The sequence below is a fragment of the Microtus pennsylvanicus genome, chromosome 2 (assembly GCF_037038515.1).
Source record: "Microtus pennsylvanicus isolate mMicPen1 chromosome 2, mMicPen1.hap1, whole genome shotgun sequence".
NCBI classification, from domain to species: domain Eukaryota; kingdom Metazoa; phylum Chordata; class Mammalia; order Rodentia; family Cricetidae; genus Microtus; species Microtus pennsylvanicus.
In genome coordinates, this window is record NC_134580.1 from 110,143,996 (window position 1) to 110,215,453 (window position 71,458).

The 71,458-nt window shown below is 47.3% G+C and overlaps 2 protein-coding genes across 2 annotated transcripts; both read left to right on the top strand.

Annotated features, from left to right (window-relative positions):
- Positions 1-16,975: 16,975 nt before the first annotated feature.
- On the top strand, positions 16,976-32,658 carry Prnp (prion protein (Kanno blood group)). The gene is made up of 3 exons (XM_075962239.1): positions 16,976-17,156; positions 19,372-19,465; positions 30,466-32,658. Exon 3 carries the CDS (start codon positions 30,476-30,478, stop codon positions 31,238-31,240), a length of 765 nt encoding a protein of 254 aa, XP_075818354.1. The 5' UTR covers positions 16,976-17,156; positions 19,372-19,465; positions 30,466-30,475; the 3' UTR covers positions 31,241-32,658.
- Positions 32,659-49,940: 17,282 nt separating this feature from the next.
- Prnd (prion like protein doppel) lies at positions 49,941-53,915 on the top strand. The gene is made up of 2 exons (XM_075963836.1): positions 49,941-50,001; positions 52,109-53,915. The coding sequence occupies exon 2, from the start codon at positions 52,120-52,122 to the stop codon at positions 52,654-52,656; it is 537 nt and encodes a 178-aa protein (XP_075819951.1). The 5' UTR covers positions 49,941-50,001; positions 52,109-52,119; the 3' UTR covers positions 52,657-53,915.
- The last annotated feature ends 17,543 nt before the right edge of the window (positions 53,916-71,458 follow it).

Consider the following 71,458-nt stretch of genomic DNA (forward strand, 5'->3'; position numbering starts at 1 on the left):
ACGGACAGTGTACTGACATTTGACAAGGGCGGAAGGGCAGTCAAGAGAATGGCTAACCTTTGCCACAAAAGAAAATAATGTGGCCAGGTGTTCACAGTACACAGAAGTTAACTCAACATGAATTATAGACCTAAATATAAAACCAAAGTTTTAAGAGGAGGGCTTTTAGGGAGGGCTAGAAAAATGACTCTGTGGTTAGAGCATTTGCTGCTCTTCAGAGGACCTGAGTTCCACTCCCAGCACCCATATCTAACAGCCCACAACTGCCTGTAACTCCAGCCCTGGGGTATGTGACACCCTCTTCTGGCCTCCAATGGAACCCACATGTAAAGAGATATACGTTCATGCAAATAGTTAGAATTTAAAATTCCCCCTCCCCGCAAGCCGGGCAGTGGTGGTGCATGCCTTTAATCCCAGCACTCGGGAGGCAGAGGCAGGCAGATCTCTGTGAGTTCAAGGCCAGCCTGGTCTACAAGAGCTAGTTTCAGGACAAGCTCCAAAGCTACAGAGAAACCTGTCCCGAAAAACAACAACAACAACAAAAATTCCCCACCCCCCAATTTTTTTAATCTATTTGAGGAAAACAGAAACAAACAAACAAATGAAATCTATGTAACTTTGGGTCTGATGATGATTTTTAGATATAATGTCAAAGGCACAACCCAGACATTCTTGGTGGAAATATGGGTTGCCAGAGACTTTGGGGGAGAAATAAAGCAAATTAATCATATCCTTCAGTAGAATAGCCCCATGGCCACGCGGCTGTGTGTGCAAACATTCCCATGGCCACCCCTCAGTGTGTGCAGACATCCCCACAGCCACCCCGCAGTGTGTACAGACATCCCCACAGCCACACCACACATGACTGCTCACCTAGGATGCCTGGCAGGACAGAAATAGACTGAGCAGAAAGGCACGTGTTAGCGTGTGTCAGCGTGAGCCTCACAGCAACTCCGGTCCCAAAGGGCTGCACACACCCTGCGGAGGTCACACAGTTACAGCTCCTACACTAGTGTGGTGTTTTGAAAGAAAATGGTCCCCATAGGGAGGGGCACCACTGGGAGGTGTGGCCTTGTAGGAAGTGTGTCACTGCAGGGGCACCAGCTTTGTGGCTGTTTTTAATTCAAGATTCTCTCAGTGTGACTGTCATCTTGCCTGCAAGATGTAGCACTTTCAGCTCCAGGACCACCAAGCCACCATTCTCCCCTTCACGATGCTGATGGACGGAACCTCCTAAACTGTGAGCCACCCCCAATCGAATGTTTTCTTTACAAGAGTTGCTGTAGTCATAGTGTCTCTTGACAGCAACAGTAGCCCTAAGTAAAACAGCTAGCTTCATGCGCTTCAAGAAAGCTGGCCGAGCAAATCCAACAAGTGGCGTCTTGGCTCTCATGGGACCCCATTCTGAAGAGGATAAGGCAAAAGGACAGTGAGATTTCCAACAGCCAGGAGAACGGAGCAGCAAGAACAGAGAGGCAGGTGATGTGGCCCCAGAGAAGTGGGGGAGGGGCAGAAAAGCTAGAGGTTGGGTTGAAATACTCCTACCTGTCCTCACTGGTCCAGCAAACCTGACCTCGGAGGCTTTCCTCCCATGGACAAGGAGGTATGCGGACTCCTCCAGGAAGCCCTGGGGCCTTGCATCAGGAAGAACACTTGTTCAGACCTGTCCCCTGTGTCACCCTGACAGGTCAGACTTGCGATTCCAGCTCAGGCTGTTGTCCCAGACACCCATCAGGGTCTGGAATGTCATTAAGGCCCTCGCTTATTTCACACCCTAACACTGGGTCAAATTCACACCTTTGTTCTCAAAGGCAGAAAAAAACAATCGCAATGGAAAGATGAGAGAGGAGCTGCAAGAGATAAAAATCACAGAGACCTGAAAGCAAAGCCAGAGAGCCAGGCTCTCTCCTGAGGAAGAACAGACTGGAAGCTGTGATCAAAGGCATAACAGAGCAGTCTGTGCCAAAATGGGACTCTAATTGCACATTTCAATGTTGTGTTTTTAAAAAGCTACAGCAGGGTATGGTGGGGCATACCTGTAATCCTGGCACACAGGAGACCAAGGCCTTCCGGGGCAACACAGAAAAACGGTGCCCTAAAAAGAACAATAAAATGTCTGGATGTCCCACTCTAGAAAAAAGGCGGGGTGGGGGGCCCATGCCACAGACATCCTGCAGGAATGCTGCTTTGCTTTACTCAAAAGGAAATGGAGAGCTGGAGAGATTCACAGCAGGGAGGGGTGCTGGCTGCACAAACCCTATAACCTGATGGTTGGGACCCACAGACAACTGGGCACGGGGACACCCATCTGTGATCCCAGCAACATCTATGGCAAGATGGGAGGCAGAGACAGGAGACTGGCCCAGAAGCTGGAGGCCAGCTAACCTAGAGTACACAGCACAGCAGCACTCACAGTAAGAGAGACCCTCCCTCGACAAGGTGGAAGCGGAGAAACAACTTCCTTCTGAAAGTCATTCTTTGACCCCTCACATAACATACATACTGTGTGCCTGCACATGCATACACACACACACACACACACACACACACACACACACATACACATACACACACACACACATACATACACACACACACACACATACACATACACACACATACACACACACACACCAGCTGAGCCTGGGCATACATTCTGGAGGGTGAGGCAGAGGATCTCAAGTTCAAGTTTTATGTGGGCTTCAGAGTAAGATCAAGGACAGCCTGTTTCAAAATACAAAGTAAAATGAGGGCTGAGCTATAATCAGTGGTGGAGGGCTTGCCTGCCATGCTCAAGGCCATGGGCTCAATCCCCACTACTGCAGAAGTTATTTACACATTATGCAAAGAGTAAATAATAAGCAGACTTTGGGGACCCCTGAAATCCTGAGAGAATGTGTATTGTTGACATGAGCAAGAATAGAGTGTGGGGACCCCTGAAATCCTGAGAGAATGTGTATTGTTGACACTAACATGACCAACCACATCAAGGGTACCAGTGCCTCAGACCCAAGGGAATGGCAAGGCTTTCCCCCTAGCCCGGAAAGACAGGACGGAAGACTGGACAGTTTAGGAAAGGAGAAAGTTTGCCCATTAAATGTTAGAGTCTTTAAAACTTTCTTAGTTTTCTCTGAAAACAATGCAACTCTCCGACTTCTTCCCATAGTAAGAGTTGCACATTATGTCGTTAAATTACCACGTGCTCCGAGTTCCCCCAGAAGCTGGCTGTGGAAGGCAGCCTGCGCTCTCCCTCCCGCTTCAGACCCAAGCATGTGTGTCTCAGAGTGCCCTCCAACTCCTCTTGTCTGGGGATGGGCTACCCTTCCAGCTCTGTGATGGGGAAGGAAGAGAAACACAAAACGGCTCAAGAGGGAGAAGAAAAAAAAAGCTGAAAGTGCCTGCAGCGGAAGAAAGGAGCTAGAAGTTCAGCCAGGGAAAGCTCATCCATGGAGAAAAAGCTTCGTGGGAAGAGGTTGTCAGCCTCAGTTTCCCCGGGTGCTGTGGGCCGGATGTTGTGAGAGCCCACTTTGATGACATCATCTCTGTTCTATTTGTTCTTTTACTTGTGAAGCTCAGCGGAGGGTACCTGGTTCTGCCTGAACTCTATCAGGGACTCCGAAGGGTGGCCTCATCTTCCCCGGTGGATTTCTGCTGGACGCTTTGAGCACCTATTAGTTTAGCTATCTACCTGCAACTTGTTATGTATTCTTTTACTTTGGTTTGCCATATGCTCACTCATCCAGAACTGTAAGAATGGCTGCTGTAGATAGACCAGTCTCCATTCTGTACAAAGCAACAGTTTACTGCCAAACTCTGATGGCTCATCAGCAAAAGCTGTGAGGTAGAAGAGGCAAGAAGGAAAGCTTAGGAAGGCGTGTAGCAATTGTGCACGTTCACGATACTCTTTCATCGCTAAGCCTGAGAAACCGAAAGAGCCTTAAGACATTATTTAAAAACAGGTAAGCCCCCATCAGCAGAGCCAAAACCAGACTTCTGTAAACCAGACTCACTAGAGGAGGGTGAGGACAGAGAGAAAAACAAAGGAAGCACAGACCCTGGAGAGGATGCAGAAACCGAAGAAAGGAGCCAGGCTGCTGCCTGTGGGGGCTGCTGTTGCACCACCCCACGCCCACTCCCAAGCAAGGCTCATTGTTTCCCTGGATCCCAGGAAAACAGGCATTCTCTGAGGAGCAGAGTCACAGACTCGAAACAAGATTTTCTGAGGAGATGGAGTTATTAACCTCATGGACTTCCTATTAGATCTCTCTTTTTACTCTCAAACCTTGTTGAATTGCCAACCCTCTTCAAATTTCCTGTGCAATTTAGCAAAAGTATGAAATAATACAAAACACTATGGATAAATCTCAGAAAAAATGGCTGGGAAAGTAAAAAGTTGTTACAAACTCTACACATCATTATTAAAAAGTCTTGATCTGGGTGGTGGTGGTGCATACCTTTAATCTCAGAACTCGGGAGGCAGAGGCAGGCGGATCTCTGTGAGTTCGAGGCCAGCCTGGTCTACAAGAACTAGTTCCAGGACAGGTTCCCAAAGCTACAGAGAAACCCTGTCTTGAAAAACAAACAAACAAACAAAAAGTCTAGGAAGCATGGTGATGAGAAGCAGACAGTGGTGGCCTGGAGCTGAGTACAGAGTGAGGCAAAGTCCGCAGGAACCCTCTTGGGCTGGGGCTAGTCTCTGTCTTAGTTGAGGCTATGATTCCATAAATAAAAGTTGCCAAAGCTCAAAGAGCTACACAAATGAACTATGTAAGTGTGGATTGTAGTGATGAGTTTAAATACCCCTATTTAAAAAAAAAAAAAGACTTCGTTCTCAGACTCTCTATGTAGTCCCGGCTCTAGTAGAATTCACCGTGTAGACTAGGCTAGCCTTCAAACCACAGAGATCCTCCTGACTGCCCGAGGATTAGAGCTGTGTATCACCACGCCGAGTTTAGCAATGATAATTTAAATGTTATACATCAAAGTCTAACACTCTGGAGATTTTTTTATTTGAATAGCTTTAAATGTATAGATAATCATGTGATCTTGTCATATAGAACACAGTATTTTGAAATACATTGTGGGATGGTAATGTTGCTAATTAACAAATACATTGTACTGTATAGGTTTTTTCTTTTGGCAAAGCAAACAACTTTCTCTTTACATTTTTCAAGACTACAATGTGATGTTAACTCCGGTCACTCTGAAGTACAGTCTACCCCTTTGAAGTCTGATGTCATTAACTCTGGTCGTCTTGCAGGACAGTTTTGTTCCTCCTACCTATGTATGTCTTCACCCAACATCTCATCCCTTAGAAACCTCCATTTCCTGCTTTGCTTCCACAACTCAAGTTTTACTGAGACCCTGTGAGTGAGAGCATGTATAATTTTTTATTTCTGTGTCTGATTTATCTTAGTTAATGTAGTATCTTCCAGGTTCTCCCATGTCACAATAAATGCCAGGGTTTCGTTCTTCGGCTGAACAGTATCCCATCGACAATGTATACCATGCTTGCTTTCTTCCCTGACAGACACTCACGTGTGCTGTGGCTTGGCCACTGTGGGTGCAGCAGCGTGGGAATTCCACAGCCTCTTGGACTGCTGTTTTCCTTGCCTTAGGATGGATAAGGTGCTGAGGTTGCTGGCCAGAGTTCTAGTCTAATCTTTATTTATCTCTTTGGGGCACCTTCACACTTTCCCGCAACAGCTATACTAACCTATGTTCCTATCAGCAAAGCTTTCGAGTTTCCTTTTCTTGATATCCTCATCAATCTTTATCTTTGGGGATTTCTTATAATATCCCTTCTGCCTCACTGTGGTTTTTAATTTCATTTCCTGGACGGATAGTGATGTTGGCGCTGTTTCATATGCCCTCCTGGATACTCTATGTCTTCTTTGGGGAAATGTTTATTAAGCTTTTTTAACAGTTAGTCTGTACTGCTAGCTTGACTGGGTTTTAAATCACCTAGGAGTTTGGTGAGGCACACTCTAGGTGTGTCTGTGAGGGTGTTTTCAGATAGGATTAACTGGGGGGGGCACATTCTGAGTGTGGGCAGCACCACACCATTGGCTTAGAGTCCTGTTGCAGGAAATTTGATTACACTGTATAAAGATAGGTCACTTTAATAAAAAGCTGAATGGCCAATAGCTCGGGAAGAATTCCAGACACAGAGAGCACTGAGAAGAAGGGCAGAGCCAGCAAGGATGCAGAGCAAGAAGCCTGAACATTACAAAGTAAAGGTAACCAAGCCATGTAAAAGAATATAGATTAAAAGAAATGGGTTAATTTAAATTATAAGCACTAATTAGAAACAAGTCTAAGCTATTGACCAAGCTTTTATAATTAATAATAAGTCTCTGCGTCATGATTTGGAAGCTAGCAGGCAGGACAGAGGAAGACAGGCTACAGGGTCCAGGCAGAATAAGAGAGAAAAACAAGGGCAGCTAACTGAGGACCAGCATCTCCCTGTCCCTTGTTCTGATTCCTGGGCCTGCATGAAACACACTGAGTAAGCAACGAGCTGCCTCTCGCATCTGAAGCCAGGAGCTCGCTAAGCCTTTCTTTCTTTTAGTGTTTGTATCAAGGATTTGGGCAGAGACAAAGACAAGTAACGGGTGAAGGTTTCTAGTCCACTTTAAATTCAGCTTGTTTGGGTTGTTTTTTCCCCTGAGTTGAATTACTAGAGTGTCCTAGATGCTAGCCCCTTGTCTGGTGTATGCTTTTTGAATACTTTCTCCCATCTTGTAGGCCACTTTCCACCCTACCGGTCCTTTTGCTGAGCTGGAGCTCTGCCCCTCGAGGAAGCCCTGGCCACTGTCAAAGGCTGGCTCTGTCCACTGCGGGAGTGAACCACTCACTGGCTCATACTAATGAGTCTCTTGGCAAAATCTCTGTCCTGAAGCTGCTAATAGGGCAGAGGGGAGAACATTCTGCAGCCCAGCCTTTCATTTCTAAGTTAACTATTAGAACAGGCCTAACCGCCAGTAAAATCATGTTATTAACTAATTGGTTCAATATTAGGAAATATACTGTAATTCACATGTTTGAAGGGGTAAATAAGAAAATGGTATTTGGCAAAATCCATACCTGGGTTTACTTACTGTTTAGTAAGACGGTAAACATAGATGTTTCCTCGCTATCACCCACAGTACCATGCTGAATAGTGCTACCTTTACGGGAAGGACCAAGCAAGGGCAGTCATTACGGCCACGGGACCTACCACAGTTCTAAATGCCTTCCCTAGTCCAAGCAAAGAAGAGGATAAAATGGCAGACTCAACACAAAGGAGGTCTTGTCATCATAATGTGTGGCTACTATGAGCAAGCTCCTGGAATTGGAAAGGATGGACAAATGTCTCTAGTAACAAGTTGAGACTTTAGTGAGGTGGCAGATTGGGAAATTAGCATAAAAGAGGTTTTCCTCTAATCAAATAGTAACTATGGTTTAAAAAAATAACAATGATGAAAGAAAATATTTTTCACTCATAATAGCAATAAAAGCCAATGTAACTGGGCAGGAATGCTCTTGATAAGAAGTATACATAATCCATTTAAAAAGCCTAGAGGACAATGACAAGCTCTCCCACAACAATGCAAACAAACCAAGAGAAAACTGTACGAGATACAAAGATTTGAATGGCCACTAGAGAGAGATGGCTTGGTGGTTTAGAGCAGGTGCTGGCCTTGCAGAGGGAGGACACGTTTGAGTCCCAGCACCCATATGGTACAGTCCTACTCAAAATAGAAAGAGAACTATAAAGCCGTAGCCCTCACTTCGCATGCATGAGGTCATAGGTTCGGTCTCCAGTACTGCTGAGGGAGAGCAAAAAGAAAAAACAAAACGAGAAAGTAAGTCTGAGTCTTGCTGGACAAACTTAGGTGGCTGCCTTACCCTGGGGAGCCAGGTCACACGCTGGGTAAAGTTCCTCCACTTTGCTTAAACAATGACAGTTCCTCGCACTAAAGTAATTTGGTTCCCACAACTAGTAACTTGTTTTTCTAGAATCTCCCTTTCCGGTAATGAGTTTTTATGAGTACCTGACATTCTTCTATAATTGACTACTCATTTTACTTCCCTGGTTGGACTAAAAGAGTTGCTTCCCAGTCCCCTTTCTCTTCTCTGTCCACTTGGAAATAGATGGCGGGCACTCCGCTGCCCCTGGGCAGGGCTCTTCCACAATAAAGTCTGTGCTGTCTCCAGGTTGCTGTCTCCCTTGTCCAGTCTGTCTTTGTTTTCTATTTTATTTAATTTTATTTTATGTACATGAGCATTTGGCCTGCATGCATGTGTCTGTGCAGCCTGTGTGTGCCCAGTGCCCCCAGAGACCAGAAGAATTGGATCCTCTGGAACTGGAGTTACAGATGGTTGTGACTGCTGTGTGGGTTCTGGGCCTCAAACCCAGGTCCTCCTAACTGCTGAGCCATCTCTCCAGCCCGCTGTGTCTTTCTTTTTCACCAACCTTACAACCATCACTACCAATCTCCTCAGATGCCTAGCAGAATTAGTAAAAGCTCTTGTAATAAAGACTGAATTAATTAACACATGGAACTTTCTGGCAGCACCTGGCACAGAGCACAGACGTGAGTGTTAGTGCTGCTATTTTTATTTCCTAAACGAATATCTGCAAAGAACCAAAGAAATTTCTAAAAGAAAAGAGAAAAACAGTGTAGGTAAGCCGAGACTAAGAAACATTAAAACAAATGGTGAAACTACAATAATAATTATTTCAAAGAAAACATGAAAATTGGAAGACAGACGAAAGACATTAAAACACATAATAAACTCAAGTGCATATGAAAATTCCGTACGTTATTTTAAAGGTGACATTTCAAAGCCGTGGAGGAAAATCTGTGTCAGATGAGGCCGTCTGTAGGGACGATCTGTCAGCCACTTGAGGAAAGCAAGCGGTGTGACTTCTTTCTCTAATCAAACTTTAGCCTTCTTGAAACGACGGTTTAACGTTTTACTGAAAATGAAAAGGCTGCTTTCACAGTGAATCTCTTCAATAAACGGGGCACGTGAGACCTGGGAGCTGCAGGAGGTCTGGTAAATCAGCACGATGGCTCACTTGGACTCAGCCGTGTCTCACAGCTCACGAGGGACAGCATCAAGCAGTCGACCTTTCTGAGGTGACCAGGTCACCAGGGCTCCATTCTGCTGCGTGTCTTCATACCATTGTCACAGGAGGAGGTTGTTCCAAAACAGGCTCCCGGGCAAGGGTGCGTCTTCCCCATCCTCCACTTACGGGCTTGTGCATGCTTGTCCTTTCTTATATTTTGGGATGACGTAGCAAGAAAGCTCTTTGTGGTGCACGCCTTTAATCCCAGCACTCAGGAGGCAGAGACAGGCATGTCTCTGTGAGTTTGAGGCCAGCCTGGTTTACAAAGTGAGTATGAAGACAGTCAAGGCTGTTACACAGAGAAACCCTGTCTTAAAAAAGAAAAAAGAAACCACTTTAAAAATTCAGTCTTTAAAAAAAAAATGCTCAAAGTCTTGAAAGCATCCAGAATCTCTCTTAAACTCCAAAGTTTCTCCAAACTCTGAAATCTCTTTAAAATTTCAGTCTCTCAATTGTTGGCACTAGTGGGTACGAATGTCAGGAATGTGAACAAGTTCTCTCTCGATTCATTCAAGGCAGATGGCTTCCCTCCCAGAATGCTTAGGATCAGGAAGAAATCCTGAAATGAGGAAAAGAGAGCCCAGGGAGACCCTCAGATGAAGAGACAAATCCCCTCACGTCCTCTAGACTCATGGCCGAGAGAGCAGAGGAGGGAATGGAAGGCTGCCAGAGTTCAGAAGGACACAAGGCTCAAGAGGGTTGCTGCTATTTCTGGACACTTTGTCACCTCTGGAAGTTGTCTCATAGGAATGGAAGCCAGGAGCCCTATGATTCCCCTCCACTCAGACTGCGGACAGTTCCCAGGGTGGGGCCTGGTGTGTGTCTCCCTGGCAGGTCAGTGTATCTTGACTACAGACTGAGTCACGGCTGCATGGAGGGTGGAGAACGAGGCTGTTTTCCAAAACTCTCTTTTGCCAGCACTCACGCGTCAGAGGAAAATACGTGTCGTTTAATCCACTTCCTCTGCCCTTTCTGGGTCCCTCTTCCTAGCATTTCACGAGTGCCCAGGCAGCAAAGCCTTGTGTGTTAAAAGAGAAAACACATCACCTATGAAGGGAAAAGTTGCTGCTACCCAAAGAAGTATTCTCACCCTCACAGACTCTTTGTCTTGGGCACCTCGGCCCCAGCTATGTGTCACACTCACACTCTGATCACATCAAGGTCTATTCACCAGGATGTGCTGACACACATCTGTCATTCTAATACATGGGAGGCTGAGTTCGAGGCCAGCCTGGGTTACATTGTCTATCTAATGGGGGACAGGGAGGTAGGGTGGTCCAAGAATGTGGCTCAGTGCTGGTGTGCTTGCCTAACACGCTATAGCCTTATGTTGTGCTGCCCCCCCACACACACACAAAAATGATACGCAAAATGTAATTTAAAAAATTATTCCAGAAGCCACCAGTAGATGTTGCAGGGAAAGTTAATTAAAACCACAGCCTTTTCCCAACCAAGATCTTTCAGCCTTCCTGTGCTCCAAAACAGGGGTCTATGCAGTGCGGTGGCTGACTTTCATCATAACCATTAAGAGATGCTCACACAAGGCCCTGTGTCCTCGATGTCCTGCAAATGAAGGAGGATGTTCTTCAAATTCCTTGCAGCAGTGCATCAACCTTGATTTCTAGACGGACCAGCAACTCTACAAACAGAAAAGCCGTGGCAGTTACATGACAAATCTGAAAAGTTCCCAGGCAAATCTGCAGCCATTGCTGCCACTATGAACCTTGCTGATGTCAGCATCATCTCCTCCGGGAACAGCCGTGTTGATACTTGCTGCTGACACTGGAGTCAGTCTGGTTGCTGGCTACATCGTATCTGGAACTTTCACTAACCAGATCCAAGTAACGTTCAGAAAGCCATGTCTTCTGGTGGTGACTGATCCCAGGGCTGACAACTAGGTCCTCAGAGGTGTCTTATATTCACCTCCCTACCATGTACTGTATAACACAGATTCTCCTCTGTGCTCTGTGGACCTTGCTGTCCCATGCCACAGAAAGGGAGCTCACTCGGTAAATCTGATGTGGTGGATGCTGGATAGGGAAGCTCTGGGCATGTGTGGTACCATCCTCCCTGAGTACCTGTGAGAGGTCATGCCTACTCTACTCCTTCAGAGACCAAGAAGAGATGAAGAAGGGAAAGCAAGCACAGATGAAAATGCTGTAATCACGGAAGAGTGTCGGGGCAAATGGACCACGCCAGCTTCTGAATCCACTGCTGCTCAGTCTGAAGTGTCAAGCCGGTCTGAGGGTATGTGAGTATCCTCTGTGCCTGTTCAGAAGTTTCCTACTGCAGACAGAAATGCCCAGCAAGCCATGGAGGACTGCTTCTCCGTTCCACCTTCTCAGGATACGGAATGGGTCAGAACGACCCCTGAGTTGTCCTAAGATATTCTTCAGCAGATACTTTAGCAAAATGGAAAGAAGATGGATGGAAATTAAGAAGTTTTAGAAAAAAAATTCTCGCCAGGTGGTGGCGCTCACCTTTAATCCCAGCACTCAGGAGGCAAAGGCAGGCAGATCTCTGTGAGTTCGAGGCCAGCCTGGTTTACAAGAGCTAGTTCCAGGACAGGAACCAAAAACTACGGAGAAACCCTGTCTCGAAAAATCCAAATAAATAAATAAATAAAACAAAGAAAAAAATTCTCTGCAAAGATAGTGGAAAAAGAAAGGAGCTTTATTATTGAATAAGCATTCAACCAGAATGTGATGAACACCACGGGCAATCTGCTAAGAAAGTGAACAGACAGGAGGAATATTGTCTTTTTTATAATCCTAAAGATGCTGGACATTGCATTTCTTTTCAGTAATTAGTCTTGCAACTTGACAGCACCATTTATCACGAAGTTTAACCTAAATTCATCTGGCAAATGGGGCCGTCACGTACTTCCTGATTAACTTTATCTAAAATGAAGACAGGCTTCACCTGTGCTCAGGACAGGAGGCAATCCTGCTACTTAGAGAGCAGCGTCCATCAAAGTCAGGCTTCTGTCTTCCCTAGACACTGGGGCTGTGACCCTAGCACTGTGGGTAGAGACAGGTGAGTCCTGAGACCCACTGGCCAGCAAACCTAGCTGCAATTGTGAGCTCATGTTCAGTGAGAGACCCTATCTCAAAAAACAAGGTGAGACGTGATTGAGGAAGACATCCCTTTGTCAGCCTCTGGTCTGCACACGTGCGTGCATGGGAAGACACACACACACACACACACACACACACACACACACACACACGCATGCATGCGCATGCGCACACACACATCAGAAAGAGGGGGAGAATTCCACATACCCCCCCCCAGCTTGTTTGCAGTAGATGTGGTATCACTCATGTAACACAGGGTATAAACTCAACCCCGATAATCACTTAGATGAGTATCCAAGTAAGATAGAAAAAAGAGATGGGAAACAGAGACCGAGCAACCAGGAGATCGGCACATAATCGCCACATCCTGCGTCTTGGAGTCAGAATGTCTCCTCAGCACTCTGCTTCTCAAAGCTCTTTGAACATGCCAGAATTTCACAGTTGATCTTATACCAACTGAAGGACCTTCAAGTGTTCAATGAACAAACAGCATCTCCAGGTATCCAACTGACAGCGATTAGGAAGCAGCTGTAAGGCGCGGCAGAGACTCCAAGGGCCTTTCTGTAGAAACGCATACTGATTCGACCATGTTGGCGTCTTGATCTCAACACCAAGAAAACTTTCCAGGCTTTCATGCCTTTGACTCCTGGCGAGGTGTCTAGCTGTAGGAATATGTGTTCCGGGCACCTACAAGAATGCACTGAAACCATTAAAACAGCATCTCAGAAGATACTGTTATCTGGGGGAGAGACTAGTTCAAAACTCAGAACTATACCTGGTTTAAGGACAGAAAAGATGAGAGGAAGAAAATCCAGAAATATTTTTTAAATATTTTTATTGATTTTATGTGTATGGGTGTTTGCCTATGTTGTGCCTAAGTCCTGAGACACGCCCCCCCAAGAAGACCACCATGGAGACACACACTCCCGAATGCAAAAGTCAGGTTTTATTTATTATGTACGGACTAGCACGGATCCTCTGCCTCCCAGTCTGGCACAGCAAATGGAGAAGGATCCCACTATTGTTGTAAGGAGTGTCTAAAGACAAAAAACGCAACTCAGTCACAAGATTACAGTCTCAAAATACAAAATTACTTATTCTGTATCATAATTGGCTGAAGATTGTTATAAAGCTTAGCTTTTATTCTCTGATAGGCTGTCATTGCCTGGGGGCGGGGTAGCAACAGTACCTGGTCCAGACATCTGCAGACCCTTTGCTAACCGCAGGGGCTGTTTGGAATTCTATCTGATTGATCCATCATTACTCAGCTGATAGGGGAAGTTGGGTGGTCAGCATCTTGTCAGCAGTTTTGTGTAGCTTGGTTTTTTTTCATTAGCTAATATTTCCCCTAAAGGGGGCCTAGCGATCCCCGGCTTTCCTCAGGGGTGGAGGTGAAGTTCGAATTCCCACAAGGTTTCAGCACGGATATGGAATCTTTTCCAGCCTCACACCTGAAAGTATGTCTGTGTACCATATGCATGCCTGGTTCCCACAGAGGCCGAAAGAAAGCATCCGATCCCCTAGAACTGGAGTTTCAGAGGTTTGTGGGCTACCGCATGGATGCTAGGAATCGAACCCAGGATGTCTGCAAGAGGAAGCAGTCAGTGCTCTTAGCCACTGATCCATCTCTCTAATTCCACCATGAACATTTGTCTTTATTCCTGTCTATATTTTCTAATGTCCTTATAGGACCTGCATAACTTTTGTTATACAGATGACTGAAGAAGGAGGTGAGCGGGGCAGCCGTTCAAACACTGCCTGGAAGGCTGGGCTGTGCTCTCCGTCACCTGTCACCCAGTGCTTCATAAGAAGCTGTGTGTCCTCTGCGCCAGGCTGAGGGGGTTTCCGTGCCTTGCCATCAATGTCCTCTAACCCTAAATTCACACCGTCTGGACATCCTAACCGAAGAATTAAACCACATATTGTGTCATTTCTTTACCTCCACCCTCCAAAACTTCCGGACTTTGTGGAGATAACACCAAATTCTCCCCATCAGGAGTCATGGGAACCATCTGACTTTGTCCACTTCTGACACTACAGCAGAGTACCACAGGCTTGATAATAAATACCAGACACTTATTTTCACAGTTATGGAGGGTAGAGGGTCCAAGGTCAAGATCCCAGCAGGGTTGGTGAGCAATAACACCAACTGTCTCCTTTCAAGTTGGTGCTTATTCCTGTATTCTCTCTGAGGAGGGTGGCGAGAGCACTGGGTCCCGCACCAAGGCAGCCCGTGGAACCAGTCAAGAGTGTTATCTATTTTCCTGATGTAGTTCTTGCCAGAAACACTTAAAGTAGGAAGCTCAGGTTGTAGGGAATTCCCAGGTCATCGTCACAGCATGGAAGGCGTGGCCATGCTCGTGACATCCAGCATGTATGACGGATCTGGAGGCAGATAACTCAGACCAGCACCAGAGGAAAAGTCTTCAGGATCTACCCACGCCACCTACATCCACCAGTTAGGGGTCTATCCCAAAGGCTATATAACCCCTAGAACAGCGCTGTGCCCTGGAAACAAGTGTCCACACTGAGAGCCTGGGCAGCATTTTACATCCAAACCGTAAAGCTATGTGCGCAACTTCTTTTACCAGGGGAAGGAGGGGATTTGTGAGGGGAAGGAGATACTTAAAGGCCCAGCCTCATAATAAGATCCCACCGGTGACATCTGAAGGAGACACATTCAAACTGTAACGCCATCTTATGTCATCTCTACATTAGGGTCAAATAGTGCTATCTTGTCAGTTCTAAGAAGGCGGAAGGTTTCCAATGCGTGGTTTGAGCCATAGGTGTAACAACCCATTTTCAGGCAAGTTGCTCCTTCCTTGAGATTCTATCCCAAAAGGCCTGGTGCCTGCAATGTGTTTAGCACTGGTGCAGGCCTCTGCCTTAGGGCAGGCTGGAGGTCTCCCTTCACCAGGTACCCACTTTCCCTTCCAAACAGCAGAAAGATGTCCAGCTTCTGCCAGCCTTGCAGTGAACTCAAGCCATATGCCGATTTTAAAACATGTCCTTGTTCACAAGCAGAGACTTCTCAAATGCTTCTTTGACAGGCTTATCCCACCATGCCCAATTCTACACAGCAATAACAACCAGGCAGGCTGCCTAGCAGCCAGTCCCCTTTCACTTCTAATCCCCCATCCGAAAAGCCTTTTAGGATGCTTCCTGATGGGTAGAGAGCAGTCAATCGGTAGATATTTGATTCATTTGAAGAAAATGCTGAGTTTTGATGTCTTCTAACCAAGCCTTTCAGAGTCCCGGGGGAGGGGAGTGCTGGTCCCTTACCTAACCTAACCTGGCCACCCCTTCCCAACCCTCCCCTCCTCTCCTGACAGCAAGTGGCAGGCCTTAGAAAAATTCAAAGATATGTTCTCCCTGATTCAGAACAGGCAAGCGGGTGTCTTCACAGTGAGCGCCCTCTGAGGCAAGAAGGCAAGGATCTGAGGGACGGTCAAAGTATTCACTAGACAGACTTAATGTCAAGCAGCCACCAGCGCTGCTATTTCTAACCCGCTGAAATCTAGTTTCACTGTAACTGAATGAACTCAGCCAAAGGCTATGTTTCCAGCCCTCTCCTTTCCCTCAGCCATTAAGAGCCTACCCACATGCACACGGATGCACACGGGGTGCGGGGGTGGATGGACAGAACTATTTTATGACAACTGTGATTCTCCTGGCTCCCACACTCCCTTACCACCATGTCCTCTGGGATCCTGATGCCGGACACAATACTTAATTCCAGTCCAATTTTGTGTTTGTCAATGGTCTTCAGCATCTGTCCCTCATTACGGGGGCAGATTATTCTGTTTTCCCTGGGGTTTATGGCCCTTCTGTCCCAGTATCAGCAGCAATTCATGTATGTGCCATGGGAGTGTGCAACATGTGAATGGGACTGTGTGCACAAGGGTGCGTGTGAACCTGTGTGTGGAGATCAGAGGGCAAGATCAGATGTCTTCCCCAATGAATCTTCCGGAGTTCTTAGGGTCCAAACTCGGGTCCTCGTGCTTGGGAACTGAACCAGCTCCCCAGCAACTCCCTGCCTCTTTTTGACAAGGTCTCATTAAGTTGCCCAGCTTGAACTTGAGCGTCTCCTGCCTCGGCTTCCTGAATAGCTGGGATTACAGCTTTGTCTGTAATCATCTTGTAATCTTCTCGGCAAGCATCTTGAACAAAAATATTGTTTCCTCTAACCTGCTTCAGGACACGTGCAGAAGGAGTTGCTGAAGTTTTCTCTCCGGACAAAACAAACGCGGAAAGTGGGCAGATGAGCTGGGCACACTAGTGCAGCCTATAATCCCAGCACTCAGGAGGCTGGGGCAGGAGCGTAGCTTTGAGTTTCAGGTCAGCTTGAACTAATTAGTGGGCAGTCCAAGCTAACTTGGGATACAGAGACTGTCCCCAAAGACAAAGAAAAAAGGAGGGAGAGAGAAGAAAAAGGAAAAAGGAAAGAAGGGAGGAACAGAATAAACCAACAGGCAATGGCAAAAGCACTTTCTAGACCTCTAATTATTATAGATTTTGGGAAATGCCTAAATATTGAGCTCAAAAATCTTCCTCTTTAGCAATCTCTTGCTGCCAAAGTTCCAGCGATTACTTTCTCGCTCCGTTAAGCAACCTTTCATTTTCTCACCTTCCCCATTATGTAACGGGAGCATTGGGTTCTGGACCAGTCTTCCATTAAAGATGATTTTTATAGTCCGTGAGCGACGTCAGGGAGTGATGACACCTGGGGGCGGTTTGAACAGAGACAAGCATTTAAGCCAGTCTGGAGTGCTGATGACTCATTCCCCGAGGGAGAAGCGGGCGCAGCCATTGGTGAGCACGCTCTCAAGCCCCACCCAGCCCAGCCCCTCTCCCGGCCCCGCCCTGCTAGCCCTCCTAATCCCGGCCCCGCCCCGCTCCCCAGCGGCGTCGGAGCTGCTGACCGAGTCGGTACGTCGGCTTCACACTCGCATCGGTGGCAGGTAAGCGGCTTCTGAAGCCTGGCTTCGGGAAGGAGTGCAAATGTCAGGCCTCAGTAAGCCCTCGGCCTTCCCAGAGCCAAGCCCGGCTTGCTCCAGCTCTCGGGACACTGAGGCCTCGGGACTTAGGCAAAGCCTGGCTGGGAGGTGACCGCGCACCCGCCGCTGCGCGTCTCCTGGGGGGGACCGAATCCCAGGAGAGGCCAGGAGCCAGCCCTTCCTCCCGTTCCCGGTTCACTGTCCAGCTTCGCTCCGAGGGGGATGGGATGGCATCTTTTGACTGTCGTTTGCTGTTTTCTTCTCTCTTTGTATTATCTACAGCGAACATAATTTTATCCAATAGTTCCACCGTGGTCTCGTCCGTCCTCAGCATCTCTCAGCCCCATACCCAACGCCGTGCCTCGGGATTTCACTGTCCTACCTTGGCGTTTTTATGGCTGTCTTATTTTCTTTGGATTTTTTACTTTGAATATCGTGGTTTAATGACAGTTACCCATGTGCTTAAGTCCCCATTTCATTAGGAGAACTGGTAGGGTGGTATTAAAGACTTGTACAATCTAATTATGTAACAAACAGGAGCCACGGTTTTGAATTAAAATGTCAGACATCTGGAAAATTTAACTATTCAATGAAGGAACTACTTTACCTACGCACACATACACACCCGAGAGCTTCGATGAGGGGAAGGAAGTAGAAAGCTAAGAGGTGATTTGTGTTTTTATTTGTATCTGACACAAGCTTTCCATATTATTTATAAGAGGGACTAAACGATGAGTCATTTTTCTGAGTAAGATGCAAATTAAATCAAGTTTGTTTGTTGTTTTTACATCTACTAAAAAGACAAAAACAATGCAACAGCAACCCTAACTCAGAGGTTGCCTAAAACCACTACGTTCGAGTTTGGGGGGGACAGGTGGCCCTACTCAAGGGCAAGAAAGATGGCGTTACAACCAACTTTATGACTTGACATTTTCTGGGGTTCCTTTTGTTCATCTTTTTTTTTTAAGATTTAAGTATGTATGTGTATGAGCGTTTCACATCCACATATGCGTGGGTGTGCCTGGTCCCGTGGAGGTCTGAAGAGGGCGTTGGAGGCCCTGAAACTGGAGTTATATGGATGGTCATGAGCCAATACCACGTGGGCACTCGGAACCAAATCCAGGTCCTCTGGAAGAGCTACTCTTAATTGCTGAGCCAGCTCTCCAGCCCCTTTCATTCAAAAGGAGAAAATGCTACCTACGTCTGGTATTGCTTGCAAAGATTAACAGTCTGTGTAACACTTGATGCTGAATGTTATTCACACATAGCTAAGGATATTGTAAATCGGTAGGGGCTTTTTTTGTTTGTTTGATTGATTCATTGGTTAGTTTGGAGTGTTTGCGTCCTTGTGAGTTCATAACAGTGCATAACAGGCTCTCAATATAGCTCTGGCTGGCCTGGAATTGGCTATGTGGACCTGGCAGTCCTCAGATTTGTGGCAGCCCTCCCTGGTGCTTCAGGGTTCCAGGCATGAGCCACTGTGCCCTGCAGGGAACAATCTGGTGAGGTGATGTTAGTTGTGAGCTGTGACCCAGAAACCCTACTTCTGGCAGTTTACCTGTAATAGAACAAAGGGCTCGGGGAGCCATATGCTAAGCAGTGACTGACTTAAAATTAGAACCCACTGAGAATCAGTCTAAATGTTGAACAGCTCAGCAGCTAAGAAAACCACGACAGGTTTGTGGAAGGAACCTTAGGGATCCTGAACACTCTTCCTTAGGGGTCCCGACTCCAGGTATCACTGGGGGAAACAGAGTCAAAACATGGGTTAGGAGACCTAGCTTCTCCTTGGACCCATGCCCTATGCATGAGAAAAACCCAGAAAAGGAGCAGGAACGAAAGGACTCAGAAAGTACGTGTGATCTTGACTCTGTGTTTGTAGATGACCTGTTTCCACTAGCTTGTTTGGAAGAATCAAAGCAGTTCCCCAGGCTTCTTTTCTTCAAATACTGGGGCTTGAACCTAGGGATAGTTTTTTAGTTTCTAAATTGACACAGACCATGTCATAATTGCTTAGGGGAATTTATCTGAGCTGATCTCATTTCCATTTTCAAATGCTGCTCCATTTTATGTGACTGTATATATTAGTGGTTTGGTAATTAGTATATTAGAATAGATTGTATTTCGGTTCTTAGGTTTATTTATCCATTCTAATTTTACTTTTTTGTGTGTTTGGAAGGACTCCTGGATATATTTCAAAACTGAACAATATCAACTGACCTGAAGCACTCTGCCTTCCTAGTGGTACCAGTTTCGGAGAGCCACAGCAGATTGTAAGTGCCCTGCCAATCTTGGGCTTGCAGGAGGACTTGAAAATCACCAGCTGTCTGGGGACATGGGGACCAGAAAAGTCTAAGCACCGCACTTACTCCAGAAGCCACCTAATAATGTGATGTGGGGCTTATACCTTGCTGTGCACTGATGTCTCGTAAAATCAGCTTGATTCCAGGGAGCCCAGGCCACAGCTTTCTCTAGGATAGTACCAGGCAGAGAACTGCAAACATTTAAAAAATAATAGTAACAGATATACATTTCTATGCCAAATCTCAACCAAGTCAGAAGGTGAAGGGTTTTTTCATTTTGCTTTTGTTTTTGTTTGGGTTTTTTTTCTTTTCTTTTTTTTTTTTTTCTTGGTTTGGGTTTAGGAGGTTTTTTTGTTTTTTGTTTGTTTGGGATTGTTTTGTTTTGCTTGTTTTGAGGCAGGGTTTCACAGGCCTGGGCTGACCTGGAACTCCTATATGCAACCTTGCACTCCTATTGGGAGTCGGAGCCAATCACCAGCCACCACACCCAGCTGGTTTTTCTGAAGACTGGTTTTAACTTCCCAGTCCCTTGTCTCAAGGTCTCTGTGTGCTTCTGCACAATAAATGCTTTAAAAATACGTCTTATCTGATACAGTGTTATAACACACAAATGGGGATAGTGTGTGCACTAGCTCTTAGTCCCACATGTTAAGCCGTCCTTTTAGTTGGAGGATATCCTGCTCTTTGCTACCTCAGTGCTGTGTGGTTGCCTCGAGGGAGCTGCACCCTCTTAACAGAAAGCAGAATAAGTGTTGTGTCCCTGGTGACGTAGCTTGGCAGGGGACGGAGAGCGGGCAGGCTCCATGGCAGGCTTTTCCAACCTCTCAGGTGCCATCATTAAATACTTCCAGACTGTCTGATGGCTTTTTCAAAAGTTCTTAAAGTAGTTCTGATGATAAACAAGCTTAGGGACCCCGTTTGTTCCAGAGATGGCCTTAAGATACCAATTAAAACCACTTAAATGTTTTCCGTCCTCTTAACATAGCTTGATCCAGTTCCTTAAGAGTTAGTGACCTCAAGTGATGAGAAATGAATTAATTCTACCAAGCACAAGAGAGACAGGAATTTTCCCCCAGGGATGGAGTCGGGGAGGGGGAGCACCAGTGTGTATGGGTTGGGGGTCTGTGGGTCTGTGTGTGTATTTGTGTGTGTGTGTGTGTGTGAGAGAGAGAGAGAGAGAGAGAGAGAGAGAGAGAGAGAGAGAGAGAGAGAGAGAGATCCTCTCTGCTTCATAGTTTAACTGACAAAGCTTCAAGTTGTATGTGTTCTGAGTCTCAGAGCACTGCCTTAGTGGACAGCAGAAACTGGTCAGTGCTTGTGGATCTCAGCAGGAGCATCTTGAACTGTTACGTCTCTGGGACAGATCCTTAGCAGCTCTGCCCTCGGTGCCATGCATCGTGGGAATAGAATAACTGAGAGAACTGTGGGCCTTTTGTCTCCCTCCCTCCCTCCCTCCCTCCCTCCCTCCCTCCCTCCCTCCCTCCCTCCCTCCCTGTCTCTCCTTATGTAGCTGTATGTGTTGCTCTTGCGATGTCTATGTAGTTTTGCATTCTAAGACATGGCCAGCCAGGTGTGCTCTGAATTCTCTTCCCACGGGAACATTTCTTTAATTTTAGGGCTTTTTATTTTATTTTGTTTGTTTGTTTTGTTTTCAGTGCTGGGGACCAGATTCAGAGTCTTACATGTGTACCAGGCACTTGCTTGGCATTAAACTCTGTCCTCTATCCGCTCCTTTTTAGACAGGCAGACAGGGAAGGCTGAGTCTGTCTCACGCAGCACAGTCCAGCCTCCGACTCACTGTAAGCAAGGCTGGTCTTGAGTGTGCCTGATCCTCCACCTTTCAGCCACGGGGATTGCATTCCTGGGACACCAGGCCGTGCGTCCTTCTCAGTGTCACTGCACCATGCTTCTTAAAGGTCCTCTGAGTTAGATAAAATCATGTTGACGCTGAGTTATTTGGATATAATTGGAATCTCTTTTTATATTAATTTTTAAATTCCATTAATACATGTCTTTTTGCTTTTTCTAGCCTCTTTTTTAATATCTCAGCAAAACCATACAGCTTTCTTCAGTAAGTCTGCTGTTTGAGGATGAGCCCCGGATATTTTGAGTTTCTCAGTGCCGTTGTGAATGGAATGTTTACCCCACTGTGTCTTTAGTTGTGGCAGATTGCAGAGACTGCCATTCTCGTGAGCTCACTTATCCTCAGCCCGTGGCCCCCGGCCACAGACTTTTCTAGGTGCTTCTCCAAAGGGTTCACATAGGAAATCACAGCTGTGTAGGCTCCCAGAACAATCGAGGAACAGAGCAGACTTGGCGTTCTCTGATGGTTGAGAGATCAGACGCTAGCTCAGAACTAAGAAATAGACAGGCTTTCTCGCTTTCTTCTGAGTTCTTTTATTATTCCCAAATGTGGTCTTTACAGTAAATTAGGATCAGAGAGAAATATGCAGCTGTTTGCTCTTGCCAGTAAAGCTCCTTACTTACAAGGGACAGTGATGGAACCGGTGAGATGGCTCATTTATTTAAGTACTTGCCACACAAGCATGAGGACCTGAGTTCAATTCCCCGGCACCCACATAAGAAGCTGGGCACAGCTGCACAGTCTTAGAACCCAGCACTGGGAGGCAGAGACAAGCGACTCTTAAGAGCTCACAGGTCAGCCAGCTTAGCTGAGGTTGTGAACTTCTGGTTCAGTGAGAGCCCTCACACCCCCCTCCCAAAAAAAAATAAGGCTGGGAACAATGAAGGAAGACACCCAGCAGCCATTTCAGTTCTCCATGTGAGAAAAAATGTGCACCATTTGTCTTGAGTTAATTCACTTAAAATGATAATCTCTGGTTGCATCCATTTTCCTCCAAATGACATGGTTTTACTTTCATTATGGCTGAATAAAGTTCCATTTTCTTTTTTTTCCCATTTCTGTTGATAGACTCCCCAGTTGGTTCCATAGCTTAGCTTTATTTAGTAAACTATGCTATAGTAAACATCAACACGCAAGTGTTTCTGGCATGCTGACTTGGAATCCTTTGGTTTAGCTAGGTCATATGATAGATCTAGATTTAGTTTTCTATGAGACCTTCATTCCAATTTCCATAGTGAGGTCTAATTTATAGTCCTTCCAGCAATGTGTAAAAATCCCCTTTTCTCCTTGCCTGCATTTGTTACTTGTTTTTTTTTCCCCCCCTTTGGTTTTGTTTTTTTTTTTTTTTTGAGACAGGTTTCACTGTGTAACAGCCTTGGCTGTCCTGGTATTTATTCTGACCTTGAACTCACAGAGACCCACCTGCCTCTGCCTCCCTAGTGCTGGGATTAAAGGTGTGCACCACCACCACCCAGTAGAATTACTTTACTACTTTACACCTGTGGTATTTAGCCTGCCTGTTGGTCTATGTACCAACTCTGGTGCCTGTGGAGGTCAGAGGAGGACTCTGGATCCCTGAGAATGGAGAGGGCTGTATTGGGAACTGAACCTGGGTCCTTTGGAAAGAACAGTCAATCATCAGTGCTCTTAACAGATGAGCCGTCTCTACAACCCAGGCTGTTGGTTTTCTTAATGACAGACATTCTGAGTTGGATAAAATGGAATATATTTGATTTTAATTTGCACTTCTCTGACAGCCAGTGATATTGAACCTTTTCTCAGATGCATATTGACCATTGGTGTTTTGGAAAACTGTCCACTTCAATGGCCTATTGGTTGTTTCACTGTTTAACAGTTGGTCCCTACATCAGACTGGCCTGAAGCTTGGTGGTCTAAGTTCCTGGGAGCTGGATGACAGTGGCGCGCATCAGCCTCTCTCACACTAGGTCTTCTCTTTGTCTAGAGTCTACTTTTGCACATGGAATTAGGGATCCATTTTTCTGTTTTGTTTTTTTTTGTTTTTCAGCTTCCCAGAAGCACAAAACCTTCCTTCCTTACTGGTTTGTGGTGCCCACTGGCGAATCAAATCAAGTCCTTGTTACAGAGTGTATGCATGCTTCCATATTTGAACTTTAGTCTGTTGGTCTGTTTCTGAATTTTAATGCCTTTATGGGTTTTTTTTTAATGGCTTTATAGTGTGATTTAAGTCTGGTGTGCCACATTCTCCCCTTGGTTCTTCCTTTATTGTTGGCTTTGTGGTAAATAGACATGTCTCTTTTCTATGTGAGTTTATTTGTTTGGTTGATTGGTTTTTCAAGACAGGGTTTCTCTGTGTAGCTTTGAAGTCTGTCCTGGCACTAGCTCTGTAGACCAGGCTGGTCTTGAACTCACAGAGATCACCTGCCTCTGCCTCCTGAGTGCTGGGATTGAGGGCGTGAGTTTATTAAGCTCTTCAGAAAAATCAACCTGGAATTAAAGTTTTGAATTTCTTCCATATAAAACCTCTTTTTATTTAGTTTTGTACATTTCTAAATGTTTTATAGTTTGCTTGCTCTGTGAATATCTTTTTTCTAGTTATTTATGACTGGTATAGAAATGATGTTGGTCTCTGTATACTCAATGTGGTAGTTTGAGATATTCCTGTAAATCTCAGTCATTTTGAGAAGACTCGGGGGTGTGGCCTTGCTGGAGAAAGTATGTCACTGCAGGATGGGCTGTGTGGTTTCAAAAGACTCCTGTCATTTCAAATTAGCGCTCGCTCTCTCTCTCTCTCTCTCTCTCTCTCTCTTTCCTCTATCTTTTTCTCCCCTCTCCTTTCTCTGTTTCCTCTTTCTCTCCTCTCTTTTCTCCTCCTCCCCCTCTGCCTCTCTCTCTGCCTCCTGATGTGAGCACTCAGTTGCTGTTGTGCCATGCCTTCCTGCCTGCTGCCCTGCTCCCCAACCCCCATTATAGCAATAGACTCCTACCCCTCTGGAGATGTTAGCACCAGATAAACCCTTCCTTCTCTAAGCCCCCTTGTCCACAGTGCTTTATCACAGCAATAGAAAAGTAAGACACACATCCTGGATCCTGCAACCTTGCCGAATTCCAGTATTGGATTTTTGTTCATTTGTTTGTTTTGATTTGATTTTGGTTTAGTTTTTGAGAACAGGTTTTCTCTGTGTAGCCCTGACTGCCCTGAAACTCACTCTGTAGACCAGGATGGTCTCGAACTCACAGAGATCTGCCTGCCTCTGCCTCCCGAGTGCTGTAACTAAAGGTATTCAACACCCTTATCTTTCGGTAACCTTACCTACTTCTGTGTTTTCTCTGTGATCCTGTTAATTGCAAATGATGTCAGTCTGACTCTTTCCTGTGGTCCCTGCACCTGCTGTTTCTTCATCTTGACACATTGAATAATGGAAGTCTGGTTTTTGGGGTTTTTTTTTTAATTTTTTTTTTATCTGCTTCTGATCTTAAAAGGGATGTATTCAAAGATCATTGGTTATGTTTCCTGGTTTTACTGTGATGTTTATCAGGTTAAGGAAACTCCTATTGCTATTGTTCTAGGAGTGTCTTTCTTAGTGAAAAAAGAGATAATGACCTTTATGAAGTACTTACTAAAATATCTTAGAAGACATCACAAGCCATGAACTTAGAAATCTCATCTCTATTGCCAGCAGCCTAATAAACCAGCAGTCTTTTTAGTGCTGGAGCTGTAATGTAGGCAAATGCTCTGCCACTCGCTACATCCATAGCCCAGGAACTGCCCACGTGGGTGGCCCTATTGGGAGAATGAGGACTTGTAATTTAATATCTAAGCTTGCCTCGGTCTTGTATAAGGTTGAGTCCCTCTTTAGAAATGATTCTGTAAAGGAATTTCATGATTAAATATTGCTTTTCTTGTTCTCAGCTGACTTTGAAATGATCCTGTCTTGATATATTTTATAATTCTCCAACGTTATCCAATATCAGTATACAGTATAGGCCAGCCGCATGTGCCCATGGCTCGGATGTCATGTGTGTGTGTGGGGACAACACAACTGATGTCTCCAGTTGGTGACACTTGAAGCTCTTGGCCCACGCCACGTGTTGTTTGACAACAGTGTAGCCGAAAACAAACCTTCTATCTACCTCCCTCCAGACTGGGAACACATTCCATGTCCTGCCCATGTAGCTGCCTAGTCTTGAAGTTGGGGTCCCACATAGATTCTTTCGGTCTCTTGCCATTTATATCCGAAACTGTGCTCCCCGCAGAGGCTGCCCACTGAATCGCATGGCTCCCTTCTACCTCAGCTCCCTTACTGCTGAACCAACAATCTTTTGTAGTGCTAGAGCCTAAGACTTAGCCTCCCCGCTCTGTTTACACACACAAGCCTAGATGTGCACACTTGTACACACAGTTCCTGCTTCATGAATGTTCTTTCTGAAAAGGAACCCAGACTCTTGAGTGGCTCATGATGCCTCCAGACCAGGTCAGGCCTTTCACGGGCCTTGTCATTAGGCCTGCCAGAGAACCAGCATCCAAAGGGAGGGCGGGTTGCAAAGGCTGCCATGAGCTGTCTTTTTTAAGACAGTCTTGAGACTGAAAGAGATGCAGTAATGTTAGACCAAGAACGGCAGGTGTGATCTGTCCCCGAGGTCTGCTCCTTTTGCGTGGGTGGCCCTGTTACCTGACCCCTGCATGCCTGCACACTATGGCTGCCGGCTCAGGTGTCCTCAGGTCTGCCAGTGTCCCTTTTACCCCACCCACCTCTACCCTAGCTGCCGCCTCTCCCTCCTACACACCTTCTCTGTCAGTCCAGTCACTGTGTGGTGTCATTTCCCACTCCTGCGTGTCTCCGGATCTCAGAACTGTAACTTTTTTTTCTTTGCGCTGCAGCAGATGGATCCTGGGGCACGTCCAGGCGGATGCCCTTCTCTGAGCCACACCCCTAGCTGGCTCCCACACAGCCGTAAAGAAGCACGTGCAAAGCCCAACTCAGCCTGATTCCCAGCAGCCTTCTCTGGCTCCCACCCTGTCTGTATCATATAACACTATCTTCAGCCAGCCTGCGCCTACCACAGCGGCTGGCATACGAATGTTTGCTTAGTTCAGTGAGATTATTAGCTGACCATTTGTAGTAAAGAATGTTTTGTAAGTTTTTAAATGCAGTCCTCCTTCAACATCCATTGCAAGTCCTTGTTCCTAGTTGCTTGTTAGTTAGGTTTCAGTAAAGGTGTCTTCACAGTCATTCCTTCAGGTTTACTGTGTGCATGGTTATTGGTCAGGCACTGTGTCTGGGGACACTGCTGTAAACGGGCCCAGGACTCTGCCCTGTGGGAACCTGCCCCGTGGTGGAGAAAATGGACAATATGTCCACAAGAACTAATATGTCAAGTATATTACTTACCCTGGAAAGAACTGAAGCAGCAAAAGCAGACAGGAGAAGGGATGCTGTTGTCATTTAAGAAACGCTGTGAAGAGAAGTCACTCCATGCAACAAGGCTCACGTAGGTTTATTGGGGAAAGAGAGAAAAGGGACAGGGACTAGTCACTGGGGATAAAGAGTGGCAAAAAAAAAATGGAAAAAGAGAGAGGAAGAAAGAGACAGGAGGTGGGTTAGGCCCACCTTTTAAAAGGGGCTGTAGTGGATGTGCACAGAGGAGCTCTTAGGACGGATCCTGTCAGGACCCCAAGGGCAGGCCAGTGCAGATGCCTGAATACTAACAGGTGCTGTACTAGGTGGAATGAGGAGCCCCTCCTCCACCATTTAAGAGTGGGAGCCACATCAGTAGCTGGGGAAGGAGCTACCTAGGCCAAGGGAGCAAAGACCTAGAGATGGGACCCATTTGGGGGTTCATGAGGAATATTTGCTCACTGTCAAAGGTAGCAAGCCAGTATTCCAAAAATCACCCCCCCACACACACATCTTGTAAGACATTTTTACAGATCTCATCTCCTCCACCTGGTAAAGCCTTTGTTTACACAAAGCCCCAGCTCCCTACAAATGTAACCTCCCCAGACCTTGATGGCCTCTGACAACCAACCCTTTCTCCCTTTCTTTCGTTTCTTTTGTGCTGATACTTTTCAAACCAGCCTGTCTGGGGGCTGGAGAGATGGCTCAGCGGCTGAGAGCACTGGCTGTTCTTCCACTGGAACACAGTGGAAACTCAGTCTGAGGAATGAGATTGAGACTACATGGGGGCCAAGTCTCTCCCATGAGTACCTCAAGGAGACAGTAAGGGCAGATACCTGAAGAGCTAGCAGCCGGAAACTCGCAGTTAATGAAAGACGTGAACATCCGTGAAGCTAGCAGCTCACAACTGTCTGCAACTCCAGTTCTGGGGTACTCGACACCCTCATACAGATACACATGCAAGCGAAGCACCAGTGCACATAAATAAAAATTAAAAAACAAACTAGCTATTCTGAAAAGCCAGTGAGGAAAAGGCACAGTCACCACCTGCCTTAAATACAAACCACGCCAACTTCTTGCTGCCGTGTGCTTGCTGTAGCTGCTTCTCAGTTCTGGCATACGCTTTTTTCAAAAGAAATTGCCTTGCCACGCAATTTTTCTTTCTCTTTGTGCATATGTTTCTTTGTGTAACCCAGGGTGCTCCTTGTGTCTAACAGGTTTACGTAGGCTGGGGAGGAGGAGGGAGTGAAGCCAAGTCCTGTGATTTCCCAGCCACCATGGCCAGGACTTCGTATTTTAGCCTGGATATGGAAGAAAGCCTCTTGGGAAACCAGTACAATGTGACCGTATATTAAAAGGAAAGCGCGATAGGCGCTGGGGCAGGATTGGGGGCCGACAAGAAGGCTAGATGGACGGCTGTAGGGCTCAGATGAGCAGTGGTGGAGCCAGCAGCTAAGAGAGTCGTGTTGAAAGGTGTGAAAGCTACAGGATTCCCTGTAAAGACAGAACTGAGAGGGGTTTCGTGTGTGCTGTGACAAAGAGAAAATCCAAGAACTATGGCGAGGCTTGGCTCAGCCGCATGAGCGAAGAACCCTTTAGACTGAGAGATGGATTGATTGTTGATGTTGATTGAGGTTCTGGGACTTGACCCCAGGCCTCACGCGTGCTAAGCAAGTTCTCTGTCACTGAGCTCCTTCCCCAACCCTTACAGTGACCTTTGAATCGTCCTGTCTCGGCCTCCCATGCGCTGGATTCTAAGGTTTATCACCGGGTCCAGGGTAGACGAGGCCTAAAGTGAGGCTCCCTGAAGCATGAGCAGCGTGGGGTCCCAGGACTAGGCCGTGAGAAAATGGGCCGGACCAGGGAGCAGGACTGGAAGGGGGGGCTGGAGGTGTGGGAGTGTGTCCTGCCCTCTGACCCTCACTAAAAGAAACTTGCAGAAATTTCAGCTGAGATGGCCTCAGCCCTTCTAGTCTGACTTGTAGTTTCTAAATATGTTTTGATTTACTTATGACCACCAGTACAGCACTTCCCCTCTCGATAGTTTTAGTAGAAATATGAACAGAATGTTAGCTTGTTTATTTTCTGGGTTTTCTCTTATACACCATAGAATTTAATTGAAAACTAATCTTTCATCTTCTGAGTGACAAGAATGTGGGACTCGGCAGAGTGTGACTGCGTGTGGCCTTCTAGGATTTATGGCTTATTGGCTTACAGGGCATGTGGTTTGACCTAGGATGTGGCAATACAGTTGGGTAATAGCTTGTGTCTTCCGCTGTCTTGGACCTTATCTCGGCATCCAGGGTGAAGGAGAACATTAATCTGAAAGAAGGTTATATATGATGAAGGTGTGTTCTGTGGAGGGTCGTAAATTGCCCTCAGGGCTATTTGGCATGTTTGTTGTTTTCTAAACTGTACTAGCCCTTCTGTACCAAAAATCAGAAGAAAACAATCACCCATAAATATTAATACTAAGCTAAATGTAATGGTTCTGTGGCCCCCAGAACTGAATAGGTTAAGGCAGGAGGATTGCCAGGAGTTCAAGAGAAAGAGAAACCCAGGCTTCAGAGTGAGATCCTATCTCAAAAAATAAAACAAAAACAAGTATTCATACTGGACTCAAATTTATTCATCGGCTGAGCTTGTAAACGCAGCTCTCGGCAGCCCAGCCAGTCCGTCTCTCTTGTCTGTGGAGAGACTGAGGAATTCTCAAGCAAGCCTGCTAAATCCTAGATGCTTCCTGTCTCTAATAAACTTGGACTGAGAATTCCTTCGAGGAGCTTCTTGGCTTTAATATGCTCGCGGGATGTTAATTCCTTCGCTCGACAGCTGTCTGTTATGTCCTGCTCTGTGCCATAGCCCAGAGAAAACGGCAACAGACAAGATACTCTTGGTATGGTTTTTGAGACATGAGCTATACAGCCCAGACTTGTCTAGAGCTCACAGTCGTCCTGTTTCAACCTCTTCCTAACAAGCACTGTGGTGATAGGCATGCCCTGCACCACGCCCCACACCGCGCGCACCACGCCCCACACCGCGCGCACCACGCCCCACACCGCGCGCACCACGCCCCACACCACACGCCCCATACCCCATACCCCATACCCCACGCCCCACCCCTGGCTTTCGAGAGACCGGTTCCTCACCTCCACAATTGCTATCTTCAGTCTTTGCTCCTGCTGCAGCCGCTCAGTCCCCCTGACTGGACCCTGACTCAGGCCTTCTGGGGTTAGGTTACTCAGGATGGGTGTACTCACAGGTTCCTTTTGGAATTCTGGGAAATGAGGTCTACGTTTGTGGATAGAGGTTCTCCTTAGTGTAGGGGCACGCACACAGAGGACCCAGGGTCCATGATAGCAACCTTCTGAGTACAGCTGCCAGGCTCCCCACAAGATCATACCCGGTTCCAAATCCCAAATCTAGAGAAGCTCAAAGCCAGGGCATACCCACCATGCAATGCTTTTCCCCTAGATGACACATAGTTCACCAGTTGGGGGCAATTCTTGTTCCCAGGAATAGAGAAAAATATTTGTCAAATTTGCCTTAAGAGAATGAGTTGTTTATCTTTGGTTTACAGTTATTTGTCTCCTAAATTCTGTCAAGGAAACCGCCCCCCCCCACCCCGAGGAGGGCTGCAGCCATGACTATCACACATTTGTTCTGCAACAAATGTCAAGCAGCTTCAGCCTGGGTGATAAGACAATGATGCCTTGTTCTTCATTTTGCAGATCAGCCATCATGGCGAACCTCAGCTACTGGCTGCTGGCACTCTTTGTGGCTACATGGACCGATGTTGGTCTCTGCAAGAAGCGGCCAAAGCCTGGAGGGTGGAACACTGGTGGAAGCCGATACCCTGGGCAGGGCAGCCCTGGAGGCAACCGTTACCCCCCTCAGGGTGGTGGTTGGGGGCAGCCCCATGGTGGTGGCTGGGGACAGCCCCATGGCGGTGGCTGGGGACAGCCTCACGGTGGTGGTTGGGGTCAGCCCCATGGCGGCGGCTGGAGTCAAGGAGGTGGCACCCACAATCAGTGGAACAAGCCCAGTAAGCCAAAAACCAACATGAAGCATGTGGCAGGTGCTGCTGCGGCTGGGGCAGTGGTGGGGGGCCTGGGTGGTTACATGCTGGGGAGCGCCATGAGCAGGCCCATGATCCACTTTGGCAATGACTGGGAGGACCGCTACTACCGTGAGAACATGAACCGGTACCCTAACCAAGTGTACTACCGGCCAGTGGATCAGTACAACAATCAGAACAACTTCGTGCACGATTGCGTCAACATCACGATCAAGCAGCACACAGTCACCACCACCACCAAGGGGGAGAACTTCACGGAGACCGACGTCAAGATGATGGAGCGCGTGGTGGAGCAGATGTGCGTCACCCAGTATCAGAAGGAGTCCCAGGCCTACTATGAAGGGAGATATTCCCACGCCGTGGTGTTCTTCTCATCCCCGCCTGTGACCCTCCTCCTTTCCTTCCTCATCTTCCTGATAGTGGGATGAGGGAAGCCGCCCTGCTTGTACTTTCTCCTTCTTGTGGTCTCGGCTAGGGGAGGGGTTATCCACCTATAGCTCTTTTAATTGAGGTGGGGTCTCATTCTTGCTTCTCTCTTTGTCCCCCATAGGCTAATGCCCTTGGCACTGACGGGACCTGGGAAATGTACAGTAGATCAGATGCGATTCACCCCAGAGTCTTTTGATTGAGTCCACTGTAGGCCAGTGCTAACCGCAGGCCGATAAGAATCTAACAGCAAATAACCCGCCGGCTAGCCGGGGCTTTGTTTCGGTCTAGTGAGTAAATACCGGTGTGACCTCTGACTTCTACCCAGAGTGCACAGTGACAGACACACTAACTGTTAAAATAGGTGAAGGGTTCTACAACCAAAGAAGTCACTGCTGGGGTATGGTGCCCTAAGAAACAGCCCCCATTTGGGATACTTAAGGCATCCATAGCGGCCCTCTTCTTTACTAACAAACTCTACTGATTAAGGCAATGGAGAGAGAAAAAAAAGAAGAAGAAGAAATTCCCCTACTAACATTGAAAGCAAACCTTTGTTCATTTCCTAGGCACTAGAATGATTTTTGTTGTTGTTTTTGTTTTGTTTTTTTTTGAGGCAGAGTTTCTCTGTGTAACAGTTCTAGCTGTCCTGGAACTCGCTTTGTAGACCAGGCTGGCCCTGAACTCATAGAGATCCGCCTGCTTCTGCCTTCCAAGTGCTGGGGTTAAAGCCAGTGCCCCGCTAGAATGATTTTTTTTTAACCTTACTTGGATTGAACCGGAAGATTTTGACTCTGAGGAGATCCAGCACTGTAAGGGCGTGGCCCTCCTGTGAAGGGAGAGGTGGTTATAACGCAAAGTCAAGGCACTTGCATTTCTTCATTTCTGTCTCATAATTGTCAAAAGCCAGAATTAGGTCATACCCTTAGTTTCTGTACTTGTATTTGAATCGGACAACAAAGAGACAATCTAAGGTTGCCCATGAGAGAAGCAGGCTCCATTCAAAGTGGAAAGAGAAATTCTGTTAGCGTTGTTTAAGTAAGGCAAACCTTGTTCCTTCAGTTGCTCCGTATTTTGCTGAGCAGACGCACAACACTCTGCCATAGCATCGGCCTGCACCGCGGGTGTTCTGTGTACAATATACAAAGTGTAACTACAAGCTTAGGCCTCCCGTTCTAATGCATCTGAGGTTTGTAACGCACTGACCATTCCGTCCACTACTAAATGCTTACTCTGTGGCCCTTAGGCTTTCATCGTGCACTCAGTTCCGTAAATGAATCCAAAGTGGACCCCACGCTGGTCTTTGAAATCTGCATGGACTTCACATTTTCTAGATTTGTAACTCCGCATGTACTTGTTTTGTCATATAAAAGTTTATAAATGTTTGCTCTCTGACTGACATTAAATAGGAGCTATGACAGGCGCCTGCAGGGTTTGGTCTCTGTTCCGTGCTTCTGGCCCTTGTGTTTGTTGCCAGGCCAACTTGGGGCTCATACAAGGCAAGTAATGGCTAATTCTACATATCTGCCCCTGATGGGCCTCAGTTCTTACCTCTGGTCATGGGCCAGAGTTGATTTCCACTGCCTTTTCATTTTTCCATTAAATATCTCATTGTACTCAATCCTGCTGGGCCACAAAGGCACTGTTGGGGCTTGAGGGGGTGGGGATGGGGGTTGGGGGGTAGGACCCATGTTCTGAAAGAGGTCTGTTTCTTCCCTCCCTTCCTGTGTATCAGTATTTTGCCTGTATGTCTGTGTGTCACATACATTACCCTCAAGTCAAAAGTGGGGGTCAGATCCCCTGGTACTGAAGTTACAGATGTTTGTGAGCCACTACATAGGTTCTGGGACTCAAACCCAGGTCCTTTGCGAGAACAGCCAGTGACCTTAACGGCTGGTTGGTCCACGGCTCCAGCCCCAGCGGAAGTGTTTTTCTGTCCTGAATTCAAATTCACTTTTTCTCTTCTCTTCCTCCTTCTTACCTTCCCTCCCCATTTGTTTGGACCATGCTGTGGTGATTGAGCCCAGGGTCTCAAACATACTAATCTATGCCTCAATCCCTAAAAATAGGGGGATTTTCTGGGGGGTGGGGGCAGTGAGATCAAGTCAGTTTTTCTCAGTGTACAGCCTAGGCTGGCCTTGAACTCACACTGGTCCTCCTGCCAGATGGAGTATCCATCAAGCGTTGGGATTACAATAGTGAACTCCCATGCCTGGTTTAGACATAGATATTTTTTTTTCTTCTAAGACAGGGTATCTCTGCATAGCCCTAGCTGTTCTGAAACTCACTATATAGAACAGGCTGACCTTGAACTCACAGAGATCCACCTACCTCTGCTTCCCAGGTGCTGGGATTAAAAGTGTGCACTCTCGTGCACAGCTTAGAAATAGATTTCCCTGACTGAAATGAGACTTAAGCTCCAAAGTGCCCATCTGAAACCCCCATAACTCAGGCCCTGCAATTTCAGGTTCAAACTTTTGGCCCAAAAGGCCACACTTGGCAGTTCACTCTGTGAGGGTGTCTGTAAGGGAAGGCACCAACACAGCCATGCTTGCTCACCTGGTAGAAATTTTCCTGAGCAACTGGCATGTACAAAAGCAAGAAATCAGAAGTCTCTATGGAAACCACAGCCTTCCTTCCCACGGGCGCGTCTGCTGTGAAAGTGCCACCAGCAGGCCTTTGAGGATCACCCAACCCTGCGGGGCGGCGGAGGGTGGGGACCCCACTCCAAGAGGCCTGTGGAATTAAGGCAGTCGTGACATTCACGGGCCATATAGGGGAGCTCTGGGAGCAACTCCACCGTGCAGGAGAGAAGCCTGGAGACAAAGACCTCTCGGCAAGTGCCTTTAACCTGAGGTCAGGGAGGAGGCCACAGGAGGCACGGAGTGGTGGGAGACCAGTGGGTGTGTTTCAATGCTAACAGATAGTGAACAGCATCAGGAGGAGTCTTTGACCAGAACGGGTCTTATCGCACTGACACACTTGTTGCCTCCGCCAGGGTACGTGTCTGTTTGTAGAAGATGCTAAGACATTGGGGAAACCCGATGCTGATACCCATCTCCTGCAGTAATCAGAGAGTCAGTTCGTACCTAAGATGAAAGGATAACACCTTGAGATGTCGTTCACTAAGCTAAAAACAAGACAAACTCTCAAAAGCACACCTTATCTGAAAATGCACTTCAGAGTCAATCCTAAACAAAAGTTCTGATAACTGTTTCACCCTCCCTTTTAGGCATTTTCCTTCCTGGAAATAAACTCCGTCATCTGACCATTGTAATTGCTCAGCTGGCCCATTAATGATACGACCCGGCCAGAGTGAGCCTGGGATCACACCTGGTCCAGCCTCCAGGAACTCTGGGGAGATGGACTTGTTGGTTAGCCAGCCTGGCCTTCTTGGGGAGATCCAGGTCAATGAAAGACCATGTCAGAAAAATAAAGTGGATGACCCCCAAGGTCGACCTCCAGCCTCCAGATGCACCCAAACAAAAAACAAGCAAACAAACAAACAAAAAAGTAAATGCCTTAAGTATATCCCTGTCTGTCCCCTACAAATGGTTCTGGAGAACTGCCAGATGCTGCCTTTATTCCCGCCCCATCCCTTCTCCTTTAAGAACCTCAGAGTGTTCTCCACCTCTGGAGGGAAATAGGTCTGAACTACTATCTATTCCAGTAGGAGCCTCAATCCAGAACCTTTGGCCTGACTCAACCAGCTGATCCAAACATTCTGATTAATTTCCACCTAAGCCAGGCTGCCTCTCTGGCTCGGTAGAACTCTACCCCATACTGGGATTTATCTCCACTGACCTATTTCCAACCTTTGCCTTCTCCTGAAGCTACCCACATTCTCCAGGGAAGCTACAGCAGGGCTCAAGTATTTTGTCAGATTCCTCTTGACCTGAAGCAGGGCTCCTTGAACTTGAATATGCATATGAATCTGCCAGTCCCAGCTCCAGTCCAGTTCCTAGATGATGCTGTGCTGGACCCATGGACCACTCTAACACAAGGCCCTGGCAGCTGAATCTACAACCCTTGGAAGACTTGTTACACAGACTGATGGGTCTCACCTATACGGTTACTGACTCCTGAGGATGGGGTGGGGCCTGGAAATTTGCATTTCTAACAAATTTCTAGGTGGTGAGGTGTTGCTGATGCAGATATTATGCTGAGAAATCTGCTGCCTTCTGAAGATCAAGAAACGGAAGACTGCCCAGCTCTGACATACAGTGCCAGAGACCAGATATCTGTCTGGAAATCCTCTTAGAAGGAGAGAACTGGGCAAACGACAAAAGGAGCATGGAAAGGGATGGGCATGTCCCTCTGTGAACGCCATGAAGCTGAGCCCCAACCCTGAGGTCTGCCGTTAGTGAGATGCTAAGCTAAATCAGGGTGGGAGCCATCCCACCAAGGAAGGCTTCCTACATGTGCCTCAGTCACTCAAGGCTAGTTAAATGCGGGCCCTGAGACTGTAGGCCAGGGCAGGCTCTGTAGCTCCAGAGTCTGTGGGGTCTGCAAGCTCCCAGATGACATTCTACTGCTAACCTGAAGGCCAGAAGATGCCAAGGTTGGAGTCAGTCATACTCCTTCCTCTAGGTGCGGTCAGCCATTTGGTGGAACCATTGAGGGCTCAGAATATGGCAGAGGCATCTTTACCTTCGTGTTCCTTTTATTATGTTTCTTTGTTTGGTTTGTGGGGGTGGTTTATGACAGGCTCTCTTATAACCCAGGCTGGCCTCTAACTCGTGGAAATTTGCCTACTTCAGCATGCCCAGCTACCATCCAAGTCGACAGGATTAGTGCCTTCCTGGCAGTGGAGCTCGGAGCTTATTTCAGAACTGACATACCGGCTGGCTTCCCTGGCGAGCTTTCTCTATGGCGCAGGCTTCTCTTCTACCGTTATCTTAACCTCGAGACCACGCAGTCTCCTTGGGCCTTCAGCAGATTCACTTGCTCTGTGTAAGCTAACTCACAGTTCCTGCAAGGGAACAAGGAAGGTGGCATTTGGGGCCATGTTGTTTCTCTAACACGGATACAGGCTTCAGGGGTTCAAGAGGCATATGTAAGATAAACAGTAATTTTCTTCAGATTATGACAGGGACTTTCAGGGGTAGCTACCTCAAAGCCAACATCCAGCAGAAAGAGACCTCTGTCCTTCCTCCCATGAGCCCAGGACTGATTCTTCAAGCTGTTGTTTCTGGGTCCAACATTTCATGATACTTTGAAAACCAGGGCAGGGAATTAGGCCTCAGAGGGCCATTGTTGTCCCACACTGTCCCAGGTCACACTTCTGAGACACTGGCTTCTCAAAAAAACAAACAAACAAAAACAAAAATCAAAAAAGTCCCCAAATCATGAAAATAATTTTAAATTTTCCCTTAGGATAAACTGGTTGGTATGTCCATTCAAGGCACCTCTCATACTTAGAAATTAGTAAATTTTCACACTGATAACTTTCAGCCAGTTCAACCACCCTCCTAGACAGTCACCTCCTCATCTTCCCAGGGACTTCCTTGGCAACCCTCTAGAAGGTGGCCAGTGCTACAGAAATGTCTTCTAATATCCATGTTAGTTACTTATACTTTTCATTGCTGTCATCAATACCTGAAAGATAGTTTAATAGAGGAAAAGTTTGTTTTGACTCAGTTTCTAAATTTTCAGTTCATGGTCACTTGGCACCATTGTTGTGGATGTCCTGTGGCAAAGATTATGGTGGGAAGGATGTAGTGGGGCAGGCTGCTCATCTCATGGTCAGAAAACAGAGAGACAGACAGGAAAGGGCCAGAAATAAGATAGCACCTCCAAAGACATCCCCAAGGACCTGCCTTCTCCAAGGAAGCCCTACCTCCTAATGGTCCATTCAGTGTGAGCTTATTAATGGATTAACCCATTGATGAAGTTGGTGTTGACACAACTCAGTCATCTCTCAATGATTGCAGCCACCAGATAGGGACTAAGCCTCCAACACATGAGTCTGTTGTAACCACATGTCTCAGATTGTTAGAGTCTCGTTGGTCAGAGCACACTTCATCCCTGATGTGGGATTTTCCTTTGTATGCTATGAATATGTATTATTGTCACTGTTAAATAAAAAAACTGCTTTTGACCAATGGCTTAACAGAACATAGCCAGGCTGGGAAAGATATAGAGAGAGAATAAGTGGATTCAGAGAAAAGCCACGTAGCCATCCGCAGGAGACAGACACCTCTGCCAGAGTCTGATGAAACTTTGCCAGTAGGCCACGACCTTGTGGTGATGCACAGATTAAAGGAGATGGGTTAGTTTAGGATATAAGAGCAGCTGACAATATGCTTAAGATATTGGCCAAACAGTATTACAATTAATACAGATTTCTTGTGTTTGTTTAGTGGTCTAGGCAGTTGGGAACAAACAGGCAGCCTCAGCCAACACATCCCAGTTGAGTATGAAACATAGAAAGAGGCTCAGGCTGCCTCGGAGGGACTCAGTGGTCAAGATTTAATGGCACAGTCAGCTAGTCTGTGTCAACTGGTGTTTTGTTACAGGTCCACCAAAGGGCAAGAGGAGAGGTGGCTGAAGATGAAACAGGTCCAGACAAGAGAGGTTGATAGATCCTCTGAGCCCAGGTGGTCTCTCCACAAGTCCACTTGGTTATACTGCCTTGGATAAGTAGGGCTAGGGTAGAACTTGTGCTTATATTTAATTTCTTACCCTACCTTCTTAATATTGCTTTTGAGTTTAAAGAAAGAATAAATGTTCCGTTTGTTTTCTACAAAAAAGGAGCTAAATGTAACATATACAAAATATAGTTTTTATACTTTTTAAATTATTTTTTTAATTTTTAATCCTTTAAATTTGTATATTATGTTATAAAAATCAAAGTACAAATCTGTAAATATACATCTATAGATATAGATGTATCTTGTAGAAGACAAAGAAATGAAATACACAGGGAAAGCACTAGAAATGTTATTATCAGTGGTGGTTACTGAAGGATCTCTGGCCAGCTAGAGCATGGTGAACAAGGCTCTGGCAGGCCTTGCCCTTCTCCCCCATTCCCTTCGCCTTGCCGAAAATTGTTAGATTATATTCCTAAAGCTAGCCCTGAAGTCTGTTCTCTTATTTGGCCATTTCCTCCTCCTGAGGCTGACTACCAATGCCCAGCTATCAAAATGTTGAAATCCAGCAATCAAAAGCTCTCTTTGGCTCACCTAAATTACCTGTCCAATTAAAATTAAATACCTCATCCTAACAGGAGGTATCCACCTTTACCAATATAAACCATCATTTTCCTAAACCGTCTGTCTCCTCTCTAGCCAGAGGCAGTCCTTTGTCCCACTCCTAGACAAACGCCCCTGCCACCTTTCCTGTTCCCTCCCCTTCTCCCTCGTCCTCTATCTCCTGTCTTTGTCTCTGTCTCAGAGCACACATCATCCTGGTCCACTGCCTTCCAGGGTCCTGTCTAGTCCCTGTGCCTTGATGACATCCAGGCACACCTGTCACTTGCTCAAAGGTGCACCATTAGTTCTCCCAGAGGCATACTATGGAAACTCTTTGTGATCAGTGTACAGTGGTGCTCAGGAATGTGGTACAGAGGTCACCTTCTCCCTGAAAAAGGCTTCCGTGGGTGTCATAGTCACCTCTCCTTGTTAGGACTTGGGCTGTGTTTGGATTATGGCTCACACATGTGACCTCATCCTAACCACCTAACCAATCTCTCCTTTCCAAACCTGATCTCCAAATACAGTCCCATTCTGAGGCCCTAGGGGTTAGAATCTCAACCTAGACGTTCTGTGAGGACACAATTCAGTGGACACCATCTCTTTGTGAGCATCTCTTAGTGTGCCTGCTGTTCTGTGCAAGTCCTACGACATCCTCAGAACCGTGTGGGCTTTCCGGGCTTCCCCCAAGAGATCTGGTCTACTCTGTGCCCTTAAACAGCTAGAAGTCTCTGCTCAGCATTCACTTTAGGATTGCCAAAGGTGCCACCTGCTTGTGCCCACCGAAGAACAAACAGAAATGTTTCCATTCTGTATAGAGCTCAACCACTGCGCCACGAGGGTCTGGCACCAAGTGAAAAGTTGCATGTTCAACCAAATTTGTGTAGTTTGCCTGGTGTCTGTGAAGATGCCAAAACTCTAAGCCAGCGAGTGTTCCTCCCACACAGATAATGTGGCAAACAGTCCTGGCATAAAGCTAGGCTAATTACGAGTTAACATGAAGCAGGGAGTGTTGGCTGTAATTCAGTGGGAGTTGTGGAAAGCTGGCAAAGGCCTCTGCCGTCATGATGCAAAGCCCACCCTGTGGGCATGCCTGCCACCCCGTTCACCAGCACCACTCAGGCAAGGGATGTGCCCTTACACGCTGGAGGCATCCACTCAGCTTCATAATAAAGCTCGCCCTTCCAAGGCCCCAACTTCAATGTAGAAGGAAACCACTTGGAAGATTCCTAAGCCTCCAGGCCCTGTCTGCTCTGCATCATCCGCCCTGGCTCATTGTGGACTATGGACCAGAGAACTCAATGAAAGGGAAGCCCACGGGCATTGGTCTTTTCTCACAATCCAATCTGAAGACCCTTTCTCTACACACCAGCTTACTAAACTGAATAACAACCCCTTTGAGGGTTCATAACTGAAAGCGGGGGGTGGGAGGGTGGTCATGAAGAAAGTGGAAATAGTACAAGGTTCTTGAATGTGCACGGACCAAGAGTTCATTCAGAACCAAGCTAAGATTTTTCTGGGGGTGAGCTCTGGGCCTTGAAGGAATGAATGTTGTGTGCTCCGAGGCTGTGGAGGTTGCTTCAGGCCCCAGCACAAGTCCAGCACCTCCTCTTCTCCTCACCCTAAGTGGCCCTTGTAGAGTCTGTTTCCACACCCCTCTTCCACCTGGTGGAAACCTGCTGTTTTTCCCTCCTGACTTCTCATTCTGTCCAGATGTTGTTTCTCAAAACTCACAAGGAAATTATGCAGGTGAGTGAGGGTGTGCCCCTGTCACACGCTAAGATGTTTGGCAAGCTTGGGCTATGTGAACGTCAAGTATTGCGAGAGGAGGCTTCGCTGGGGCTCAGCTTCTCGGAAGCCCACATTACATTCCTTCCCACTCCTCTGCATCTGCTCCCTCTCTGAATCTCTTAAGAATGTGTCCTCCTGCCTGACTCCGGTCTGGGATGATTTGGCCTTTCCTGCACTGACTTTCATACCCGGCCTCCCCCGCTGTGTGCACCCTCACACCTACTGGTCATTTTCATTGGCTGTTGTTCATATCCAGATGCAAAGTCTGATATTTTCTCATGCGGCAGTTAGAGTGAAATGAGGATTTAGCCAATTCTTTAAACTGAGGGCGTCCGTGTTGGAAGTGGGTGTCCCAAGGGTGTGCCAGATGCCTCACCAGTGGCCAGAATTCCACTCCTGAGTATTTGCCCAACAGAAATGGAAACACTGTATTTACCAAGAGACCTACAAAAGAATTTTTATAGCAATAGATTCATTCACAAAAGATGAACAGACAAGTAGATGGTGGTCTGTTTATATAACCAAATCCAGCAGTGAGAATCCAAAGATCATGTCTCTAAGATGATGATGTTGGTGAATCACACACACACACATGATGTCAATCAAAAGAAGTCAGCCCTAAAGGAGAGCCTACCATGTGACTTCATCTAGATTCCACACAAAAGACAGGGAAGTCTAGCCTGATATTAGAAGTCAAGACATTGGGTACCACTGAGCACCTGAGTGCTGGGAATAACCTATTTCATACATAGATGAGGTATGGAGTTTGTTAAAAATGACTGGATTTTGTATTTGTGTGTGTGGCGTGTGTGTGTGTGTACTTTTCTGTATGTTATACTGCAATAAGAGTACTTGAAATATTGAGTCCCTAAATCCTACTTCTTGCCAGATCTAGTCCCAAGAAGTGAGCTCCTTGGCATTTTCCTGCCTGGCTCTGCAGTTTGGTAATTCTTTCACCACCAAAGCTAACCTGCAGAGAGAGCTTTGATTTGAGACTAAGCATTATCACAGACCCAATCTCGGGCACCAGCTTCTATGTTCTTTGCCAATTGCTTTTACTGCCCTAAATGCTTCATTAGTGCTTCTGGTAAGTCAACAATTAACACGTTAACACTTGCCTGTGCATTCAAAGCAGCCATTGCAAACTTACAATGCTTTATACTGTTTCAAGGGAAGGGTGTATTTGGAACGCTGCCCTCCCAAATGTATGCGCCCAACAGCATTTGATGAGCCTTCATTGTAGCAGCCATGACATGGAACCTGTGGCACTTCATGCATGATGTGGAACCAGTTGTCATTGTCAACTGCGGCCTCCCCCAGAGATGCCCAGAAAGGACAGAAGTGTCTGTGTGAGGCAGAGGGTTCTTCCCATGAGGGAGCAGAGGCAGATGCTCTCCTCTAATGGGAACTGGAGTGGTACAGGCAGAGCTCATGGCAAACACCTGAGGACCCCCATGAGAGTAAAGACCACCAGGGACGATGACAGTGGCCACAAGACTCAACATCACAAGCACCTGTTACAGAGGCCAGGTTCACTCAGCACCTCTCACCCTGCCCCTACCTTAAACCTCTCCAGCACCTAAGCTTCAAGCTTCATTTCCCCAAGCTTCTCTTTCCTCTTTCCTTTTTCCCCAAGTTTTCTTGGCCTCTTTGTCCCTCTCTCGGTTCTTCTTTCTCTTCTTGTCCACTTGCTTGACTTCCTCCCTCTTTTCTTCCTCTCTGGCTCCCTCTCCCTGCCCCCACCAATGGCCTGGTCTATTCTGCTGGCCATGTTCAATCTTCCAAATGCCTCTGGCTGTTCTCTCCCTCATATGTATAATAAAAGCCTTCTCTTCCATACCTAGGAGCATTCATATTTCATTCAATGCAGACTGCAGATCAAGTTGTCTGCCCACTACTCAAGATGTCTGAGGCGATAGAATCTCCCAGGCTCCATTATGCTTTCTGAGTTATCAGAGACAATGAGAAACATAGAACAAGGGACTTTAAACTGTTGGAGAAGCACGGCATTGTCTGCCCCTCCTCTAATCTCCCAACCTTCAGCTGGGAGTCTCCACCTTTGCCGGTCCACTCATTTCTGGACAGCCCAGAGGTCACCTTAAAATATAATGCCCACTCTGGTTCTGCTTTCTATGTCTCCACTATTTCTCTAGCCCCAAAGTCTACTTCACAAGCACCTGCTCCTTCCTGCATGAGGTGGGCAGCAGCCTTTAGTACTCCTTGGGGCGTATCACAATTCTTCTGAGACAGAGCACCAGAGTCTTTGTGGGTGGAACTGTATTAGCCGCTTTATTGTCACTGTGACCAAATACCTGGCACCAATAAAGGGGGAGGATTTATGTTTCTCACAGTTTGAGAGGATGCTGTCCATGGTTTATTTATTGGCTAGTGTCGTGTGACTTTTCCTAAGGAGATGTGAACCAATAGCTATTCACCCCCAAAAGGCCACAATGACAGGACAAAAGAGAGTATCCCACTCGAGTTTAGCTGCGTGAACCAGTGGACTTACTGAGTGTGTAAAGGAGTGTAGATAAGGGGTTACCCACAGGAGTGTGGATGACTATGGCAGCCACATGACCAGCATTGTGGAATGGGCCTTAAAACCCAATTGGAAAGCAGCTGGTTACACCCTAACTGTTGAGTCATTGTTGTTGCACCAATGAGCATATCTTGCCTGGCATATGGTAATTGAAGACCTAAAGTCTATATAGCCAACAGGACCGTTGATGACAATTCTCCCCCAGTAACCCACAAGGGACTTTCTGGCACTATCAAAGCCAGACAGCATGGAGGGAACTTCCAGTTCATCCCTATCTTCATTTTCTGAAATCCTGAATCCAAAGTGTGCAATGCCTTTAGCAATAGGTACTTACCACCTAGTTCTGCAATGCAACCAACAGCAGAGAAAGAGAGAAAGAAAGAAAGAAAGAAAGAAAGAAAGAAAGAAAGAAAGAAAGAAAGAAAGAAAGAAAGAAAGAAAGAGAACCTGGGCAACTGGGCAACTGAACTGGGCAAAGAGGGAGCCACATAGACTGCATAGTCGGGGGAGATAACCCCTCACCACCAGCCCAAGCCTTTTCATCTGCCTTGTTTTATTGTTCATGCATTCTGTGAACTGCTTCTCAGACTTTAGAACCTTCCAGGTGCTGCCAGCACTCTCTATTGATTCTCTCTTGGAAAACTCCAGCTTGACACACACATCACCACCTTTGCCTTTGAGTGACCCTGACAGACCCCTTTTCTGTTTTGTCCTTCTCTCAACCCCTCCTGAGTTTTGTTCATAAATCTATTTGTGAGCTGCTCTAAACCATTTGGCTCCACCGAGTTTCTGCCACCTTATATAGATCACGCTCCACCATAGGTCTCAGCAAAGCCACTGGACGCCCGTACCATTCCCTGGGTCCCCGCTGAACCAGTCTCTCTCTCAGCTCTCTCCTGTGACTCCAGCCCTTTCTAGTTTAGTAAACCGCCATCAACCAGCACCCTCCTATACTCAGTTCCAGACAATGCCTGTCCTTCTTGGATTGTCTGTCAGTCCCTGACGTTTGTGGGAACCTCATAAGGCAATAATTAAGAGTTCCTGACTGCTCATAGGAGCCGTCCCGTTGGATTCTGGTTTCCCTTGCATTGCTTCAGTCTCTGCAGCCTTTCTCTCAAGGAGGGCTGGACAGCCATGTTAGCCGGTTTCCTATTTCTGCGGCACTCAGTGGATCCCATCCACCCCCTCACCCCTTGGCCTCACAGACCAGGCTGTGATGCTTACAGAGCTTGTTTAAAAGTCCTTCCAGCCCAAGCAGTCACATAGTGTTTGGTAAGAGGTCATGATTAATGTTCAACCTACATGCTGGACCGCGGCTATTCCCCTCCTTTGTATGAAAGGTCAGTCCCAGAGGGTATCTTTTATCAGTTTCTCCTTGTTCTTTTCCTCCTTGTTATCTAGCTGCTCTCCTGGGCCCCAAAGATGGCAGAAAGGACTCTAGCATAGATCTAATTTGCATTCTTTTGCCATTGCACCCTGCTAGCTATAGGAAACAGCAAGCCAACGTCTCCATCTTCCCCCTTCTTCTACTTTCCTTGACAGTTTGGAGATGAGTGTGCAGGCACGTCCACACATCTTTTCCCCACCATAAACCCTCCCCGCTTCTACAGGCAAGTTCTTTCTGGAAAAACAGCCCAGACTACTTGTTTACAAGTCTTATTACCCACAACACAAGCCATGCAACTGATGCCGCAGCGTGATTTCAATCCTACAGGTGGTACTACAGGCATTATGATATATCCTCTAGTTCACCAGAGGTTCAAGGGACGTCCCCACATTCACATGGTAGCTCATCAATGAAGCACTGCACGCCATATCATAGAGAAGATGGCCACCCTAAGATTCCCCCTCCAAAGACACCCATTCCCTGACAGCTTAGCCCTGGTTGTATGTCCTATCACTCATCTCAAAGAGCATTCGACCACTTCCTCAAGGGTGCCCATCATCTCAAACCACACAGGCAAAGAGCCAGGCGGAACTGCCTGCTCCATAGGTGCTCCCTCTCACACAGGTTGGCCTTGGCTACATAGGTCAGGATACAAACCAGGATCATATAGCCATTCCTTCTCAGTGCAGGGGCCATGCAGTCATCCCTCCCCAATGCAAGGGCCCTGCAGCTACTCCTTCCCAGTACAGGGCTGCCTGACTTGAGGCCCGCTTCATCATCTGGTGCGGTCAGACTATTGAGCCCTAGCCCAACCAGGGAGGCCTAGCATGGGCGGGGCCAAGGCAGATCACCCAGGAATAAGAACACCTGGGAGACTATATCAGAGGACAGCTCATTTATCTGGAGGGGGCAAGGGATATTTAAACTCTAGGAAGAATGGCCTTTTTGACTCATGTGGTGCTCTATGTCATTGGCAAGAACATGGAGGACACTTCATTTGCATACTCAGGAGTAACAGGAGAAGGAACTTTATTAGGTCATGTAGAAAGTCAAGTCCATATAAGTCCGGTCCTTATAAGGGCTTCTTATCTGACTGGGTAGTCAGATAAGCAACCAGTCCCTGTAGCCTTGGAGACCCCTGACCTTCTCAGTTGCTCTGTGAAAGGGCTTGTCTACACTTGGGACAAGGCCAGGGAGCCATCCTGTGTCTCTCAGAATGAGAAAATCTGGGTTTGGGGCATGCTTCGACCCCTTCTTAGCTTCACGAAGCCACTCCTCCTCGCCTCATCTTTGATTCTGTCAGTCCCTGTTCATGTGCCAACTGTGTGGTGTGACTTTTCCCCAGGAGGCACAAATGAATGAGAGGTCCTGGATGATAGACTCAGGAAACAACTCCACTCCAGTCTATCTCTGTGCACCGGTGAGTTTATCAAGGCTTCTTACTGGAATAAGAGTACGAGCCCACAGGACTGACTGAAAGGAAGGAAGCTGCATCACCATTGAAGCCCCTCCAGAGGCATAGGAGACAACGCAGGCAGCTGCATTCCTGGAGTTCCTTACACCATTAAAGCTGGTGGGTCCCCTGGTAACTTGTCCCCAGCAATCATATATCCTGGGGAAGGGGAGAGGATCCTTTAGGTTTCGGCTTTCTGGATCTTGTAAGTTTTGATTAGTCCCCAAGTCCTAGCCAGCTTCCCTCTCTCTTCCTGGTAGGGGAAGTTTTCAGTTTAGAGGAGCTTGCTACACCACAGCTGGATTCTCTGGTGCCAGGCCCCTCACCTCGCTGTAGAGGGGAAGAGAGAAGAGGACCAAGTGGCCAAGGCAAGATGAAGTTTCCTAGGACCCTTCTTCCAACCAGAGCGAGGGGAAGAGAGAAGAGGACCAAGTGGCCAAGGCGAGATGAAGTTCCCTGGGGCCCTTCTTCCAACTAGAGCAAGGGGAAGAGAGAAGAGGACCAAGTGGCCAAGGCAAGATGAAGTTCCCTAGGGCCCTTCTTCCAACCAGAGCGAGGGGAAGGGAGAAGAGGACCAAGTGGCCAAGGCAAGATGAAGTTCCCTAGGGCCCTTCTTCCAACCAGAGCGAGGGGAAGAGCGAAGAGGACCAAGTGGCCAAGGCAAGATGAAGTTCCCTGGGGCCCTTCTTCCAACCAGAGTGAGGGGAAGAGAGAAGAGGACCAAGTGGCCAAGGCAAGATGAAGTTCCCTAGGGCCCTTCTTCCAACCAGAGTGAGGGGAAGAGAGAAGAGGACCAAGTGGCCAAGGCAAGATAAAGTTCCCTAGGACCCTTTTTCCAACCAGAGTGAGGGGAAGAGAGAAGAGGACCAAGTGGCCAAGGCAAGATGAAGTTCCCTGGGGCCCTTCTTCCAACCAGAGCGAGGGGAAGAGAGAAGAGGACCAAGTGGCCAAGGCAAGATGAAGTTCCCTGGGGCCCTTCTTCCAACCAGAGTGAGGGGAAGAGAGAAGAGGACCAAGTGGCCAAGGCAAGATGAAGTTCCCTGGGGCCCTTCTTCCAACCAGAGCGAGGGGAAGAGAGAAGAGGACCAAGTGGCCAAGGCAAGATGAAGTTCCCTAGGACCCTTCTTCCAACCAGAGCGAGGGGAAGAGAGAAGAGGACCAAGTGGCCAAGGCAAGATGAAGTTCCCTGGGGCCCTTCTTCCAACCAGAGCGAGGGGAAGAGAGAAGAGGACCAGTGGCCAAGGCAAGATGAAGTTCCCTGGGGCCCTTCTTCCAACCAGAGCGAGGGGAAGAGAGAAGAGGACCAGTGGCCAAGGCAAGATGAAGTTCCCTGGGGCCCTTCTTCCAACCAGAGCGAGGGGAAGAGAGAAGAGGACCAAGTGGCCAAGGCAAGATGAAGTTCCCTGGGGCCCTTCTTCCAACCAGAGTGAGGGGAAGAGAGAAGAGGACCAAGTGGCCAAGGCAAGATGAAGTTCCCTGGGGCCCTTCTTCCAACCAGAGTGAGGGGAAGAGAGAAGAGGACCAAGTGGCCAAGGCAAGATGAAGTTCCCTGGGGCCCTTCTTCCAACCAGAGCGAGGGGAAGAGAGAAGAGGACCAGTGGCCAAGGCAAGATGAAGTTCCCTGGGGCCCTTCTTCCAACCAGAGCGAGGGGAAGAGAGAAGAGGACCAGTGGCCAAGGCAAGATGAAGTTCCCTGGGGCCCTTCTTCCAACCAGAGCGAGGGGAAGAGAGAAGAGGACCAAGTGGCCAAGGCAAGATGAAGTTCCCTGGGGCCCTTCTTCCAACCAGGCCTGCCTGTGTCATCCCACCTTCCGCTATAACGCGAGTCCACCAATGGCGGAGCCCTCGGGATCTGACCAGCACTGCAAATGTTCTCACAGACAGCCCGGAGGTGACTTCACCAGTCCCTCGAGTGTTTGTTTCCCAATCCGATAAATTTGACAATCAAATTTAACCACAACAAGGAAGTTCTAGGTGAAGGTGCCAGCAGGTCCGCGCCTGCTCTCTGGTTCATAGGTCTTTGCTTGTTTCCCCTGACAGAAGCAATGAGGGGCTTCCCAGTCTCTCTACAGGGACATGAATTTCACCCATTGGGAGTCTTCCTTCGTGATCTCTTAATGTCTCCCCATCTGAGAGACTCTCTCTCTCTCTCTCCCCTTCCCTCCCTCCCCTCTTTTCCTCCCTCCCTCCCTTCCTGGATGCATTAAAGATGGAGCTTGGCTAACCCATTCTATTCTCTTCCTTGGCATGAATGCAGGGAATGATCTTCCTGCACAGAAACCTTTTGATGTAGAGTTTATTTCACATAGGAGGTTGTGTCTAGATGGTCACCATTTACTTTTCAGTGTTCCTAACTAATCCAAGATCTAAGCAAACTGAAGAAGTTATCAAATAAAGATCACTCAATGCATACTAGAGATCCCCTTTTCCCTGTCACTTCTTTTCAACACACTTAAATTTCTAATATTTGTACATTCACAGGATGTGTGTCACAGCCCCCGGGTCCCGAAACACCCACATCCCAGGGTGGTCCATTACACCCTGGCATCTCTCACATCACTGTCAGGGTGGGGAGACAATGCCCTTGGCCCCTCTTGCTCACTTGCTTCCCGTCCTTTAGGGCTGCAAGGCCGTCTGTGAGACAGGGCTGGCCGTGCAGGCTCCACAGATGGGTCACACTTTTCTTGTCTTTTTGGCTGCTGGCAGAGCTCCTCCTCCTTCTCCATCCAGCATGTTCTGTCCTCCACATGTCTTGGTGGCTTTGAGAATGGCTCTTTGTTCACTATCAAGGGAAATCTGTAGTCTCTTCAGTTTGGAAGTTGCCTCCTACCATACCCTGGCAAAGCCCTACTCAGAAAAGGACTAAAGAGCCGAGGGAGGTGGGCACCTGCAGGGACGGGAAGCGGGCAGCCACAGGGTCGGTACCCATATGGAGGGATTAGCCCCCAGATTGCATTGCTGCTTGGGCCTGTCTGAGCCTATGATCTGGCCAGTACAGAATTGATAGACTAGAAGATTCTGGGTCCCTCTATAGCAAACCCTAATTATGTCCTTACACATGTATATAATCAACAAAATCTCAGGGATCATTGCCTTTGGGTAGTAGAATATTAGAAGTGGTTTTATTGGGGGGGAATCATTTGGTTGGTTTTGTTTCTCTGTATTTTGCAAATAATCTACACAAGGATTTTAATGGAGGTGTTTGTCGTGTGTGTTCACATGCACAGACAGTTTTGTAAGTCTACAAAGAAATGCAAACATTTTTTAAAAGAGGAAATGAAACAAATTTTTAAAGTCAAACAAACAAAGGCAAGGGATGGGTTTGCGGCTGGAAATCCTCAATCCAAGGACAGTAGCTCTGCAGGGGCAGCCTGAGGTCACAGCCAGGCTGGAAACCTTTGTACATTCTTCTGGCGCCACCTGCTGACTTTTACAGGAAAGGCAGCTTAATTTAGTGTGCCAAGGAGCCCAAAACTGGAGAGGCAGGGAACTGCAGTGGGAGACATTGTGTATACAGTCGTACCTGTCCTCACCTACAGAACTCACTTTTAATTTTGCTTTTCCATAGTGATCGTAACAGGAACATTCTGGAAAGTCTCAGTGTGTAAGGCCTTGGGACAGTCACCCATACCTAGCCTCCCGCCATTGTGTGATGCATGATTCTAGTACCTCCTCCCCAACTGTGTCTGAGCATGGGTGGTAGTGAAGGACTCGGGGGGGAACACTTTCTGGGTCATCATCTGTGCAGAGCTGGTTTCTGCTGCATCTAGCTCTACCTCCCTACGGGTCTGTAGCTTATTGGCCTTGGGGCTAGCCTTGACCCTCAAGTATCCCTAGGGACCCCAAACAGCTCAGAGTTCTGGGAAACCCTCAAGTTAAGTTTGTCTCTACTCACTCAGTCTGGCTTTCCTATCTAACCAGGAGAAGCCTAGCAACTCTTCCATCTGTATGGGCTCCAGCTACAGGGTATGGGGGTACAGGCAAAAGCTGGTCCTTCTTAATTGTCCCTTTCCTTGCAGGTTGCCTGAGAGAGGCCCCTTGTGGAGGCTTGTCTTAAGTGTCAGGACAGCAGATGTGTCCAGAAGGCTTCCCTTAAGCCCCCCTGCCTGCAGGCAATGGAAACCACCCAAGCTGTAATTCTGAATATTGTTCTCAGGTCTTTTTTTTTTAACTTTTTTAACTTCAAGATCTTCACGTGGTTTTGTCAGGGAAGAGACTTTAATCTTCCAGGATGGAGGAGTGACCAGGGAGCCCTTGATTGGTCCTGCTGTGGAGGGAAGGGCTGCCCAGGAGAGAGGCCCCCTCCCCCGGCAGTGCCTATATAGCTGAGTGGTGGCCTGGAGAAAGTGTTCCGGAGAAGTGTGGATTCCTGGCTCCAGACGTTACAGTAGCAGAGAACGGAGGTATGTGGCAGGGGTTTCCCAGGCCCAGCAGTGGCTTGTGACTTCCCTTCCTGTCGCCAGGTCCCAGGCAGGGAAGCTATGAGAGCCCCATCCTAGCTGCCTCTGTCTGCATTCCCATGTTGTGATGCTACCTTGGGGCCAACTGGTGGGAGTTTTGTTTCTGCTTTTAAGCCCTTATCTGTAAAAACTAAGTCCTTTCTCAAGAAATCTGTGCTTTCATTTTTTAAAAATATTTGACTCACTCTTAGATATTTTCCATGATATTACTTTTAAGATTTCTCCTACTATGATATGGGTGGATATCATGAGGGTACAGCCCCTATGTGGGAGGTCAATAAATATTAACTCCCTACTTGGACCTCTTTGGGAAAAAGTTGACTTGAGTTCGTTGTGATGGGGTGGGAGGTGCTGGAGGCTGGATACTTTAGCTGCCCAAGGTCTGAGACCCATGAGGATATGCCGATGAGGATGGGGCGGTGAGGTCCCTCTGCATCCTCCAGAGGTGACTGGGTAGGTATGGTCTACTTAGGCTGGGATAGGCTTGTGTCTTGCCCTGGTTTTTGTTTATACAATAAACACCAGTTTTACCCCCAGAGTTACGCACTCTAACAGGAGTATCGAGCCTGTCTGGGGATGCTCTATAGAGAGCGGTGGAGACATGCCTGCTCTGGCCCTCCAGGGACCCACAGTCATTCTTCATCTAGATGACAGCCTGACCCACTATGCTGTAGGAATCTCTCTATGTCCCTGATCAACACAGACAAAGATCTTGGTGCTGGAACACTCTGAGGCTGGTCTCCAGGGTGATTTCCACAGTGACTAGCTTCGGGAGCAAGATGTCACAGCGGATACAACTGGTGACGATGGGGGTGGGGGGAAAGCTTCTGAGATCAGCAGCTCTTTGGACCCTGGGATAACCTTGGCAGTCTCCCAAGTCTTGCTAACATCCCTTTCCTCTAATGAAGGAGTTCTCAACCTGCTTAATGCTGCGACCCTTTAGTTCAGTGCCTTTTGTCGTGATGACCCCCAGGCATAAAATGATTTTGTTGCTACTTCATAACTCTAAGTTTGCTACTGTTACGAAATGCAATGTGAATAAGTGATAGGCAGTATATCTGATGTGTGAGCCCAGAGGGGTCGAGACCCACAGGTTGAGAACCATTGCTCTGATGTCTCTTGAAGTCCCTTAATGGCTCTGGTTTCTGTTGAGTTAGGAGTCGTCATGCCCCCCCAGCAACACAAACCATTAGCAGTACCCGCCTCTGGCTTCCTCATGGGCAGTGGGACAGTTAATGGTGTCTGCTCTCAGAATCAATGTTGAATTCAAGTTGGCCACCTACTACGGTGCAGCTCTGGTCAAATTACTTGGTATCTCTGAATCCCAGAATGTCTCATAAAATTTGGATAAAAGTACTTTCTCCTTGTGAGACTTAGATCATATCGCAGAAGGGCTCTATGTAGTAGTTGACATTTAATAAGCGTTTAACTAAAAGCTATAAGGATGAGCAGAGGGCACATTGTCCCCTGGGTGAGATTGGGAAAGCTACCAACAACACATGTTGATGGTGATGTAGGAGACCCGGACCCAAGGCTGTGCAGAGATGGCTGTGTCCATCCTCCCTTTCCCCTCCACCTTGGCCTCCTCCCAATGATCCCTTTAGAACCAGCAGCCGGTTGCTTAGAGGAGACAGTGGAATGGATCTGGACCAGTGCCAACTCAGGGAAATCAATAGGAAGTAAGGAAGACTGAAAACACAGCCTAGATCAGGTCCTTTGGTTCCAACTCTTACCTCCCAGGGGTGGCAGACTTGAGAGACCTGGGCAGCACAAGGGAAAGCTGCCTACATGGTACATCTGTTTTCCTATGCATGGTTAACAGCTTGCAAATAGCCGTGTGCAGCTTCTCATTTGCCCCAAACAGTGAAGAACAGACCAAGTGGAGCAATCCCTGGGCAAAAAAACAAAGCAAGCTGATAGTAAAGTTGACCCAGGTAGCCTGTGAGTGAGACATCATTATGAGCCGAGGCTTCCTTTAAATCTGTCACCTCTTGGAGGGCGGGAGTCCGAGGCATGTGGGGAGGATAACAGCCCAGTCTTTCCCTTGCAGATTCTGACGCCATGAAGAAGCGCCTGGGCACATGGGGGCTGGCCGTCCTCTGCGTGCTGCTTGCCAGTCACCTCTCCGCGGTCAAGGCAAGGGGCATAAAACACAGGTTCAAGTGGAACCGGAAGGCCCTGCCCAGCAGCAACCAGATCACCGAAGCCCGTGTGGCTGAGAACCGCCCAGGAGCTTTCATCAAGCAAGGCCGGAAGCTGGACATCGACTTCGGAGCAGAGGGCAACAGATACTACGCAGCCAACTATTGGCAGTTCCCGGATGGGATCCACTACGAAGGCTGCTCTAATGCCAATGTGACCAAGGAGATGCTGGTGGCCAGCTGCATCAACGCCACCCAGGCGGCCAACCAGGCTGAGTTCTCCCGGGAGAAGCAGGATAGCAGGCTCCATCAGCGAGTCCTCTGGCGGCTGATCAAAGAGATCTGCTCCACCAAGCACTGCGAATTCTGGCTGGAACGGGGAGCTGCGCTGAGGGTCACTGTGGACCAACCAGCAATGGTCTGCCTGTTGGGTTTCATTTGGTTCATTGTAAAATAAACAGTGAGGCTAGCAGCCACAGAGGTGAACTGGTGGACAAAGGTGGACAGCGGTACCCTGGATCTCACTCTCTAGCCCCCACGTGTCATGAAGGTACCAGCGTGTAGCAATTCATGGCACTTCAAAAGTCCCTCCCAAGTACGCGTCCTCCCAACCATGTGTTTAATACGGTGTTTCAGTGCTTTTGCAACTCCACTAGGTGATAGACCAGGGAAAGAACACAGAAACCGTGCTGCGCACTGCACCTGATCTCCCAGCTCGTGGAGGTAGCCAGGAAAACTGGGCTTTCCATTGCTGAAGTCACCCCCCAATACAGACAGGAAGCAGCAGAGCCGGGGTTCTCCTGGTCTGTCTCCCCTCGGGTTTTCTGCTCTGTGTAGCCCAGAGCTATCTCATGATCGCTTCAGGACTCACAGGTCCAAGTCCGGGTTTGTGTATGGAGTGGGAGTCCCTGAGCAGCAACTAGGCACCTTGACACCTTACAGTAAGACTGAAATATTACAAAGACGTTAAACTAAGTAGACCACTACACTAGACAAAGGTTCAGAAATCAAACTGCAGGGAAATTTGCCACTCACCTCCCAGAGAGCAAGTTCTGGGCAGGGTGTGTTTGTGGTGCCTAGATTCGAGTCCACAAGGATTGGTGTTTACTGCTCTGGTCCCTGCAATGATCTGCAGAGTTAATGAACCCCTTGTAAATGACATGTGTGCAGCTTTGTTTTTTACTTCTTTGCTCTGTTTTTCTAGATGGGAATCTCTCTAGGTAATCCAGGTTGGCCTCAAACTCACAATCTTCTAGCCTCTGCCTCCTGAATGCTGGGATTGCAGGCATGCCACCAAGCCCAGATGCTTGTTTACTTTTGATGCCCCCTGGTCCTGTGTGTGTTCTTAGGTATCCTGTGAGCATCTTTAAATACACTCCCTTTGTACAGAGTTCTTCGTAAGCTATCAGTTTTTGAAAGCACTTTGGTAGGGGTTAGTCTCCGTGAATCATTTAATATTCCAAAAATATAATTACTGGTCAAAAAGCTTTAGAGAATGGTATTTTTCAAGAGACTCAATAAAGAATTTGTCATCACAGGAATTGATATACTGTTCTACCACTCTGAAAGTAAATATATATTAAAATATGACTATTATTTAAAATTTTAAAAAATCTAACTCTTTTAGTTTCTTCCACAGGCCCTCCTCCCCTTTGGGGGCCCCCGGGATTTGCTGAGCAGTATCGGGGTGTATTATCTTTTAAAAGGAGCAACATCTGTGAGGAGGGCTGGGGTGGGGAACACACGTGTATTGTCAAAGGGTTCATCTGAAGCATTTCAGAACAACGTGAGCATTGATATCAGTACCTCGTGTGCCCAGTTCCCACTGCTATCAGGTCTTCTCAAGGACACCTCTAGGCAGCTTCACACGGTAAAGGGACGTGAGGCGGGGAGCCCAAGGACACACAGCCTTCCACTGGGCATTCTACCACGGGTCAGACAGCACAGAGAAACCAGCCTGTGGCAGCAGTGTCCTGCCAGCCCAATACACCTCCTCGGCTCCCACTGTCAACTAATCCTAAACCAGAGAGCAAGGAGAAGTCCTGAACACAGTTTCTTCCTCGCATGCCATTTTAACTATCAGGTAATAAAGAAAGAATGGTTCTTAGATGGTGGTGTTGGTATGTCAACTCCTGGATCAAGGCTTAGTTACCAGGGTGGGCACACAAAGCTGTAGGCAATCAACTTCCTTCTGATATAAAAAGGCTCAGACTGGACGTAGTCTGTGTTCCGTGATTACTGTGTTCTCTCATACTGTTGGTTGTAACACCAGCGAATTGAACGGTGACAGTTTACATGTGATTTGATTGCAAATTCTGCCTCTTTATTTTTTAGCCGAGATGCCCTTGTTCTCCCAGCTCAGAATGATAACATTGAGTCTGGCTTTGTCTTCTCCGAGAGTTTACTTACTGGCTCCCCATTAAGAACAGGGCCCCTTAAGGCAGTTCTAGATTATTCTGGTAGTGACTTGACAACATGAATGATTTCACCAGCCATTGCTTTCTTATCCCTTCCAAGTGTTACCAAGTTAGGGTGGGTGTGTGTGTGTGTGTGTGTGTGTGTGTGTGTGTGTGTGTGTGTGTTGTAGACCTGCTGCACAAACTGGAGCAGAGCGAAAAGCGGCTGCGCTTCAAGTCCAATTCCACCAGTGCTGTCTTCCCTTCTCCTGACTCCCTGGTCCTTTATTCATTTGCAAATGCAAATGCAGAAATTTGCAATCCTAATACAGGCACTGGATACCATAAAGCTTTGCTTAACCTCATTTAGTGCTTTCTGTCCATTTTTTAATGACTTAGATTTTCTTGTTTCTCTAGCCCCACCTCCTCCTTCTAGTCTAGTTTGAGGAGTGAACCCCTTTACTGTGTTTAAATAAAAAGACAAGGGTTTTTATTTTGCTTCGTTACAACCTTTAAAACACTACAATCTTGTGCTTAAGATTTGTTTTCTGCAGTTTACCTTCCTGACTAATAGACTGCCATTGAGTCCCTGGACCAATATCTAACTAGTTAACATGCCCTTCTAGGTGACTGTGAAACATTCCACAGTACAGATGCGCTGTGACTGACTTAACAATGTCCTTGTTGGTAGAACTTCAGGTTGTTCTTATCTGGCAAATAATAAACACCTCATACAGACAGTCACAGTGCTTGGTGGTTTTACTTCTGTAGAAAAATATTTGCTCCCACAAAACCCTAAAACACAGCAGGTCTATAACTCAAACTTTCCTTGGTATCCCCTGTTGTGTGGGGAAATAGCTAGTGATGCCCGCTGACCCAGCATCATGAGAATGATCTCTTTGAAGTGTGAGAAGCTGATGCTCCCTCCAACACTGTTTCTGCATCTGCTGTCCTTGGCAGATGGTACACAAAAGCTTCCTGAGGACCGGGAGGAACATTCAGACAGCATGAAACCATCAGCATTGTCTACTCCAGACCTGATCCTTGGCTCAAAACACAGGGAAGGGAAACCTGAAAATTAAGCAGTGGGCCTTACACTCCAAGAACAGTGTCTGGGGACTCCACCTCCATGCCCCCAGCAAGAGGGGACTCCTGGGGTAAGGTTTAGCCCTAACCTTTTGACAGACTCAGTAAAGTCATCCATGCCGGTCTTGCATTCCAGTGAGAATGTTCCAGATTGTAAGGCTCAATAGGAAAAGGATGGAGCCAGTTATCATAGCCACCCTCCCCTCTCAGCTTAGGCAAAAGATCAATCAGCATCTCTCTCAGGCTCCTGGTACCTGACATGGCCCAGGAGGCAGATGCCAGCCTGCAGAATCTCCTCCTCTGGGCCTCGTGAGATGTGCCCCTAGCGGTGGTTGTGACCCTCCCTACCCCAGACTCTCAGGATCTGGCTTGGGTAGTGGCACATTGAATCAGAGACCTGCAGTACGGACACACCCACACCTCTACCCAGCACTTTTTCTCTACTACTGTGCTAGGCAAGGGTGCCCTAAGGCGCCTGGTTATGTCCATCTGGCACATTCTGGAGTCTGCCAGGGTCTGTACACCAGCAGAATGGCTCACATACCCCAAGGCAGACAGCATTGTAACAGAGCCCACTTGTCAGGAGAATGATCAAGAAGATCTCCACTGATGCGTCATTGTGACCAGTTCCCCCACCAGAAGCTTAGACACAGCTTTATTGGAAAACAGACCTGTTGGTAAGCCTGGCCAAGCCAGCAGCCACATGCTTACCCCTCCTGCCCTAAGGCTATGAGTCAGACACAGGGCAGAGATCCATTTCAACTGGGCACCCGAATTGCTTGAAGAAGGCAAAGGATCAGACCAGCCGACCTTTGGGAATTTGGGAACTTGTCAATGAGAGTAAGTCAGCCTTGGAACAGTGGGGTGAAGCAACTGTGCTTCAAGGCATCTCTAAGCCTGTCCTAAACTGTCCAAAGAAGGCTCCAGGGAAACACACACAGTCGGTCCCTTAGCAAATAGTAATCATTGCTTAGACTTGGGACCTCAGGGTAGTGTCACCTCTGAGTAGAAATAGGCAAGAAAGCCCAAGGTCCCACCCTCTGGACCCCAAATCCCAGAATCTGTCACAGAAGCACTGAGCCCAGAGATGGCCGGAAGGACTGGTTTTTGTTGCTGCAAGCTTCAGACCAGGATAAGCCATGTGCGCTGACCACCCTCGTTCATAAAGACCATCATAGTTGGCACAAAGGTGCCCCTCGCAACTGTGCATCTCTCAGTACTCAGCTGTCACCACCTTCCCCAGGATGCCTTCCCTGTGCACTAGTCTCCCTTGGCCCGCCCACCTGGGGATTCCCAGATTCTATTTTGGTACTAACCCTTTTATGGAAGAGTCGCCTTCTTAAACAATGTAGATTGTTTAAACTCCAGCTGACTTGGCCAAAAGCTGTGAAAGGAAATTATTAGGAGGCAGAAAGGAACTAGAGGAAACAGGAAACAAGCAGGTCAGGGCCGAGGTACTAACTACCACAGCTGGCCTCCCTGGAGGGAGGGGAGGGAGGGAGGGAGGGAGGGAGGGAGGGAGGGAGGGAGGGAGGGAGGGGTGGGAGAAGGTCAGAATGATGAAGGGCAGGGGGGAGAGCGCACCCATGGGTGCCCAAGGAAGATGTCCCCACTCATGCTCGTTAGAGATGAAGTGAGTACTGGGACTTACCAGAGGAGGATGTTAGCCTCCTGCGCCCCAAGTGACCCCTGCGAGCCAATTCAGCACCTCGGAGAAGGGTTTCAAAAACAAAGCAGGAGATAACGTTGGGTCAGATAGGCAAGAGCTGCCTCAGTGTGTGGTTCTAGAATTTCTAAACCTATAATTAAGCTTCTTACATTTTTAGCTGGCTTTTTCTTCCACTCTGTGTTACCTAGCACTCAAAAACAAAAAGGAATAGGGTATAGCTTAATGGTAGTGCGTTCGCTAAGCATCCACATGGCCTTGGATTCAAACCAAAGAACGAGAGAGAGAGAGAGAGAGAGAGAGAGAGAGAGAGAGAGAGAAAGAAGAAGAAGAAGAAGGAGGAGGAGGAGGAGGAGGAGGAGGAGGAGGAGGAGGAGGAGGAGGAGGAGGGAGGGAGGGAGGGAGAGAGAGAATATGGGGGAAATGGGGGGAAACGGAAAAAACCAAAACAAGTCCTTGAAGTCTGGAGAATTTCTCAGCAGGTGAGAGCATTGACTGTGCTCCAAGGGCCTGGGTTCCTTCCCAGGAACCACATGGCAGCTCACAAACTGTCTATGACTCCAGTTCCAGCAGATCTGATGCTTTCTTCTGCCCTCTGCAGGTACCAGGCACACATACTGTTCACAAACATACATACAGGCAAAATACGTAAAATAAAATTCAAGAACAACATCAACCATGTCCTCCCCTCTGCTTTCCTTTGATCAAGAGGCAAAGGGTTAGTGGACTTTCCCTAGCCTTTGGCCCACTTAGAATAACCAATGGGCAGGGCCTCTCCCATCCCCCACTCCTGTGTTAGCAGCGTTTTCTGGGCTTCTTTGGTTTCTGAGTAGAATCAAAGAAGTACCCTGGTTGAACTTGGTGTTGTCTGTAGTTTTGTTCCTCTTAGTGGAGAGGACGCTGGCCTGTGCAGACAGATGCTCCCAGAAATCCAGCTGCCGGGCCTCATCTGGTGCAGGCTTCAACTGCTATCATTTTTCTATAGGGTCCCCATGTGCAAATTTCATGGCCATTAGTCCTTTATTTATCAGATTTTCCCCCTCTGGGTACCAGCACAACTTCTCACTTAGGATCAGTGTTTGCCTCACCCAGGGCTTCTGTGAGCTCATCTTGCCTTTCTCCCATTTTCATATCCACAAACTCTGCCTACATGTGCAGCTCCTATGCTGTGCTGGACCACAGTGGTGGGGACAGAGACATAGTCCTTACATATGTACCCACGGATAGCCAGAGGTGTGTCGGTGCACCATTTGAGGGTGGAGATAAACTCTTTGTCTCCTTCTATGGTGTAAATGGCAACATGGCCAATTTCGAGGTGCTAGCTTGACATCCTAAATGTGGAGTATGGGTGAACTCATATGGATAAAGCTCGGGAGCCAGTCTCACCAGCTCCAACACAATTTCCAATTTAAGTTTAATTTATAGCCTTTACATATATTAGTTCATTTCCATAAACAGTTTCTATAGCCTTCCCAACTCAGAGCTCACAGCAGCTCAGCTGCATGGATGAGAGGCTGTCCCCTTAGCCAGCTGGAGACCCAGTACCAGGTGGGCCCAGGATGAGCGAAGCCCAGAAGAGATGTGGCACAGGCCACCGATGGAGCTGAGGCTAATTTAACGGTGACTGTGGACATCCTGTTACATGCCCCATGGCTTACCGGGCTGTTCAGACATCAGCATGAGGGAGTCACTACCACCAGCTTTCTGTCTTCAAGGTCTAATGGAGACACAAGAAAGTTCTAGCTCACCCCAAATGTCCTCAGGTGTGGCTCAGTAGTGGTGGGGAGGGGAGATATGTGGAGGGCAGAGCCCAAGATTTTCGCAGTTGCCTTGTGGACGCCTTACTTGGCGAGGACATTGGTGGACAAGAAACATGGAAGGCCTTAGGAAGGTGGAGGCTGTCGTGGAAAATGGCTTGTTTCATTCCCAGCTGTTCAGCCCCAGAATAATCACACAGAAACTATATTATTTAAATCACTGCTTGGCCCATTAGTTCTAGCTTCTTATTGGCTAACTCTTATATCCTAATTTAACCCATATTTATGAATCTGTGCATCACCATGAGGTCGTGGCCTACCACAAATTTCCAGCGCATCTGTCTCTGGTAACTACATGACTTCTCCTTGACTCCGCCTTTCTGGCGGCCCCATCATTTCTTACCATGTTTCCACTTCAGCTACTTTGGCAAATGATAGGTGATTCCACAAATGCCAAGCCTAGTGAGCAGGTTAACCAACCTCTGAAGTTCTAGAATACCGGTGTCCTTCCCACCTGCCAGTGACACTGGCTACATTACTTACTCTTCTGTTGCTGTAACAACATGCCTGATAAACACAGCATAAGAAAGAGAAGGCTCATTTGGGCTCAGTTAGCAGGTGTAGCCCATCAGAGAAAGGATGGCGTGGCTGCAGGAGCCTGAGTCAGGGTCACGTTGGTCTGTAATTCAGAAGCAGGGAGATGAATGTGGCACTCTGCTCCTGTGAGGGTTCGAGCGAGAATGGCCCCAGGGGCTCCTGTGTTTGAATACTTGGTGCTCAGTCAGTAGAACTGTTTGGGAAGGATTACGAGGTGTAGCCTTGGCCTTGTTGGAGGAGGTATGTCACTCACTCCTCTCTCTCTCTCTCTCTCTCTCTCTCTCTCTCTCTCTCTCTCTCTTCACTTTCTCTCAACTGTTCCTGCTGCCATGCCTTTGCTCTGCCCTCATGGACTCTAACTCCCTGAAACTGTAAGTCCAGTTGAACACCTTCTTTATAAGTTGCTGTGATCATAACGTCTTATCACAGCAATAGGAAAGTAACGAAGACAGCTCACTTTCTCCTTTTATTTAGACCACAGTTAAGGTGGGTCCTCTCTCACCTTGACTAACCTAATCTAGATAATTCCTCACACGTGTGCCCGGAGGCTTGCCTCCCAAATGGTTCTGCATCCTGTCATATTAATAATCAATATTAACACTCATACCAGGCAATAAACATGTTTAGGCATTCACGTTTTAACTGAAAATGTGCACCATAGCTCAGCCTGAAGACCTTATACCACATAGGCTGGAAACATCTGGCACAGTATTTAACTTGAAATCTAGGGCAATTGCTTTCTTTAAAAGATGTCATTTTTAACATAAGACTTTATACATATGCATCATACATGTGATGAGAATAGTTCTGACTTCTAATTATAGAGAAGGTTTACAAAAGATCTGCTTCTTGGCTCACACTGAGAACATGCATGTGAAGGAAGGGATGGGTACTCCCCAGGCTCCCCACTTCCCGAGCCACAGCTCAGGTCTGTGAGATGCACCTTGAGACAAGAAAAGGGACCCACCAGGGTGTGAGGGCTTGCTGCTGAGCACGGGCCAGCCAAGAAGCCACTCCTGCCCAATCAGGACTGAGTCAGCACAGGGCCTCTGCCACGGAGCTATGTGCCCATCCTACCAGCTTCCTGCCCAAGTCTATCCATGTGGACTGGCTATCCCCCACACCTAGGGTTCTCCCCAACTGCCCCCCACCTGCTTCAAAAACAGCAAAGCTCACCTCTGAGCTCACAGTGTCCTTACATTTACCCAGTGGGTTATGCCACACTGTCCTAGCTGGTGTTGTGGCCTCTCCCAAGCGACTGTGGGTCCTCCAGCACAAGGACACGCACCTGATACAGAGCCCAGCACTTCAGGCCTCTGAGTGAATGGAGGGAGGGACGGATGAGTCAGTGAGTAAATGTGCCATGGAAGCCACACTTCTTCCTTCCTGTTCCTCCCACAGCCACTTAGGAGATTCTGGTATGTATGTCATTGCCATAGCAACGTTTCATAAGTAGCTCAGAGTTGTCTGGTATAAATATCCTTCCCTTCTCACTCATACAAAAGTCTAATTACTCCGGAGTTTAATCGCACCCTAAAAAGTACGCAATTGTTGAAAAGAAATGGGAGTATTTATGAGAACATCCTTTTATCAGAAACGCTTCAAGATGTAAACATGTAAGAGTCTGCAAGGAAAACAGAACAAACTGATCTCACATCTACTCAAAATCCTTTTAGGAATCCACTATGCACAGGCCATGACTCCTTCAATAAGTCCAGGATATGGCCTAAAGCCTGCCTGGCTCTCCAGGCTCACCAGAGCCTAGCATGTGCCTCCCAACACACTGCCAAGGTCCCCCAAGCACTTTCTCTACTCTGTATGTTATTATTTTTTAAAGGTTTATTTATTTTTATGTGCATTAATGTTTTGCCTGCATGTATGTCTGTGTGAAGGTCTCAGGTCCCTTGGAACTGGAGTCACAGACACTTGTGAGTGGTCATGTGAGTGCTGAGAATTGAACCCGGGTCCTCTGGAAGAACAGTCAGTGCTCTTAACCCCTGAGCCATCTCGCCCCCCTCCCACACACACACGCCTATACCTGGTGCAGTATTAGGGTCATAAAGAAACATTTCTGTTCAGGAATGTGTATGAATTTCTTTTCTTCTTATTGGGACCAGGCAGGGTGGGGATTAGGGAGTTGAGACACAGTTTCACTATGTAGCCCAGATGGCCCTCAAACCTGCGGCTGTTCTGCCTCGGTCTCCCAAGTGTTGGGATTGCAGATGTAAACCACCTGGCCTTGCTTGTAGGAACACTTCCTTTTTGACACAGATATAAGCTGTTGGCCTTGAGGAGCCAAAGCACAAGCTTACCAAGCAATACTTCTTAAAGAAATGGAGTGGGTATACACGATGCAGGGCACCTCCTGGGGAGACCTGATCCCTAAGTGACCACGGCCTTTGCTAGACTTCCAGGTATACCTGGAGTTCCGTTTAGACTCTCCACAGACCAACTTAGAGTCATCTCACCCTTGCTCAGCCACATGGCCTTCCCAAGTACATATGTACTGATGTACTCGGCTAATGATATCATTCCCACGAAGCTCTAGCGTAACAGCCTGGCACAAACAAAGTGGAAATGTACAAGTAATTAAATGGATGGCGGGAAGGAGGAGTCCATCTTCTCACTGACGTAATGGGGATTTACGGACAAGCAAGAGGATGCTCCCATGGTGTGCGCCGTAACTGAGTGGTGATGGAGCCATCCTAATAGCTGGGCTAGCTTAACACAGCTACAGGAAGTTACATATAGAAACCTGTGCATATCTGTGTGCACACCGTTAGTACATACATATACATTTCCTTGCTCTGTCAGCTAAGAAGATGGAAGAGGAATGACATCCCGGTTGTAACCAACACACCAGGCACCAAGATTTTGGCACCAGTCCCGAGACGCTTAGAGAAGTGGCAGTTTTTATGAAAGGCAGAATATGCAAGGTAGGAGATGCTGTTATTCCCACCGCTTGAGAACAAGACCACGACCACAATTTAAAGCCAAATTTGAAGCAAATTTTAATTAAATACTAGCCAGGACCTTAGCAGTCAAGGTCAACAGCAGCACCATAAATCCTGCCGAGATTCTCCTGGCGTGGAGACCACTAGCTTTCCCTGTGGCTCTTGGTCTAAGCACCAGAAAGCATCAGACAGGCAGAGAGATAGCTGTAAAACTCTTCAGTCTCTCAAGCCATGTACAACAAGGGAAAATCACAGCCCCAAAGAGCCTGGAAAGACTTGACAGAGAGAAACGCATGTGCACTGGCTCAGCCTGTAATCAGTTGCCTCAACAATGTGGAGGGCCTGGGTGAGTATATGGGAACTCTGTACTGTCTCCCTGGTTGTTCTGTCATTATAAAACCATTCTAAGCAACAACAACAACAACAAACTCCTTTAAAACACACACATACACACAAGCAATGGGGGTGGGAAGGTGCTGGAGAGGTGGCTCAGTGATTAGGAGCTCTTACTACTCTTGTAGAGGATCTAAGTTCTGTTCCCAGCATCCATATCAGGCATCTCCCAACCTCCTGTCACTCCAGCTCCCAAGGGTTCTGATGCCTCCAGCCTCCACTGGCATCTAAACTCACGTGTACATACCTACACAGAGATAAACATGTATACATAATTTAAAATAGTGAAAATACACATTTAAAAAAAACCGAAGATATGAAAAATGTTTGCAGAAACTAAGAGATGGCAGACGACTGTCCAGACAGCACAGACAGCTTCTGTAACCAGGTTGAGTGTGCAGGGCTGTGTATGAGAATTGGTGATACTCTATTTGTCTGATGCTTGTGCAATTAAATATAAGCCAACCTGCTGAACTTGCCTAAAGAGGGTGAGACAGTCCTTCAGGGTTCCTGCTTCAAAGAAGAAACTGCCAGACATTCTAGAGGACACAGAAAAAGACAACTGATGAACTTTGACAGCACAAGACAGAACAGATTTTCAAGTTTCCTGCTTCGAGTCTGCTGGATACTATGGGCCCCAATGTTACATAAGAACTTAGGAGACTGTCCAGGCAGTAAGATGTCTCTGTCAGTTCTAGAACTTTGGAAGTTGCTTACAATGCACTTCTGATTTACTTAGGTCATATTATATCCTGCTGAGGTTTTTGAAGAGATGAAGACAGATAGTTATAGTTTTCCTTAGTTATGATAAAAGATAAATTAGATGTAAAACTTTAGACTCACAAAGATAGGATAGATGATAGAATATTTTCCTTAATTTGCCAAATGTAAATGGACTAAATGTTGTAACCATAATTCTTGCTTGATAACTGTTTTGCATATGTAATTTTACTATGTTAAAGTTAACACCTTCCTTTTTATTTAGATAGAAAAGGGGAGATGATATGGGATGTCCTTCTGTATATGTGTTGCTTTTATTGGTTGATGAATAAAGTTGTTTTGACCAATGTCCTAGGAGAACAAAGCCAGGTGGGAAATCAGAACAGAGCTATATAGGGAGAGTAAGTGGAATAAGAGAGATGCTGTGTAGCTGCTGAAGGAGACAGACATCCTGGAACCTTACCAGTAGGCCACAGCTTCATGGTGATACACAGATTAATAAAAATGGGTTAATTTTAGATGTAAGAGTTAGTTAATAAGAAGCCTGAGCTAATAGGCCAAACAGTGTTGTAATTAAAAAAAAACCTGATTTCATAGTGTAATAGTGCAATTTTGTATTTATTTCATATAGAAAATTTCCTTGTAATATGAAAGACTACAAAAGCATGAAAGGAAAAAAATATATAAGTCAACAAGGGTTTAAGAAAATTTGAGAAGGATAAAGGCAACATTTTTGCCATAATGTAAAAGAAAATACAAATAAAAGGCGAGGGGGAAATCCACACCTGCAGTCCTCAAGACTCAAGAGGCTAAGGCAAGTGAATAGAATCTAGCTAGCCAGCAACTCAGAGAAACCCCATCTCAAAAACAAACAAGAAGAAAGAAAGCAGTGAGAGGTGGATTCCAATGGGCAGTGAGTACCCAGGAAGGCACTCAATCTCACTGAAACACAAATCTATAGTGAGTGCCACTACACAGCAAACTGCTGACCCCGATACGGGAGGAAGAAAGCTAAGTCATATGCAGGGCTACAAAAAAAAAATATACATGGAAATACTCAGTCACCTATCCGCAATAGCCACAACAGAGACGTGCTCCAAAGCCCCAGGGACGGAGGGGCGATGTTGTTTTGCTGTGGGCACAGAGGCTGCACTTTAATCTACTGCTGTTTCAGACAGTAATTCAGTAATTGCAGCTCCACAGTTACTGGTTGCTCAGGCTGAGCCAAATGTAGCTTGTAATTAAATACCTATGGTCTATTTATCAATAAGACTGGAGTCAGAGGTTGGGGTGAAAACCTGCTGGCTCAGGTTGAGTAGCAACTAGCTCACCTTCTCTCTTTGCAGGAATCTCCAAAAGAGAGTGTCCTTCCTCTTCGTCAAAACAAAAGAACATGTGCTACACTAAGTCCCTTCCTACTACTTCCTAAGTGTCTCTCTATCCATCGACCAGACACCCTCAGACTCTCTATGATTACTTTCTGTCAGCTAATTGCTAACTCGACCTCCTGACCTAAGGTTGATTTTATTTAATTAACGCAAATGCAAGCTCAGGGGTTCACAGTGTGATAGAATATCCCACAACACAGTGATGTTCTAGTTATGCCATAGAATACTATCCAACAACCAGAGGAGTGGATTGCTGTAATACTACACCCAGAATGAATGAATCCTACAGAGTTCTTGAGCGCTCTCTCTCTCTCTCTCTCTCTCTCTCTCTCTCTCTCTCTCTCTCTCTCTCTCTCTGTGTGTGTGTGTGTGTGTGTGTGTGTGTGTGTGTGTGTGTGTGTGTAAATAAAGAATAAATAGTGAAAAATTCTAGCAGGCCTGAGTATGGCAAACATGACACCAACAGGTTTTGTCCTTTACCCCCTCTCTTGCTAAACCATTAGATTACATTCCTAGAGTTAGCCACCAAGGTCTATTTCCTTATTAAACCCCTAACTTATTCCTGAGAGTGCTCACCAAGGTCCAACTATCAAAACATCAGACTCCAACAACCAAAATTCATTATTTTGACTAACCTAATTGAAATGCCCAACCAGAACTAACCAACACTTCCTAGTTCGTTCTAACACAAGCCTCCACGTTTTCCCTCTTAAAGCAAACACCTGCAAAGCTATTTGCCACTGTTTCTGCCTGATTCAGATCCAGCTACCCTGTCTCTTTGACCTGCTTAATAAAGGAACTCTCTGTGTTTGGTTTATGCTTGGAAATTGCTATTTGCGTGTGGTCTGTGCCCAATCCAGGGTCTAGAGGGGAACACCTTGCAGTACTCAGGTCCCGATAGATAGATAGATAGATAGATAGATAGATAGATAGATAGATAGATAGACAGACAGACAGTATCTTAGCCACTTGGGAATGAAAGGGTTTATATCACTTACAATTCCACATAACAGTTCATCATCAAAAGCAGTGAATGTAGGAACTCAAGCAGGGCAGAGACCTGAAGGCAGAATCTGATGCAGAGAGGCCATGGAAGGGTGCTACTTTCTGGCTTGCTCACCACGGCTTGCTCAGCCTGCTTTCTTATAGAACTCAGGACCATGAGCCCAGGGGTGGCATCACCCACTGTGGGGGTTTGAATAACAATGGCCCCCATAGACTCATATAGTTGAATGCTTAGTCACCAGGGAGTGGCAGTTCTTAGAAGGATTAGGAGATGTGACCTTGTTGGCATAGATGTGGCCTTGTTGGAAGAAGGGGAGTGGGCTCTGAGGTTTCAAAAGTTCACGCCAGTCTCCCAGTGTCGTTCTCTTCCTGCTGCCTGCAGATCCAAACATATTCTCAGCTGCTTCTCTGGTACCATGTCTACCTACATGCTACCATGTTTCTCACTGTGATGATAATAAACTAAATCTCTGAAACTGTAAGTCCCAAGGAACTGCTTCCTTTTATAAGAGTTGCAGTGGTCATGGAGTCTCCTCACAGCGATAGAACACTAAGATACCCATGAGGCCTGGACCCTCCTATCAATCACTAATTAAGAAAATGTCTTGCAGCTGAATCTTGTGGAGGCATTTTTCTCAACTGAGGCTCCCTCTTCTTCGATGACTCAAGTTTATGTTAAGTGGATATAAAACTAATCAGCACAAATAGATTATATATATATATATATGATAGATAGATAGATGATAGGTAGGTAGATAGATAGATAGATAGATAGATAGATAGATAGATAGATAGGCAGACAGATAGATAGACTGACTCTGTGTAAGGTAAACTTTCATTTTTTGAAAATGAATTCTCACTATGTTGCTCCAAGCTGGCCTTGAACTAGGATCTCTCTGCCTCCGTCTCTCAAACAGCTAGGAAAACAGGTGTGTGCCAATGTTTCTGCCTAAGTGTAGGCTCCAGTACTTTAAGATAACAGAAATGAGAATAGTAGCAAGGTGTGATGGTGCATACCTGTAATCCCAGCCTCTGGGAGGTGGAGGCAAGATTAGCACCTCAAGGGCAACCACAGCTACTAAGTGTGCAAGGGAGCAAGCTAAATAGTGGTTTCCTGCAAGGGTGGGGATAGGGTCCTCCTGACAGGAGGCTTGTGAGAGTCTGTGGGAGGACAAGGGAGTCTGCCTCTGTATGGATACTCAGGCAGAGACACAGAAAAGTATCCTGGAGATGCATGCATACCAACCTGAAGATGCGCACACACCGACCTGAAGGCATGTGCAGGCTGTAACAGATCAGGAATGTCCTGTGGAAACTGTCAGAAGCTGGTCCTTGAGATAAAGAAAGTTGGTTAGGGAAAGGAACTGACACATAATCCTCCTAGGAATGAGCTTCCTTAGACCTCGGAGCCACGGTCAGGCCTGGGGATGGCAAAGCATTAGAAGGGAGCAGGACACAGTACCAGGGAAAACAGAAGGGGCCTTCATGGGAAGGGGAGGCTTTGCTTCAAGACCTGGACCTGAGATTCTTTAAAGTAGCAGCAGGAGAGACGGCTGCCTGGAGGCAGAACTGGGGAAGCAAAGCATGAGAAAACCTCTTTTGCTTTCTCTGTCTAGGCCTGAGAACCAGTGGCCCCTCAGGAGTCTCACCCTTCCACACTCAAGCACCCAGGACAGAGTCAGAGGAGTTGTTCTTGGACCTGGTGACCTGGTCGTGGGACACAGAGGTCAACAGCTGAGGTCTGCTGGGGACTGAACGGGGTGGCGTGGGGACAAAGAGGCCCACTACAGGGCGTCACCCCTAAACACATCACTGCCATGCTGGACCACCTCCTCCCCTGTCAGGTGTTACACAGGGACCCACGATGACCACATCCCCATAGCCCCTGTGCCCTTCAGCTCCACACTGTTTAAATATGGAAGGGCCAAGACACTGATTGCCTATCATTGACTTTAAAACTAGCAACCAAAACTGTGAGGCAGCAGCAAAAGAAGAAGGGTCTCAGCAGGGGCACAGGCTTCAAATCTCACATGCACTCTTTTTTCTTTTTTCTTTCTTTCTTTCTTTGTTTTTGTTTTTCAAGACAGGGTTTCTGTCGCTACGGAGCCAGTCCTGGAATTTTCTCTGTAGACCAGGCTGGCCTTGAACTCACAGAGATCCACCTGCCTCTGCTGGGATTAAAGGCGTGCACCACCACCACCTGACTTGGTTTTCTTTTTTATGCTTTTTCCACATTCGTATTTTTACGGCCACATTTTGTTTCCTCCCTTTAAAACTCTTTTATATTCATTTGTCTACTTATTTATTGAGTGTGCATATGCTTTTGTGTGTGTATGTGTGTGTGCAGGCACGCGCATGACACAGCATGCGTGTGGAGATAAGTGCTTGACTTGAGAGGGTCTTTCCTCATCTTGCAGGTTCTGAAGACTCGAACTCAGATCATCAGGACTGGAAGCAAGCACCTTTCCTGGCAGAGCCGTTTTGCTTGACCCTTGATTCACTTTGTAATAAACTCTATTACAGAATTCTACTCTGCACCAAGAAGACTGGAAAATCTGCTGGAATCTCCCACCCAGAGTGTGAATGGGGAGAGGGCAGTTGACACCCTCTGCCTGTGAACCTGCTCTCTGCCCACCCAAAGCAGGACAGTGAAGAGGTAGGAGCCCTGATCGAAGGTTCAGAGAGGCCAGATCTGCAAGGATGCTCTCCGAAATGGGTAGTACGGCTGGTCCTTCTGCTTGTTGGCCCTCTCTGTCTGCCACAGCCTCTCGGGGAAAATTCTGGGCTCTTTCCCACTCGTGGAGGCCCTGCCAGATGCATGAGACCTGGCAGGCTAGCTGAAGAGCGGGCTGAGGTGACTTCTGACCCCTGACAAAGGCAATGTCCAAGTGTAAATGAAGAATGTGCCTGGGGCTCCCAGCGGCCCCTCCAAATACTGTCTGTTGGGACCACAAATGACTTTATTCTTTGTTCAGCCTTAGAGGAAGTCTCCATGTTGTTCAATCCAGTCTTGTCATGGAAAGAATCATCTTCTGTCCTTTATCATTCCATTCAAAACCCAAGCTTACCAACAGTAATGACACAAGCTGGGGTCCACCCCACCGCAAAGCCTGAGGCGGAGTTCGAATGCAATGCTCTGTGCAGGAGTACAGGGAAGACCCTTTGAGAGAATGCACAACACACCTCAGACTTTGCCCAGCCAGGGGCAAGGGAGCTTTACTCACCAGCAAGCCTGGCACAAGGTAAGGTGGCTCCAAACAGAGCAAAGACAGGCAGAGACGGAGGCAGGCAGAGACAGAGACAGGCAGAGACAGAGACAGACAGACCAGAGACAGATGGAAACAGGCAGAGAGAGGGAGAGACAGGCAGAGACAGGCAGAGACAGAAGGCAGAGGCTTCTGTGTGCTCCCCTGGTGGACTAGCATGTTGAGGGATTTCTGACAGAGCACATGGCTAGGGGACCTTAGAAAGCTCCCTGTGGACATGTAGGGGGAAAATCAAGGTGTGGCCAGTCTTACACTCTGTCCCCTTTCTTTGAAGAATAAGAAACTCCAAAGCCACACAGAGAAATTCAAGTTCACAGCTTATCTCCCCCGCTCCTTGGCACAGAGTCCTCCTATGCTTATCCTGTACCTTAGTACTGGGAAACCTCATTCCTCGAGGCAAAATTCCCAGTGGGCATCTCCACCAGAGAACCAGAGAACCCAGAGAAACAGCTTCGGTCCAAACAGGAGGTGAAGATGAAGGTGTCCGTCCTGAGGAAACAGAAGGCAGACTTTCTCAAGCACCATTGTTCCCAAGGGCCAGCACACTAAGGTACTGTGGGGACCAGCTGAAGGACACCCTGGCTCCGGCTTTTGTCACTGCTTCCTGATATTAGCAAGATTAGGGGCTGGCCAGAAAGGAAACCCACTGAACAAAGAGGCAGAGGAAAGTCTGAGGCCCCCCGGGGAGAAGTTGCAGCTGGCTCAGCAACTCTTGTCCTGTGCAGGGGGATGACTGTGAAAGCAAGCCTTTGCCTGGGAATCTAAGGGTGACATCACTGCCAGACTAGGCACCGGCTCAGAAGACAGGGATGGAGTTCAGCAGATGGGGATTTTTCTATATGTTTAAAACTCATGTCTAAATCCTGGATAGATGAACGTGGAGGTGCCCATGCCCCCATGAGTCTCTATGCGCCTTGGTACTCCCAGCTCCTCTGAATGAGAGCGTTTGGAGGCCAGGCCCCCACAGATAGGGTCATATGAAGCTGTCAGAACTGACGAGTCCAGATCCGATCTCATCAGAGGCGTCCTTTCAAGAGGAGAAAAGTCTGTGCTTTGGTGTCCCTGTGCAGACGAATACTGAGGTCCTCAAAACCAAGGAGTGAGTAAGGATGCTCGAGATAAACAAGACAGAGCCCCTGCTGAGGATCACTGTTTCCAACCTTCTCAAAGCATTCCCTCCTAGCTACTGATGCTTACTCAGAGACCTGTGTGTTTAGCAGTGTGTGTGTGTGTGTGTGTGTGTGTGTGTGTGTGTGTGTGTGTGTGTGTGTCGGGGCGTGCGCTCACACATGTGCTGGTATGAGCATGTGGAGACCAGAGGGCAATCTCCGGTCTCTCTCCTCAGGCACCATTCATTCACTCTCCTGTTTGACTTAGGATCTCTCGCTGGCCTGGACCTCACCAAATCGGCTCAACTGGCTGGCAATAAGCCATAGAGATCTGCCTGTCCCTGCCTCCCCAGCACTGGGATTGCAAGCTTTTATGACCAGGCTCAGCTTTTCTGTATGGGTTTTGAACTCAGGACCTCATGTTTGCCTGGCCAACTGCACCGTCCCCTCAGGCCTAGTCTTTCTGGAGTTCCATGAGGATTTCTTTCTAAGTAAAACCAATAACAACAGGAGTAGTTGTTTCCAGTTAAGAAACCAACACTAAGCGTCTCTACAGCCCCCAGGAGACGAGAACAATTGATATACCCATCCGGCTGATGAAGAAACGGAGGTTGGGAGCACAGGCACGATAGAGAGAATCAGGTTTTGAACCTGAGAATTCTGACTCAGTAAACATGAAAAGAGCTGGGAGCGGAGGTGCACACAGCTAATCCCAGCACTCAGGAGGGAGAGGCAGGCGGATCTCTGTGAGTTCGAGGCCAACCTGGTCTGCATGGGGAATTCCAGGACAGCCAAGGTGACACAGTGAAACCTTGTCTCAAATTTAGTCATTTATTTTGTTTTTCGAGACAGGGTTTCTCTGTGTAGCCCTGGCTCTCCTGAAACTCACACAATAGACCAGGATGGCCTGGCTCTGTAGACC

Bases quoted from the DNA above. Each gene is read 5' to 3' on its own strand.
- Prnp (XM_075962239.1), top strand. From the start codon at position 30,476: ATGGCGAACCTCAGCTACTGGCTGCTGGCACTCTTTGTGGCTACATGG.
- Prnd (XM_075963836.1), top strand. From the start codon at position 52,120: ATGAAGAAGCGCCTGGGCACATGGGGGCTGGCCGTCCTCTGCGTGCTG.